The 60,948-nt window shown below is 39.9% G+C and overlaps 1 protein-coding gene and 1 long non-coding RNA gene across 2 annotated transcripts; one reads left to right on the forward strand and one right to left on the reverse strand.

Moving 5' to 3' along the window:
• Positions 1–5,929: 5,929 nt before the first annotated feature.
• On the reverse strand, positions 5,930–8,684 carry LOC306986384. Its single transcript, XR_013794968.1, has 3 exons — positions 8,015–8,684; positions 7,399–7,666; positions 5,930–6,007 (listed from the first exon to the last, which is right to left on the reverse strand). It is a non-coding gene; the product is annotated as an uncharacterized lncRNA (long non-coding RNA).
• A 218-nt stretch (positions 8,685–8,902) lies between these two features.
• Positions 8,903–58,501, forward strand: LOC306985998 (uncharacterized protein). The gene is made up of 13 exons (XM_079588830.1): positions 8,903–9,022; positions 12,749–13,305; positions 18,863–18,958; positions 19,369–19,602; positions 22,933–23,083; positions 23,867–23,893; positions 24,019–24,548; positions 37,196–37,639; positions 38,839–38,934; positions 39,370–39,603; positions 53,450–53,588; positions 55,930–55,956; positions 56,082–58,501. Exons 2-13 carry the CDS (start codon positions 12,751–12,753, stop codon positions 56,627–56,629), a joined length of 3,081 nt encoding a protein of 1,026 aa, XP_079444956.1. The 5' UTR covers positions 8,903–9,022; positions 12,749–12,750; the 3' UTR covers positions 56,630–58,501.
• The last annotated feature ends 2,447 nt before the right edge of the window (positions 58,502–60,948 follow it).

A 60,948-nucleotide genomic window follows, 5' to 3' on the forward strand; every position in this document is an offset into this window, starting at 1 on the left:
CTAATAAAATACAAATTACAAGACAAACTCAAATATTTTGTCAATAAAATACAATTATTAACTTCATTAATGTCTTTTTTAAATAATTAGAAATAAACTTATTTTTTATTTTAATTTTTTTATTGGTATTTAACAAGACAACACATAATGATACATTCAATTAAAAGTATGAAATTACAGATTGTCTCAATTTAAACCCTTCAAGAACCCCCCCCCCCCAAAAAAAAAGATTAAAATAAACATTCCTCTCTCTAGTAATGGTCTTTCCTCTTTCCAGTAACAGTCAATTATTGTGTATTAGCATTAGTGTCCGGAGAACACAGTAAACCTTTTATGTAGTCTAGAACAGGTTCCCAGGTCTTCTGAAAAGTTTTAAGGGATCCAGAAAACAAAAATCTTAACTTCTCAAGCTTTATACAGCTGAAAACTTCTTGGATCCACCTGTCGTGCGATGGGGGAGTCACATGTTTCCATTTGAGAAGAATGGCTCGTCTAGCTAATACAGAAGTAAAGGCAATAACCTGGCGAGATGAGATAGTCAAGTCAGGTCTCGAAGGAATGCCAAAAAGAGCAGTCAAGGGGTTGGGGTCCAACTCTATGTTAAGAGCATTATTAAGTGTATCAAAAACATTGGACCAAAAGTTTGTCATCCGAGGACAGCTCCAGAACATATGAAGATGATCGGCAGGAGACTGCTTGCAATGATGACAAGCATCACTCATATCTGGGAAATTTTTTGCCAATCTGGCATTAGTCAGATGAGCTCGGTGGAGCACCTTACATTGCAATAAGCCATGTCTGGCACATATGGAAGAGCGATGAACTAATCTTAGAATTTCATCCCATTGATCATCGGTAATAGAAACACCCAGGTCATTCTCCCACAACTCTCTCAGAGAAACAGTAGGGTCTACATTAAGTGTACTTATTAAGTTGTAAATAACTGAAATTAGATGTTTCTGACCTGCGCCTAAAGTGAGAAAATGATCAAGAGGGCATTCAGGCGGACGGTTGAGAAAGTGGGGAAACAGCTTCTGAACAAAGTGTCTAATCTGAAAGAAACGAAACAAATGACTATTGGGCAGATTGTACTTAGCAGACAAAGACGGAAAGGATGCAAACACCCCATCTTCATACAAATCATTCAGCTCGACAAGTCCGTTAATTGACCAGATTCGAAAAGCAGGGTCAGAGCAAGATGGGGAAAAAAGATGATTATTTAAGATAGGTGTGTGAATAGAAGTTCTTTGTAAACCAACATGTTTCCTAAACTGGACCCAAATTTTGATAGTGTTAGTGACAATTGGATTAGTTGATATTTTACTAATAGCTAAGGGAAGTTGGAAACAAATAACAGAATACAAAGTTCCTTTCGTTGAGACAATCTCTGAATGGACCCAAGGGGGGCATTTATCAGTGTGGACAGAATTGTTCCAATAAAGGATCTTATTAATATTCCAAGCCCAGTAATATTGTTGAAAGTTGGGAAGTGCAAGTCCTCCTTTAGCTTTGGGGAGCTGAAGAACTGAGTTCTTGAGTCGCGCCGGTTTGTTTCCCCAGATAAATGAACGCAAAATACCATCAAATTTAGTAAAAAAAGACTTGTTAATGCAAATTGGAATATGCTGAAAAAGATAAAGGAATTTGGGTCAAATAACCATTTTAACTAGATTAATGCGACCCACAAGAGACAAAGGAAGTGAAGTCCATCTAGACATGTCTAACTTCGTTTTATCGACCAGCGGTTGAACATTCTTCTCAAATAGTTGATTAAACGAATTTGTGAAAGAAACGCCCAAGTATTTAAATCCACCTGAAGCTATCTTAAAGGGAAAAAGAGAGTATGAGATCTTACTGGCCTCAGGGTTGACAAAAAATTGTTCGCTTTTTTGAAAAAAATTTATCTTGTAGCCAGAGACACAGCTGAATTTGTCTAGAATGTCCAAAATTACCGGCAAGGAGGAGACAGGGTTAGAAATATACAATAAAAGGTCATCAGCATAGAGAGAAAGTTTATGAACTAAACCATAACGCGATATTCCCTCAAAACCATTATGGCTACGAAGCCAAATAGCTAGAGGCTCTATAGCGAGGTTAAAAAGTAAAGGGGAGAGGGGGCAGCCCTGACGTGTCCCGCGTTGGAGAGAAAAAAGGGGTGAATGCAAGCCATTAGTGTGTACAGAAGCAACCGGTGATGAATAAAGAAGTTGAATCCAAGAAATAAAGTTAGAGTCAAACCCGAACTTCTCTAAAATAAAAAATAAATAAACCCATTCAACTCTGTCGAATGCCTTCTCGGCATCTAAAGACAGAATTATTTCCGGTGACTCAGATTGGGGGGAAAAAAGAATATTAAGAAGCCTCCTAGTATTAAAGAACGAATGCCTTCCTGGTGTAAAACCTGTCTGATCTAGGCAAATTAAAGATGGCAGTACCAACTGAAGACGAGAGGATAAGACTTTAGCTAAAATCTTCAAATCAACATTAAGGAGTGATATTGGTCTATAACTGCCACATGCGGTGGGGTCCTTATCTTTCTTAAGAAGCAGGGAGATGGAAGCCTCACGTAAGGTTGGCGGAAGGTGGCCTTCCTTAAAAGAATCATTGTATATCCTTGCTAAGGTAGGGGTTAGAGAGTAGAGAAAAGATTTGTAAAACTCAGCTGTGAAGCCATCTGGGCCAGGGGACTTTCCAGATTGCATAGATTTGATCGCCTCTTGTATCTTCAACTCAGTGACTGGACCACCTAAATAGAAAATCAAAACTTGCTGAAGAATTTGAGGAGCTCTCTGACATATACAATGTAGCATAGTAGTCTAAAAATATAGAATTAATCCCCATTTGATCTGATATCAGTTCACCTGTTGTTGATTTAACTTTCGGAATCCACCTAGAGGCACTAGCCGTGCGAGCTTGGTGAGCCAAAAGCTTCCCCGCTTTGTCACCGTGTTCAAAAAAACGTTGTCTACATTGTCTAAGGTGCCTCGCTGTTATATTTGTCATTAGAAGATCATATTCTGTATGTAACTGTACCCGTTCAGAATAAATGGTAGGGGAGGGGGAAGAGGCATATAATGCATCTAACTTGTAAAGGTCATCTGCAATAGTAGACAGTCTAGATGTTTCAGTCTTCCTTAAATGCGAAACATAAGAGATTACCTGCCCACGGATAAAAGCCTTGAAAGCCTCCCAAAGAGTGAGACTATTGATATCTGGAGTCTGATTAAGTTCAAAATATAAATTAATCTGAGAAGCAACAAAATCTTTAAAGTTATTGTCTGATAATCTAGAAGAGTCAAATCTCCAAGTAGGAGGTGCGAGTCTACCAGGGGAAAAAACGACATCAATAGACAGGCGCATGATCGGAAATGACTACTGTGTGATATGTACATGCGGTAACCGAGTTTAACAATTTGTTCTCCAGGAGGAAGAAATCAATCCTCGAGAATGTGTGATGAACGTGTGAAAAGTACGAAAAAACTTTAGAGTCCCAACTGAGAGGCATATTCCGATATTACTTTGGCCGATTTGGATAAAACAGATTGCTTAAAAGAAGACCTATCAAGCGAAACATCCTGGACCAGATTGAAATCCCCCCCAATAATTATATGATGATCGTCCACATTTGGAAGGCTTAAAAAAAACTTAACAAAAAATTCGTCATTACACGTCTACTCCATCTACCTTCCGGAAGTCGACCCCTAGCGTTTCAATAAACGTATTTTTGAGTCAAGTCATCTTCCTTTATATAGCGCTTTTAACAATGTAGATTGTTTCAAAGCTGCTTTACAGAGATAAACGTATAATTTAAGGTAACAGATTGTTTTGGCTTTATAGCGGTTCTTGAATAATGCTATTTTCCAGCTAAAATTAGTTTTGATTGATTCACTTCCGTCGAAAGGATAATTAGTTATTAAAATAGAGACCGCTAAGACGACACCGTTCTCTCTACACAGACTTTAAACTGAACCTGTGAGAAACACTGATGGCGCTCACGTGCGCATCAAGAATGAATTCTATAGTTATGTGCGTTTGAATATATGTGCGCATGTTTGTAATTCTCTACAAACCAAGCCTATACAAACTACTTGTTCTGCCTATAAATTTGATACGTAATTTTTTTTTATCACTACGGGGTAGATACGCGAAATTTCCACAACGCTTTATCTGTAGAGTGGTAAAGGGATCCTCCATAGGGAGAGAATAGTTGGCACTTCAGCACTGCGTTGACATCGGGTCCAGGCGAAGGTCCTTCCTCAGATCTGGATACGGCCTGGATCCGGCAGGCTGCGGGAAAACCTCGGGATAAACAAAGACACTAAAATTAGCGTAGATGCCATTCTTCTTATGATGTAACGAGTACATCAGGATTTATGGGAAGTGTTCCCAGTTCCGTCTGACCTAATCTATGCAGCCTAACATTGAGTTATAGAAGTCTATAATGTATTATGTGAATGCTAGGTCAAAGAGATGTGTCTTTAATGTTGGCAAAAAGCAAGTCCAATGTTTTATTGTCTCTGGTGGGGCAGGTGACATACTGGGTGTATGTGGGCAGCACAGATGAAGGAGAAACATGATTAAAATCTCCCGAGATCAGGAAGAGGACCTGTGGGTGCTGTGTCTGGAGCCTGCTGGTGACTGAGTGCAGGACATCCATTGCAGTCTCCGCATGCGCAGTAGGAGGCACGTACACTGCGATCACAATAACATGTGAAAACTCACGTGGCAGATAGTATGGCCGCATGCTAACAGCACACAATTCAATGTCCCGACTACAGAATCGCTCCTTAATTGTGCAATGTTCAGGTTTACACCATCTTTCATTCACATACACAGCCAGACCTCCTCCACGTTTCTTACCGCTGTCAGCCGTCCTATCCGCTCGCAGAAGGTGAAAATTATACATAGTGACAACAGAATCCGGGATGTTTGTTGTCAGCCAGCTCTCAGAGAAAATGAGTAAGCAGCTGTCCCTATACTCTCGCTGGTATCGTGTTAGGGCTGAGAGCTCATCTGTCTTATTAGAAATAGACCAAAGGTTACCCATAGTGACAGAGGGGACTGCAGGTCTAAAGCGCCTTTACTTCTCTCGAAGTTTCTTTCCAGCGCGACATCCTTGATATGTCAACTAATAAATACGCTATTAAAGTTTCGTCATGCTGCATACGTGGAGTATTCAAACCATGTGTGTTAAAACTAACCTCGCGTTAGTTTGTGCCCCGCTCTCCCCTACATTTATCAATTAATTTTAATCAAGATTAATAAAATACTGCTCACATTACTTCACAATTGCTAGATTGACCATGTTGTTAATTGGATACATAAAAAGAGTTTACACAATACAATTTATATACACATATAGAACAGATTGGCTAACATACTTGTTTTAAATGCTTACAAATGAGCAGAAATACCGCAGTAAAACCCTGCTGTGATCAGACCAGAAACACACAACAGGAACATGTCAGGTCACGTCTCCCCGTCAGTAAAAGGAAAAACAAAAAGAAATGCATCGTGCATAAATCATTTTTTTCTAATTTTAGGACTATTACTGTAATCCAAAAAATAGTTTGGAGACACGAGATGGCACAGATCTGTTTCCCAATGTTCCCATTTATATATGAATTTATGGATTATATGGATAAGTCAAATCATAACCATGAAGTATAAATTATATTTAACTAGAATAAATCTTTAACAAATTTACAATACAGTCTGAAAAGGACCTGAATGTAGTTAATTGAATTTGGAAATGGAGTATGGGATGCCAGTAATGACCAATGAATGTGATTTTGAAAAAAGCTGTAGTTAGAATTATTTTATTTAGAAACAGCACTCATTAAAAACTAGAATCTGAGATCTTAAACTCATACCTGAACAAACTGAATCTGAAATGTCTTCATTAAAATGTGTGTGTGTGTGTACTGACCAAATCTGACTGGGTTTGATGGTTATCAGGTCTGTTTTCAGTCCAACATCACTGTCATTAACCGCTGCCAAATTAATCCTGCAAGAGAGAGAAAAGTAAAATTGACATGAAGGATGAATGAAACCCAACGGGTGTGTTGTGGTCAGTGAGTGAGTGAGGAATGATGGGATGTGTTTACCGTATGATGAAGTCTGCGCTGTCAATCTCACGTCGTCCACAGCAGCTGTTTATCAAAACCCCGGGGTTGATGAAACGAGCGAGGGCTTAAATGCAGAGCAATGGGCTTTTTATTAATAATAAATAAATAAAAACTAGTGATAGCAATTTCGAACAATCGCGCTCGGGCTCGGACCGCAGCAAACGAGCCCAGTGTGAAAGTGCCGGGATCCGAACACCACGCTCCGCACATGAAACAAGGCACACAGACAAGAGAGCGCACGGCTCGATCACGCTTCATATCGGGCACTCAGACAAAGACAAGAGAAGGGCGTCAGGGCTCTGTCACAAAACCAAGAAATAAACTAGACAGAAGTGACAGAACGACCACAGCACACCGACCCAGACGTCAACACACTGCTTGATAGGGTTGGGTATCGTCAGGTTTTTTTTGATATCGGTGCCAAATCGATACTTTTAAACGGTACCGGTGCCTGAACTGATACTTTAAACAACAACCTCAAAACGATGATTATGATTTTACCGGCACTAGAATCGACAATAGATTGTTACAAGAATTTCATAAATTCTATGATGAAGACTAATGAACACTTTACCTGCTTATAAAAGTTTCAACGTGTAAGTTTTGTGCAGTAATTTAAAAAACAAATGTACATAAAATACTCAAATTTTAGCTCGATAAACCTACAGATTCTTCTCCTCAAAAAACTCTGCACTGTCTTTACTGTCACCCAATAAGAGGATCTTAAGCACAGATAGAGATGCCATGAAATGTGTTTACGTCTCGTTTACAGTGTGAGAGCATTAAGTGAGCACTGCAAATCATCTCACATCTTCTCTGTGAAGTTCTTGGTTTTGTAAAGAAACTCATAAGTACGCATCATTTATATTTGTCTGTGTTTAATTGTATTCGCTTTGAAATGTGAGAGATGGCAGAAGGCAGTAGATGTGGTGTGAGTTAGGCAGAATAACACTGAGAAAAATCAGAAAAATCATCATGTTCTTTTACGTGTGTGTCTAGATAACATCAGTTATGTGTTGTTAAATGTCTGCGCTTCACAACCCAGAGTCAGTTCCCTTGCAGAACTGCTGTAGCTTCAAATAATGATCGCAAATAAAAAGTGCACATGTTAAAAGGGGACTGAGAACTTTTGAAGCTACAATAAAAATCACACTTGTTAGCCTTTTTTAAATTGTTGTCTTTGACTCAAGTGAAACCATCTTTCTTGTTACAGGTTCTGAAATTACAAATGTAAAATATTATGAAAAAGTAATAAAATGAAGAAACATACCTGAGGGAATAAAATCATCATCATCATCGCTCTGTTCTTCCTCAGCCGTGGTTTCTCTCCTCATCTTCATCTGTTGTTCTCCAGCGCTACAGTCAAGCAGGTTTAATCGGTGGATCCATGACTGTCCCACACACTCTCCTGAGCGTCTGTGTAACAGAGTAAAATGAGTCCAGTGTGTCTCTGGATCTCTGTGTGTTCAGAGAGTTGATCTCTGACGCTCCACTGAATCCTGTCCATCAGTCACACACACTCAAACCTCTTCCAGCTCCTGAGGAACACAGAATCACAGCGACTTTCAATTTATATAACAACTGTTCCTCTGAAGGAGACTATTTTAAAGAATAATAAACTGTTGGCAGACCGGATGTAACATATTATGTCAAAATAGCAGATCTATCATAGTCGTTCAATCACATGTTCATTGTACATATAAACATTGCAGTCATAATCTACAGTCATATCAAGATGTTGGAATTGTGAGAATCGAATCAATACATCAATTTGATTAGTTCATTACTCAGCAGAAAGAAAAGAAAAACGGGGAAAGACAAACAAACACAGATTTTCAGGTAATTCAGGCATTTAAGGATGAAGTGAATCTTTATCCTGTACAAACCTCTCGATCGCTTCAGTTTCTGGTTTCTCTCCATCAGCTTTACCTCCAGTGACTCCTTCTCTCTCTTCAGCTGACAGATTTCTGTGATGAAAATATTAATATCCAGGATTGACAGACAGATTTCTTCTGAATCTGTGAGCACTGTGTGAACTTTCAAAAGTGAGTGAGCAGCTGCTGCTTCGTTTACAGTGGATAATAAACTACTAGTGCATTAGCGCCACCTATTGGTAGCAGGCCTATATGGACCAGAAAACAGCCTTCATCTCTGCAGGTACCAGGGAGTCATCGTCGTTGCCAGCTCCTCCAGAATCCACACTGAGCCTCACACACCGTCCAGAGCAAACAACAAGCACTGCAGACTATACTGTAAGCATATTTTAAATGTGTTAATATGTTTTATCCTCCCGTGAGCTCTTTCTTTAGTGTTTTTACCGGCGGGTAAAATCACATTTCCCTCAGACGGACGGCCAAAATATCCGTTAAATTGAAATGGCTGAGATTCGCGCTTCAGGATCGTGACGTGTGTGTGCACTCGTACATCGGCCAGACAACGCTCAGCATTTTATCTTCGTGAGGTTGATTTTAAAAACAACTAACAATCTTTTTTTTTTGTTAGCTATTCGAAGCTTTTATACGTTTTATTGTTTTACCGATCCAGGAAATCAAAGCAAATTGCACTGAATCATGTGTTTATTTAGTGTGTGCCTTTTCAAACAAACTTCAATTGTATGTGGTAACTTGACATTTGCCACTGCTCTCTTCAAAAATTAAGGAACTAAACAAAACTACACATATTCTAAAAGTTTCTTACACCGTTTACTCACTCAGCATGGATGGATTAGAAACTGTTTAATAATTATGATTATGGGCGGAGCTACATGACGTCACTGCATGTGTGTAACGACTTCAGTGAAAGTGAAACTGAACAGATGAACTGGAAGCTTCTTCAAACAACATTTCCTTTCCGAAACCCTGAAATTAACAATCAAATCTGATATTCACTCACAGGTAAGCGATGGAAACGTAAGTTCAGTAGTTTAATAGCATGACGCAGTATAGGAACGTTTGTAAAATTAAAGTCTGTGTTCATGTAACATATCAGAATCAGGAAGTACTTGAACTGCAGACAGAATAAACAAAGTTCAGTGAAAATCAGAACTCCATTAAACAGAAATGACACGGTGTTTACAGATGTTTATTTATCAGTTTATTTATGTTTATAAATCAGCCTCAATTATCACCCCGCAAGAACAATTACAGTGCTTTACAACTATAGAACAAAAAGAGCTAAATAAACTTATCACTTCATCTAAAACAACAACGTGCTTATTAGATCCTATACCAACTAAACTACTGAAAGAAGTGTTACCTGTAGTGGAAGAGCCTCTACTCAATATCATTAACTCGTCTCTATCTTTAGGTCACGTTCCAAAAACATTTAAACTGGCAGTTATAAAACCACTCATTAAGAAACCACAATTAGACCCACATAATCTAGCAAATTATAGACCCATTTCAAATCTTCCATTTATGTCTAAAATATTAGAAAAAGTTGTGTCCGCTCAACTGAGCTCTTTTTTGCAAGAAAATGACATCTATGAAAAGTTTCAGTCAGGATTCAGGCCGCACCATAGCACTGAAACTGCGCTCGTTAAAATCACTAATGATTTACTTTTAGCTTCGGACCAAGGCTGTATCTCAATACTAGTTTTACTTGATCTTAGTGCTGCGTTCGATACTATAGATCACACAATACTCTTAGATCGACTACAAAATTATACTGGCGTTCAAGGACAAGCATTAAGCTGGTTTAGATCATACTTATCTGACCGCTGCCATTTTGTCTATTTAAATGGAAAAAAATCGATCATATCTTCAGTAAACTATGGAGTGCCGCAGGGATCTGTGCTAGGCCCTCTATTATTCTCAATATATATGCTGCCACTTGGAAATATTATAAGGAAACATGGAATTAGTTTCCATTGTTATGCTGATGACACTCAATTATATATTTCATCACGGCCGGATGAAAACGCTAAATTATCAAAATTGACAGAGTGTGTTAAAGATATAAAAGATTGGATGACGCGTAATTTTCTTCTATTAAATCCAGACAAGACGGAGGTACTACTCATCGGTTCAAAAAACCGCCCACAAAACCTCTCACAATACAACTTTAACATAGTAGGATGTCCTGCTACTTTATCCTCTACAGTAAAAGACCTGGGTGTCATACTAGACTGCGACCTGTCTTTTAAAAATCATATTTCATATGTTACAAAAACAGCATTTTTCCACCTTAGAAACATTGCTAAGCTACGTAATATGCTATCAGTTTCTGATGCAGAAAAGTTAGTTCATGCATTCATGACCTCGAGACTAGATTACTGTAATGCTCTATTAGCTGGTTGTCCTGCATCCTCAATAAACAAGCTACAGTTAGTCCAAAATGCAGCCGCTAGAGTTCTTACCAGATCAAGAAAATATGATCATATAACACCGATCTTATCATCTCTACACTGGTTACCTATAAAGTTCCGTATTAATTATAAGGTATTGTTACTGACTTATAAAGCCCTAAACGGCTTAGCTCCAGTTTATTTAACGGATCTTCTATCGCCCTATAATCCATCGCGCTCTTTAAGATCGCTAAATTCGAGGCTTTTGGTTATACCTAGGATATCTAAGTCCACCAAAGGAGGGAGAGCATTCTCACATTTTGCTCCAAAACTCTGGAATAGCCTTCCTGATACTGTTCGTTGCTCAGACTCGCTCTCCCAGTTCAAAACTAGATTAAAGACGCATCTCTTTAACCAGGCATTCATATAAATGTTTTAATCTTACAGTTAAATCCGGCCTCTAGTTCATAACCGCCAGAGGAGAACTGGCCCCCGACTGAGCCTGGGTTCTCCCAAGGTTTTTTTTTCTCCATTGGGTCACCTGATGGAGTTTTTCGTTTCCTTGCCACTGTTGCCTTTGGCTTGCTCAGTTGGGGATATTCAATTTAATGAATCAATCAATATTACTATTGATTAGCATTACCAAACATGGACGTTTTATTATTATTTTATTTTAATACTGTGAAGCTGCTTTGATACAATCTGTATTGTGAAAAGCGCTATACAAATATTCTTGACTTGACTTGACTTGACTTATTTATTAGTAAGTTATTTGTTTGAAAAATTACAATTTCACTCATGTTCTGTGTTGTCGTTTATATATCTTATGATGGTATTAAAGTCGGCATGAAATCAAAATTGACCCTATTTACTTTGTTAGCGGATATTACTAGTCTTGTGGTGAACAATTAATCCGTGCAAGTTAAAGGTGCTCTTGGTAACTTTTTCAGCTTAATAAATCCGTTTAGAAATCATTTGGATGGTTAAATAATCTTTTCTGGTGAGAATGGTTACTTTCCCCGCTCCCCCCAGCGTTCCCAGGCGGAAAACCAGCCTTGCAACATTGGGACTAACGTCCCGGTAAGTTGAAAATAGGAAGTCTCGTGAGAAGCGAGAACGAGCGAGAAAGAACGAGAAACACAAACTGCTTTATGATGTATTACCCACCTCGGTAGTCATAGCTCCACACGATAAAGTTGGTGCGTCTGGGACTCATTTGTTCACCACACCGGCTCCGACCATAACAAAAGCACATGAGCAGCGGTAGAAAGGGGGAGGAGGGTGCCGGCGCGCCGCAAGTGACTTTAGGACAGTGATGTGAAAAATATACGCACCGCAGCTGTAGGGGGAGCTCGTTGAGAAAATCAGTAAAGCGGTGGCTAGAGTTACCGAGTGCCGCTTTAATACACAGAAAAAAATTGTTTGCCGAAGTTATCTTTAATCAAAGTCTGAAAAGTTACTTCCGGGTCTGGAATGGTTCTTTTTCTGATGACATAGGCTTGACGGCTTGGGTTGGTTAATCGCTTAACCACTCCCCTCAAACTGTTACTCTGCTATGGGCGAGAGATGGAGAGGAGGAGCGCTAAAGTAAAACCCTGCCCTCTGTTCAATATTCCGTTTCACTCGGAAATGCGTCACAACACTTCAAGTCGTTTGCAACTTTCGGTTCACGCGGACTTTAAAATGTTGTTGTAAAAACCTGTTATATTTGCTGTACTGTGGCTCCTAGTTTCTATTTAGTTTCTTCAGGTTTGTTATATTACTCAATACAACTGCAGTGCCACAGAGCCCATCTAAAACAAAACCAGCAGTCTCAGACCAGAAGTTAAAGGTGCTCTGAGCCTGGTTGAACTTTGAAGTATTGTCAAACAAAATGGAGGCTAGCTAGACCCTCCCTCCTCATCCCGTCTCCTAACCCCAAATCATTATTGTCTGTTATTGGCTGGAACACTGCTTGTTATGTTTCGTGGTCCAGGCTGGGCCAGTTTGTTTTTGTTGCTGTTTGTGGAGCCTGGGCTGTCTACAGTGACCACGTTTTTTTTTTACAGTGTGGAGATGTTTGCTGTATGAGACAAAAAAAAGTTTTGTCCTAAAAAATGTGTGACATCGCTTAGAGCACCTTTAAGGCAGAGCTTATAGGCTCAGTGTGGTTAGGATTAGTGTCTGAGGCACTTCGATAGTATTTGACTTTGATATCATTGGACATACTTTATTGTTGTAAGTTATAATAGTATTTAACATGCAACATACATAGCCTAATTCACATAGGCTATAATTATCAAAATTGGTCTCTTCAGCAATGTAGAAGATATTTTGACATTACTTATCTTTTCAGCCATGGCATCCTCAAGAGGTCCAGCACTAAATGAGGAGCTCCAGTGCTCCATCTGTCTGGAAGAGTTCACTGATCCAGTCACCACTCCATGTGGACACAACTTCTGCAGAACCTGCCTGAGTAAGTGCTGGACGAACACACAGACCTGCTTCTGTCCACTCTGTAAAGACACATTCAGCAAAAGACCTGATCTCAAGATTAATACTACACTCAGAGAGGTTGTGCAACACTTTAAGGAGAAGCTCAATCTAGAAGAATCTGAGGTGTTCTGTGACATCTGTGATGGAAGAAAGCAAAAAGCTGTGAAGACCTGCCTGACGTGTCCAAGCTCTTACTGTGACTCTCATCTGGAGCCTCATCTCAGAGTCCCACGTCTAAAGAAACACAAACTCATCAATGCTGTGGAAAATCTGGAGGATTATATATGCCAGAAACACGAGAGACCTCTGGAGCTGTTCTGTAGAGATGACCAGACGTGTGTTTGTCTGTCCTGCACTGAAGGAGAACACAGGACTCACAACACTGTTCCTATAGAGGAGGAGAGTCAAGAGAAGAAGGTAAAGAGATACAAACACAACACTTTAAACACCCCATGAAATGCAGTTTCTATCAGTCAGTCACATTCGATGTTACATCTATACTGACGTATAGATATCTCGCCTGAGAGCCCAATCACCTACGAGTAGTAACAGAACAAGCCAATGCACATTGGCGAATGAGATTTGCATCGCAAGCCACTTCCTGGTTCCTGGTATATAAGAAAGCGGTTGATGAGTGTTTGCAGGGTTAAGTGCAGCGGCTGTTCCCCTGGGCGCTTCAAAATCTAAAGAGCAATTTCTCTAAAACAGTGTAAGAACTGATTTTCCTGTTAAAATAAAACTCACCCTGCAATATAGCCATAAAACGCACCCTGGACAGAAGATCGCAAAGACAGAGCATAGGACATTGTCCTGTCCAAACACTTTTCCCTTATCTCTGCATCCCCCTCTCCCCCTGAGTCAAGTCACCAATAGTTCACTAAGAATTCCTATATATCACATATGATGTATCTTGTAAATCGATTGTTTTTCCTTTTCATGTTTGGTATCATTTTAGATGTCTCAGTGCGATTGGTAAAATGGTCTTAATTTCATTGCAGCCATTGGTAATATTAGAAAGATTAAGAACTTAGGAGAATCCTGTGTTCCTCTTTGGGTGATGTCTCTTCAAGATATCTCCCCACTCCCCCGAGACCAGGTGCTACCCCCTGGGGTACAGGAACTGACCCAAAACAAACTCTGAAAATATTGGCACAACCCTTTTGTTCTGGTCTGGGTATTTAAGGCTAGGTAACAGAGCTGTCTTTGGGATCCTGTAACCAGGAAAACCCCCATACAGTGCTGTGTCAGTGTTCTCCCGTTGGAAAACACTCACACACCGCTGTGTGTCTCTGTCAGGAATGCATTGCTTACTTTTAGAGTCATCTTTGAGAAATTTATGTCATGCATCTATTATTTCTGAATTGGCTTTTAATTACTTGTGTAATTGGCATGATACATTTATACCTGACAAATAAATGTTACATCTTGATTTATTCTGAAGTTTTCTGAAATCATTATTTTTAGTAGATTATAGGAGGCTGGTGCTACCGCAAATCTTGCAGGATAGGTCAAACTAAAGGCGCATGTATGAATGGAGCAGTAGGCACGTCATCTTGAAGACCTTTTGATTTCTGTCTATTACTGATTTAGCAAGTTGTATGGAAATGGCTAAAATCAACTACACTCTTTTGTATGAGTGAGCAGTAGGCAACCGACTTAAGAGGTATTAGCTAACCCTACATCCTCTGACTAACTTCAGAACTGACAAGTTTTGTGTCCGTGAGAAACACGACGTGGCCGACGTGATCTCTGTGCGGCATTGGGTCCATAATGAATAAATAAATGAAAGATAAGAAACTCTGAATAACCAAAGATCTAAATTAATTCATAATCAATATTTATGACTATTTTCTAATAAGAAACACAATCTAAATTTGATTATCACTTGAAACTGGAGTCAGATTAAGCGTAGAGCTAAAGTAATATTCAAACTAAATTCTAATAAATTAAGTGAACCTCACTGGAGCGCTGGAAAGATATACACGCATTATCCCTTCGCCCACCCCGTTGGATTCCGTCGTTGGGCCAATGGGTGGTCCTTACAACAGTAAACAAAGGTGTGGCGTTGCATCTTTTTCAAGATGTCATTCCACCCGTGTGTTTCTGGATGTGGTCGTTTCCTGGCACCATCTGACGGCCACGATCACTGCCTCACGTGTCTGGGATCTAAGCATGCATCATTGTTGAGTCATGCACCCACTGCGTTGATTGTTGATGTTGAGATAAAGACTAAGATACCTTGAAAAAGGTGGAGTCCGGCTGTGGTTGATGGTCCTTCCCATGGGGGACCCGGCATCTCATTCGGAGCTCCTACAGAGGACCGGATGTCGATCGCTGCATCAGAGGGCGGGCTTGAGTCCTCTGGGGATGAAGATTTTTGCTGCGCTGTCCCCTTCGCGCAGAGTAGCATTGTTCGAGTCCGACCCAGAGCTCACTGCCATGATTTCCCAGGCCGCCACGAGCATTGGGCTCGAGTGGAACACTCCAAATTTCAAGTATTTAAGTCATTTTAAGATAAAACCCGACCTGAAATTCTGTCCCTGCGCAGAAATGCATCCTCACGTGCGTTCGCCTCCAAGATTGGTTTGCAGTGATCGACCTGAAAGACACATACTTTTCTGACGTTTCTCGGCGACTGGCTCATTTGGGCCAAAGTCGCAAAATCAGTTATGCGAACACAGGGACCTGGTGCTCAGGCACCTCAGCCGTTTGGGGCTTCGGGTCAACTGGGAAAAGTTCAAACTCTCCCCCATGCAGAGAATCTCTTTTCTCGGTATGGAGTTAGACATGACAGCACGTCTCACGAATGAGTGCGCACTGTCAGTGCTGAACTGCTTGAATTTGTTCAGGGGCAGGAAGGCAGCTGCCACTGTAGTCAAGGTCCTGTCTAGGGATGGCGAAAACTAAAAAAATTATTGACCGACCAACGAGCCTCATTAGCCGGTTGAAACCGGTTAACCGATTAGTTTAAAATATGCTGCGCTATTTGAAATAACAGCCATTTCGAGCCGCGCCTGCAATTTCGCAACTCTGTCGCATCTCTCTGCCGCTCACACACACACACACACACACACACAGACACACACACAGCCCCGGCGGCGCCCTTCCACTCACGTCACTTTTTTCAAATCCCCTACAGCGCGAAACATGAGTCCCGCAAACGCGGCACAGAGGAGCTTGTATGTAATCGGAGGACAAATGTCTCCTTTGTTTCGAAATGGTTTGGATACAAGGTGATCACGATGAAAATAAAGGTGTTTGTCTAGCGTTACAAGCTCATTTGAAACATTGCCGCGGCTCATTTAAGAAAATTACAGCTCTGAAGATGCTTGCGGGTGTCGCATTTTCAGGTGATACATCATAGATGATGTGCTACTACTGTATTTAAGCACTGTATCACACAAGTTGCAACTTACATCTGTGTCATTCTTGTTGGTGAAATAGTCCCACACACTACTCTTCCTCGCACGCTTCCTCCTGTCGTCTGCCCTGGCTCTAACCTCGAGTGTGTTAGCCTGTAGCCTTTACTGTTCGCAAACCTTGTGAGCGCGCGAACCCAAACGCTGTGACCTCGCGACAAATGTTTTTATTGGTCTATTAAGTACAAACAGGCGAGTTATGAAAAATTGAGTGTGAGGGATTTGTTCACTTCACACAAAAAGATCTTGGAATGAGACGGCTAACTGTAGTAGCGTTTAGTCCACTGTCTATAATAGCCTAATTTAGAGATCACTTTTTTTTTTTTTTTTACCGACTACCGACAACTTTGATCGGTTAACGTTGATACGGTCAACCATCAGTCAAACAGTCAAACGGTCATCGGTTAACATCCCTAGTCCTGTCCAGGAACCAGAGGCTGCCTGCCCGTCGCATACAGCATCCCAGCCCGCGCTGGAGGCATCTGTTGACACAATCACTTCAGCGAGAGCCCCCTCTACGAGGCACGCTTGTGCTTTGAAGTGGAGCCCATTTGTTGATTGGTGTTCTTCTCGCAGGGAAGACCCCCGTAGATGCCCTGCAAAACAGGTTGGAGCGAAGGCTGTCTCCCTCCAACACATGGCTACGCGGACACGATAAATAATTCTGTATTATACATTTTTAAGGCCAGACAAGTAGTTTGTTGAGGGTTGATTTGTAAAGAAGGACTACACGCCTGCGCAGATATATATTCAAACGCACATACCTATGGACTGAACACGTGATGTGCATGTGCGCAACGTCGGTGTCTGCACAGAGGTTTGCGCAGAGGTTGCGTAGGTTTGTGCAGAGATAACTGATAATCGTTTGCACCTTGGAACCTATTTTCGGGAGTGCGTTCTCGAGCCACCTGGCACTGTTTTGTGCGGATGGGCGGCCGAAGGGCGTTGAGGTTTTTCTGTTAGAACGGTGTCGTGTAATCGGGCCCTTAGTTAATACCTAATGATCTTCGCAACGGAAGTGACTTTAGCTGGACAATAACTTTTTCCTAGGTCTGCTGTAAAGCCAAAACAATCTCTGTTACTATAATTTCCTATTATCACTGTAAAGCTGTTTTGAAACAATTCATATTGTTAAAAGCGCTATATAAATGAATCTGACTTGACTTGTATGTTGACGCAATCGCAGCACATCACAACGCAGTAGACGGTAAGTCTCTGAGGAAACACGACTTGGTCATCAGTTCCTAAGAGGCGCCAGGAGGTTGATTCCTCCTCAGCCATGCCTCATCCCCTCTTGGGACTTCTCTCTGGTCTTAACGGCCCTACTGAGAGCACCCTTTGAGCCCTTGCAGTCAGTAAAGGTCAAGATTCTGTCTCTGAAGACAGTGCTCCTGACTCTTTTCACATCCATTAAGAGGCAGGGGGACCTGTAGGCCATTTCGGTCAACGAAGCGTGCCTGGAAATCAAGTCCCTGCCTGGAAACGTTCCCACAGTTCCCACCACTCCTTTCAGAGACCAGGTGGTGGACTTCATTCACTCGACGAGTTGCTTCCTCCTAGGCGTTGGCGCACGGCACCTGTCTGGCAGACATATGCAGAGCTGCAGGCTGGGCAACACCTAAATGGAGCTGGTTTCTTCCCATGTGTTGGGTACAAACAGGTAATATGAGGATAGGCTGGCTCTGTGTCTCGCTTGCTGTGCCATTCCCCTCTAAGGATGAGATACGAGCACCTCTGCCCTCAGGCGAGTTCCTCCAGCATCCTCGGCAGTCAAATGCGGCCGAGTAATCTGACGCCAGGTCTAGTACTTGTGTGTATGCCCGGTTGGTCAGCCCCTGTACTAGACTAGATGCCTATATGTTGTGGTTCCCCTCCTAGAGGATCCCATATGTGCATTCTTCCACAGTATGGCTTCCCTGTTGGCGATCCCGTGCCTTTCACTCGGCAGAGTCCACTCTGCGATCTTTGTAACGGTATTGACTCCACCTCCCAATTTGTTAGTTCAGTTCGGCGTTATGTCGAACATGACTGACTGATAGGGAAGGTCTAGGTTACTAATGTAACCTAGATGCCTGTACACAACACCTGTAGCTCCGCAGAAACGTCTGGGACCCCGTCTCATCTCCTCAGCAGAAAACTTAATGTCAGAGTTTGCACACTGCCTTATATACCCAATGCAAATTTCACATTGGCGTGTTCTGTTACCACTCAAAGGTGATTGGGCTCTAATCTGAGATCGCATTACATCAGTTCAGTCCAACGTAACGTCTCAGTTCCTTCCTTCAGGGAATGGGGGGTTACATTAGTAACCTAGACATTTTCTTTCCTGTGTCTTGACATGTTGAAGAACCTGTCCCTTTTTATTTAAAAAAACAGCTAAATCCAATAGTCTTTCATGACATCTGATAAAGATCAAACCAGTCAGACATGGACTAAAAGATTCAAACTATAATTTTTGAATTCATTTGATCTTTAAATGGTAAAAAAATAAGACTGTAAGAAGATGGAAAGCTATATCCAGTGATAAATGTTTCTATGTTTTTCTTTGTATGTAGAATCAGCTGGTTCAGACACAGATAGACATTCATCAGATGATCCAGGACAGAAAGAAGAAGATTCAAGAGATCCAACACTCAGTAGAGCTGAGCAAGGTTTGTGCTTCGATCAACCCGAGTTCATATCCTGACTCATGGTCGTTTCCGATCCCTCTCTCACTTTCTGTTCACTCTCTAACTATCCTAGCAAAAAAGACATAAAAAAAAGATATGCATCATAATAGTTCAATCTATTTAATAAAGGCATCTGCCATCATCTAGTAACCTTCATGTTGCTCCAAACACATGATTTTTCCCACAGAGCACAAATCTGCTGCGTTGAGTTGTATTGGAGTTCTTCAACAGCTAGTCCTCAAGAGCAGCAAAACATTTATTTTGTGTCACACATTTTAAGTGACATAAGGTTAATTAAAGATGATAGAATTTTAATTGTGGGGTGAACTATCCCTGTAAATAATATGTGAATACGGAATAGATTAACAAATATAACTGTTCTCATTCATCAGAGAAACACAGAGGAAGAGAAATCCTCCAGTGTTGAGATCTTCACTGATCTGATCCGCTCCATTGAGAGATGTCAGTCTGATCTGCTGAAGATGATGGAGGAACAGCAGAAAGCAGCAGAGAAACAGGCTGAAGATCTCATTAAAGATCTGCATCAGGAGATCACTGAGCTGAAGAGGAGAAACACTGAGCTGGAGCAGCTCTCACACACTGAAGATCATCTACGTCTCGTACAGGTCTGTGAACAACTGTCATTATGTACAATATTACAGGACAAACTCGCTGTTCTTTAAGGTCCACCCAATTGACCCAACGATGATATCCAATGGTGTGGCTGAAGGTCTCCTGTGTGTTCTGTCTTTTCAGTGCGCAGAGTGATTTAATTTCAATTACACTTTTATCTGACTCAATTTTATCTTGACCTTGAATTTAGCTTGGAATTCCTATAGATTATTGGTAATTTATCTAGATATTTTATTATGTTATTTAACTCTTTCCTCTAGATTGTACTTGTTAATACGGATTGTAATGTTGCTCAGAGTCTCACGCCGGCCGTTAACTTGAATCTCACGGTCACAAACTCGCCAGTCTGATCATTAGTCGGAGCAGAGGTTATGACTAATAATATTTAATAGGCCGCCCATGCTTGCCATTATTTTAATTATTAATTATTTTTCAAAATAAATAATAACCAGAGGTTATGGCTAATTCTATGAAGTAATATAGTGAATGCAACTATATAACAACTTAACTAAAGTCAAGCAGTTAGTCCGACATCTAGTATCTCGCCTGATGTGCTGCATGCTTAATCTAACCTGAGATCTAGTATGTAATCAACCCTGGACACAGATTAGCGGAAACATGGATACCACATAATCGAGTAGATTCAATAATATCAGGTAAATCTATAATGCCAATTACATAATTATGTCGAAGATAATAAATACAAAACAATACAAAATGCTCAGAAATAAAGAGTCAAATATGCATTCCTGACATGAAATAGGCAAGGCAAGGCAAGGCAAGTTTATTTATATAGCACATTTCATACACAGTGGTAATTCAAAGTGCTTTACATAGAAGAGATTAAGATAATTACATAGATAATAAAAGAAATAAGAATAATTAAAACAGTTTAGAAAATAAAATACAGTGCAAACAGTCGGACGAACAGTGGCACAGTGCTCATTTAGTAAATGCAAAGCTAAACAGTGGTAATTTAAAGTGCTTTACATAGAAGAAATTAAAATAATCAAAAGAAATAAGAATAATTAAAACCGTGTCTGAGATGTGGTGTCAGAATAGTGGGATTCCTTGGACGTGCCTCCTGGACCTGAGATCGGACGGTGTTTGGCCACCTGGACTGAGTAAGTTCCAGCTCTACCTCGTAAACTTGAGAGAGAGAGGCTGGCCGATGTCAGAGCCCCGGGGGGATCGACCACTGGAATCAAAGAACTCAGGTGGCTCCGAACAACATATCTCTGGGTAAGGTATAATTCTCCCTTACGCAGTGATGTTTGTTTGATGAATTTTTGCCACAACAATTTGGTTGAAATATAAAGTTCATTATGTATAAAAGACCTTCAGCATTACGGGCTGATCAGACTACAGATTCACCCTGAGTCCAACATTTCTATAAATACTCAGACCGAGACAAAACATCCTCCAAATGGCATGAACTAACAATTGGAGTTTGCATTAATCAAGATCCCAGATTTGTGTAGTTTACACCTTATTGAGGAGAGAAGGTGATTTGGATGAAAGACACTGGTAAATCCCTCTCCCTCGACAGTAACTAAAGTATTACTCTCTAAACTCTGTAACTTGTAGCTTTTGGTCTTTTTCTCTGGACTTGAGACCATTGTACCAATCACACTGAGACATTCAAATGATACCAAACATGACTGTAAATCCACTTGCATTGACAGAACATTGTATTTTTCATGTAATCATTCTGATTGAAGCGAAGGGATAAAATATAAAACCCTGTATTCTGCTGCCAGGCCATTAGATGGCGATGAAACACAATAGACTGAACACATAATACGCATGTGCATGACGTCATCGTCTTCAGAGATTTGCGTTTTTATCATTTACACGGAGACCGTTTTTAAAAACTTGTACTTGAGGCTGTGTTTACACGGAAACGATCTGAAGAGAAAACGCAAAAGTGGCGTTGCGTTATCACTTTTTATTCTGCGTTTAGACGAGCGTAATGGGGGGGAAATCTGCGTGCATATGGTGACGCAAAAGTGTGTGAGATTGGATGTAGTGTGCACTCCAGACGGCTAGGTGGCGATGTGAAGCACTGACAGTGAAAGAGACGCTGACACAGTTTTTAATGTTTAATACGGTAAAGCTGCTGCTTTAACCCTCGCTGCTCTTCGTGTCGCTAAAAAATGACAGAATTTTTTATTATTTTTTTGTCAATGAAATTAATGCTATATTTTAGTTTGATAATGTTTTGTTATTTTCCTGTACTGGCGCATGCCTGTGACGTAAACGCGTACGCGACGCCTTCACTGTCTTGCAGACTTTCGCGTTTTTACCCTTTAGACGGGAACGCGACGGTGGAGCGTTTTTAAGATTTCCACTCTGGAGGGTGGTTTCACTTTTTTGCGTTTTTAAGCCCCAAAAATGCCGTCACCGTGTAAACATCCGATAAAATATTTTTACGTTTTCACCCGCGAGCGTTCTCGTGTAAACAGGGCCTTACTCTTAATTACATTCTAGTTAGTCTCATTGGTAACTAATTATTTTATATAATATTTTTGTATTTTCCATTTTAGGTCAAGTTAATCATTTTGTTGTTTTTTGACATTTGTATAAAATTTATGCTTTAAATGTTTATAGTTTTTATTTCAGTTGCAGTTTCAGTAATTTTAGGACATCAAGTTACACTAAATGAAAAATTAGAAATGTTGCCGTCTTTGGATTATGGGGGAAACAGGGAAAAGTGTGTGTGTGTGTGTGTTTTCAGTAAACTAAAATAGCCCTCAGTCAGAAACCTCCACGTCTGCAGCTTTACACACACCACACTTTAGTTTTATTCCTGTCTATATTCTGAAGGTGTTTACTAAGGGGTTTCTTAATACATCATTCACCTGATTTATACAACATCTTATTCCTACAAACATGATGAAAAAAAAAAATTCTGTCTGTTTTTTCCCCTTCTGATTTATGGTGTGAAAAAAAAGATTGAAATCCAAAATCCCCTCAGTAAAAACCTTTAACTCTTAATATGTCAACAAAATCAAACAAGAACGTTGAACCTGGCTTTATTCAATATTTTAATATTTAGATTTCTGTTCTGGATATTTAATCAAATCAGTGCATATTCAATTAGACAATGCTTCATTTGCATATTTAAATATTTCCGAAATGTTTTAATACAGAAAATATAAGCAATTCTTCATGTAATCAATCAACTAGAGGAAGTATAGTGATATCATCCATATCCATACAGAGGTTTTGCCTCAACTGTGTTAGAAAGCTCGTGTGTAAAGCATATTGAACTGCTTTAAAAATAATGATCATATTTACCAGTCTTCTCTCTCCTGCTGTAGATGAGCTCATCCCTGTACACTCGTCCACACACCAAGAACTGGACTGAGATCAGGATTGACTCTGATGTGAATGTGAACTCTCTGTTTAGAGCTCTGACTGAACTGAAGAAAACTCATGATGAGACTCTAAATGAAAAAATCAGTCAAACTGGTATGTGAATATCAAATACAGTGTATAGATTATTTTTTTGTTATTAACTTTTTTGAAATTACATTTTTCAAGGATTTTGAGATCACCACAATTATTTTGTCTCAGTCTGCAAAAGATCACAATGTTTGAAAAATATAATCATAACTTAAACTTGCAATGTCATCATTACTGTCACGAACTGCTCCGAGACGAGGATCCAAATGCAGTATTTATTGAACAGGGAAATCCAAAGACGTAATCCAGGACAGGCAGGGTCAAACACAGGCACAGTCCATGCAGACACACAACACGGGCAAAAGAGTAATCCAGTGATGTGACGTTCGGCACCGATGCTTCGAAGCTTGTATCAAAAAAAACGAACCGTCTCACATTGAAGCAGTGTATCGGAGCTTGATTAGTTTCGCCATAACCACGTGATCTGTGACGTCTGAAGCTTCGTTTCCACACACAGTCACAGTCAACGTGCAGATGTTTCCCTTCTCTCAAAAACACATAAAATAACACTTAATTCCGATATTTATAAAGCATGATGGGAACTAATTATGGTGTCTCTAAATAAAACTGCATGATTTAACTAATTATCTTAATAAAGCCTTCTTTCCTTAATTTAATCAGCTTAATCGGTTCCTCAAATTTTCCTTAAAAAATTAGGAAAATGTATCTCTTGGTTTTATTAGTGAGATGTTCTCATGCCACTGATGCTGCTAATAGAGAGAAACTCACTGTTAACATGAAATTATTGCTATAAATAATTCATCATTATATTGTCATCTGTGTCCACAGGGTTGAAGTTTGTGCAAAAGTTTGCAGGTACAGTGTGACTGACACCATTTTCTTCAATACACTTGCAATACTTTGTTTATAATCTGTATTATATAGTGTACATCTGAAAATGTTTGTTCTGAAGTTGACTGATAATGTCTGATCTCTCTCAGTGGATGTGACTCTGGATCCTGATACAGCGAATCCACATCTCATCCTGTCTGATGATGGAAAACAAGTCAGTGATGGAGACATTTGGCAGGACGTCCCAGAAAACCCAAAGAGATTTGATAAGAGTTTGTGTGTTCTGGCAAATCAGGGATTCAGTTCAGGGAGATTTTACTATGAGGTGCAGGTGAAGGGAAAGACTCAGTGGTGTTTAGGAGTGATCAGAGAATCCATTAACAGGAAGGGGAAGATCACACTGAGACCTGAGGATGGAGTCTGGACTCTGATTCTGATGAATGAGGATAAATATGTTGTTTTTGATGATCCACATGTCTCTTTACCTCTGAGAGTGAAACCTGAGAAGGTTGGTATGTTTGTGGATTATGAGGAGGGTCTGGTCTCTTTTTATGACGTGGAGTCCAGATCTCATATCCACTCTTTCACTGGTCAGACTTTCACTGACAAACTCTATCCATATTTCAACCCACGCTTTAATGATGAAGGTAAAAACTCAAACCCACTGATCATCACTACTGTCGGATGAAACGGACAAAATAACTTAAGTCTGAAAAGATGAACTATGGATGTGCTGTTTTATTATGTAAATAAAAACCAAAAAAGAATTTGCACTAACCACAATCAAGAAGTCTTTACTTCAAATTATTAAGAAAATGAATATGTGATACAAGTGCAAAAAATAAATGTATAGTAGCGATGTGTCGTTCATGAACGAATCTTTAATATGACTCGGGACTACCGAGGTTCTGTACCGGAAACAGAAATGATCAGTTCATCTCGAGTCTTCGGGTTCGGCCGGGTCTTTCGTTCTTCCTGTCAGTCCCATAGAGACTATGCTATAACACATACTCTATGTACATACTCTATACTATACTGTATGCTGTAACACATACTCTATGTACATACTCTATACTATACTGTATGCTGTAACACATACTCTATGTCACATATACTCTATACCAGTGGTTCCCAACCTTTTTTTGTCTGAGACCCCCTTTTTCCCAAGAAAATATTTTGGGGCCCCCCTTCACGTTTAATGATATCATCGCTCTTGTAAGCTTACAGAAAGGATGACAAAATATATTCTTTTCAAACAAACGGTATGTTTAGCTACTATAACCAGATATGTTTATGCACAAATAATAGCCTATAATATTGAAAATACAATAACAAAAACATCAGTAGGCCCTTTGTAATTTAAAAACATAAGCCTAGGAGTAGCCTATTAATTGGCCCTATTTGAAATGCAATAACAAAATTATCAGTAGGCCTATTCACACTGATGTGTAGGTAAAAAAAGAATGAATATAGGCTATTACTAAATGACTGCTGTCTGGGACGTCAATACTTGCATGTTATTTGAGAGGCTTTAGTTTATCAATGTGAGGCTTTATTTTTGGCGCTACAGCGAGCGATAATAAACTTGCGTTTATTAACTGAATAATGCGTCTTTCGGAAGAACATAGTAGCCGGAACTACTTCTCTCTGTGTACGTCTATGACGAGTCACGCAGGTCCTGGGCTACTCCGCAGCGGCAGCGATCCGAACCAGTGTAAAATAGTCCCAATGTAAACACTTATTATAGGAGTACAATAGTGGTTCAGGATAAGACAAAACCACGGATTGGAAAATGGATTCATGATGAACTCGCTCATTGTACAAATTTTGTACATTTTGAACAGAAAAAAGTTAAGGACTTTTCTTTAATGCTATTTCCTCAAAACTTTTAAAAATATTGAGTGTGTGCATTTTCAAACAAACTTCAATTGTATGTGGTAACTTGACATTTGCCACTGCTCTCTTCAAAAATGAAGGAACTAAACAAAACTACACATATATTTTAAAAGTTTCTTACACTGTTTACTCACTCAGCATTGAAGGATTAGGAACCGTTTCATGTTTATGATTATGGGCGGAGCTACATGACGTCACTGTATGTGTGTAACGACTTCAGTGAAAGTGAAACTGAACAGATGAACTGGAAGCTTCTTCAAACAACATTTATTTTCCGAAACTCTGACATTAACGATCAAATCTGATATTCACTCACAGGTAAGCGATGGACATGTAAGTTCTCTAGTTTAATAACATGACGCAGTATAGGAACGTTTGTAAAATTAAAGTCTGTGTTCGTGTAACATATCAGAATCAGGAAGTACTTGAACTGCAGACAGAATAAACAAAGTTCAGTGAAAAGTGAAAACTGTATTAAACAGAAATGACACGGTGTTTACAGATGTTTATTTAGTAAGTTATTTGTTTGAAAAATTATAGTTCCACTCATTTTCTGTGTTGTCTTTTATAAATCTTATGATGGTATTAAAATGTTGTAAAAACCTGTTACATTTGCTGTACTATGGCTTCTAGTTTCTAGTTTTCCTAGTTTAGTTTCTGTATTTAGTTTCTTTAGGTTTTTTTCTACAGGTATTTAACATGCAACATACATAGCTTAATTTACTCAGTACAATTATCAAAATTGCTCTCTTCAGCAATGTAGAAGATATATTGACATTACTTATCTTTTCAGCCATGGCATCCTCTAGAGGTCCAGCACTAAATGAGGAGCTCCAGTGCTCCATCTGTCTGGAAGAGTTCACTGATCCAGTCACCACTCCATGTGGACACAACTTCTGCAGAACCTGCCTGAGCGAGTGCTGGACGAACACACAGACCTGCTTCTGTCCACTCTGTAAAGAAAAATTCAGCAAAAGACCTGATCTCAAGATTAATACAACACTTAATACAATACAAAGAGAGGTTGTGCAACACTTTAAGGAGAAGCTCAATCTAGGAGAATCTGAGGTGTTCTGTGACATCCATGGGCGTCAGTTTGGTTTGAAATGTGCTGGGGACAGAGACGCATTCGGAAGTGCATTTTCAGAAGTGCTGGGTACAATGACGCATTCATTTTTTTTTTTATCTTTCGCTTAGGTCATGTTTTGAAAGACTGTCCTGAAGCTTATAATGTAAGCTCTGCAAGCTACTAGCCTATGCAGTGGCGGCGTTTCACAAAAACCTAGTATGGCAATTGCCTCGGGCCCCGCATTTTAAGGGGGCCCACGAGGGCTGATCATTTAAACAATCAGAAATATTAATATAAAGACGCAGCAACATCAGTGGGGCCCCTCGCTACGCTTTATGCTTTTACATTTTTCAAACTGGTGCATGAAAAGGACTTATCCATCTGGCATGGCAGCTCGCTCTAACTTTAACCTAGATAAATGTTCGCTATTAGCCTATATGGATATTAGGTGCATATCCAAAGTGTGTGTGCGGAGTATGTAGCGCGCACTGCATGGCATGCGTCGGCGCGAACACTTGCATTTTCCTATCAACAGAGGAAACAACTTTAAATACTCAATCTTTTTTGAGGTCCAAAAGGAATAACGCATCAGTCGCAAGTAGCCTACTTTTATTTGGGTAAACTCACAATTACAAGAAAACGTTTTGCTTTTGTAAAATAAAATAAAACAAACAGGGCGCGCTATAGCCTAATTATCTCCATGGCGTGAACTAGAGCGCGTCTCAATAATGAACTGAAATGCAGTGTAGCCTATAGCCTCAAAAACGTGATGAATATTTCTATTTAAAGCTCGAAATATCCACTTTTAAACGAAAAAATTTGAATCGAAAGCAAATACCGGCTGATTAGGCAGTAATCCATATGAAAGGTGCATTTAAAGGCGCATCCACTTTACAGTGGAGATGTATCTAGATATGTTTGGAGCCGACACTTATTTAGAAATATATATTTTATTAATAAACAATAAAAATGCCTCATTATTTTTCAGACATATAGCCTATCATTAGCCTGCTTTTGCCGGTGCTTTGCGGCAAGATTTATGCATGCGCTTGAGCGCGGAATAAGCTATATTCCTCCATACACTCATTATTTAAGCAGAAATTAATATAAACGTGAGAAAAAAATAAAACGAGCTCCACAGAAAATAAAATATTAATTTTATTAATACTTTTATTTAGTTCGCATTTATGAGGAAAAAACAATGTTACGGACGTGACCGCTCTGAAATCGGCACTAAAAGATGCTTTAAAACTTTCACAGACCTCAATCAAAAAGCACAAAGCCTTTCTTTAAAGTTAATTTCGTTTTGTATTAATTGTATCTTAATTTTAATCAATGTTTCATCAACCAATTGCCTGGATTTAATAAATAATAAGTAAAGCAGATAATAGCCTAGATGTAACCCCAACATCTCGCAAGAGATGTGGAGAACTCAAGAGGGCCACAACCACAGTGTGTTTTGTTGCAAATATAACAAAGTTTATTTCACAGTATTCAGAATGAGCACCTAGGGTAATCAGAACTGGCAAAGAGAGAAAACAAACTAAATTATAACCATTACAGACAACAGGGTTCCCAATCCTATCCAATGGAACTTGCTCTTAAACGATGTGCACACTCACAAGTTCACCAAACACAATTTCACTCCAACCTCCACAATTGTAAAGTAAATCAAACCACTACAATCTATTCCCCAAACCTTAACAGAGTAAACCATATTCAAGAAAATGGGAACCCCACCGTCAGTCACAGGTCGAAAACAAAAACAAAACAAACAAACAACATCAAAACAATCTCACAAATTAAATAAATCACTTTGCCACTTCCATACACAAGACCCAATTCAACATTAAACGTAATCTCTTCAGACACACATTAAGCCACCAATGCTTTCAATAAAGTAAACGGCAATCATGCATCAGCTGTAAAGAAAACAAAGAAATACAAATTAATGATTGCCCTATAAAATATTTACAAAGATTAAAAACCTTAAAACCATTAAAACAAATTACAAATATAAAATGAAACTTAAAACCAAATCTCCCCATTAAATAATTCAATTAAGGTACCTGTATTCTCAAATATATCTGCTTAATTCTCTGAGGCACCAATCAACACCATTCCCATACGAACACTAAAACAGAAAACAAATACCAACATGTTACAACTAGACAAACTCACTATAGTCATCATAAGTCACAACCCTTACCTTCCCAATTCAGTTCTATGCTGCTCATTAATCAACTTGGTTTTTCATCTGCCATTACACAGCCTTGAAAGACACCAAACAACTTTTCCTGCTTGACACATGGTACCTCAAAGAGGAAGTCTAAACCGTTTGGTTTCCCTTTATAGCATCTTAACTCATGGGATTTGTAGTCCATCTAGTTTGTAGTCCTTCAACTTCTACCCCACTACAATACACCCCGCTTAATTTAAATCGGCGTCCCGTCGATCGGATTTCTATGACCAAGGTCGAAAAAACAGGGTATTTTTACCCTTGGGGAGCTCCCTCATAAGGAGAGAGGCATGACCATTTAGCTGGATTTCTCTACACACTGCCGACTGAGGAAGGTGATATGGATTTTTATGCTGTCCCGCTGTGGACCGTGCTGTCCGTCTCAATGGGCCCACCTCTAGCTGCAAAGGCGGTTCATCTTGACATGGCTCTGAGATCAACTCACGATCAAGGCCATGTTCTTCTGCTAAAGGGGGCATAATGCATTCATCCTCCTCAATTACACCAGGCAATTCACCAGACACCATAAGCCCTCCAAAATCGTCATAATCATTGTTCAAAGGGGGTAATCCCCGATATTCTGCTTGGCCATCTGATGGAACATAAACTGGTCGCAGCTCACTACGGTGGATGTGTTTCACTTTACCACCACCGACTGGAACAATAGAATATACGGACCCTTGACCTTCAGGGCATCGGACAATTCTGTATGTGGTTGGATCCCAGGCATCCTGGATTTTACTTCTACCTTTGTGACCGTGAGCTCTCTGATATACCAGCTGGCCTTTCTGTAAGGACATCTGACACACCTTTGCATCATTTGCACGGGCACGCTGAGCTGCAGCCTTTTGGAGACGAGCTCGGGCACAGTTAAAAATCTTTTCCAGATTATCTCGATGGTCCGCCATCCAATCACAATTCGTTTGACCATAGTCATCAAATCCTAACATAACATCTACAAGTAAATGTGGTTCTTGTCCAAACATCAAGACATAAGGACAATAGCCTGTAGACTGGTGCTCTGTGGTATTATATGCAAAAACCACCTGAGACAAATGTGACGGCCAATCGTGTTTTTTCTCAGCAGGAAGGGTGCGCAGCAAATCGTGCATGGTTCTATTGAACCGCTCACACTGACCATTCCCCTGTGGCCGATATGGGGTAGTATGAGTCTTGGTAATTCCATAAATTTGACAAAGTTCTTGAATCAAGCGGCTCTCAAAGCACCTTCCCTGATCTGAATGTAACTGTCGTGGGACACCAAACATATAAAACCACCGTTCCACCAGTACTCGAGCCACTGTCTTAGCAGTCTGGTCTTTAGTAGGGATTGCCTGGGTAAATTTTGAAAACACATCTGTCATAATTAATACATTTTCCATTCCATTAGATGACGGGTCCAGCAGTGTAAAATCAATTGCTAAAATATCTAGCGGTCTATCAGCCACCAAATGCCCCATGAAGGTACGCACCTTCGGTCTAACTACTTTTGACAGGGTACAGCGCTGACATTTCCTACACCAATCCTCCACATAGCTATACATCCCTGGCCAATAGCACCGAGCCCTTACTAACCTTGCAGTTCGCTCCATCCCCTGATGACCATGGTCATCATGAAGGCAGGTGAGAACCTCTTCCCTAAGGGCAGATGGTAACACCACCTGTCGAACTTCTTTATGACCTTCTTGTGGCCAAAATCGTCGGTACAAGACACCATCTACCTTCTCAAATTTCTCCCACTGACGAACTAACTCCAGGACTTCTGACCGTTCAAGGATACGTTCTTGAGATGTTGGTGGCTGCTTACGGTCCCAGTAAACCATGAACCTTCCTATAACTGGGTCAGCTTCCTGCAGCACACCCAAATTGTCCTTCGGCGGTCTAGGAAAGACCGATATGCTATTTACCGCTGCTACTGGAACATGATCAGAAACGGACTGCCGTATCTGTTCAGGCACAACTGCAATTGAAGCCAGTCCCACTAAAGGGGCGGCGCTTTGTCTAGACAAAGCATCAGCATTGCCATTATTGCGTCCAGGCTTATATTTTATGTCCAAGTCAAATTCTGCGAGTTGATTGACCCACCTTTGTTCCAGTGCCCCCAACTTTGCTGTCTGCAAATGACTAAGAGGGTTGTTATCAGTATATACTGTACACTTATTGCCCAGCAAATACTCTCGGAATTTTTCAGCTACGGCCCATTTTAGAGCCACAAATTCCAACTTCATTGAACTATAATTTCGCATATTACGTTCTGATGGCCTCAACCCTCTACTTGCAAAAGCAACTGGTCGACATTTGCCCTTTAGTTCTTGTGACAAAACGGCGCCCAACCCCTGAAAGCTTGCGTCGATCTCCAAAATGAATGGCTTGCTAAAATCAGCATAAGCCAGCACAGGGGCACTGGTCAAAGCTACCTTAAGGGACTGGAATGCATTCTCACAGGCTTCCACCCACTTATCCCCCAACTCAACTTTTGGCCGCTTGGTTTTCTGATCCCGAATGACCTCCGCTACTAAAGTATTCAACGGCTTTGCAATACACGAAAAACCTTTTACAAATCGTCGATAGTAACTAGCAAAGCCTAAAAACGACCTCAATTCTTGAAGAGTCTGTGGCCGTTTCCAATTTGCCACCGCAGCTGTCTTATCTGGATCAGTACTAACTCCTGCAGCGGAAACTACATGTCCCAAGTAACGCACTTCTGATCTAAAAAAACAACATTTACTAAGTTTGACTTTTAAATTTTGCTGTCTTAAACGACTCAGTACCAGTTCCAAACGCTGCAGATGCTGTTCTACTGTTGTTGAAAAAATAATCACATCATCAAGATAGAGCAGTAGGGACTGAAAACTTTGGTCACCAAAAATTCGCTCCATGAGCCGTTGGAAAGTACTTGGTCCATTGCAAAGCCCAAAAGGCATCCGGAGAAATTCAAAGAGTCCGAAAGGAGTACAGAAGGCAGTCTTAGGACGATCAGCTTCAGCCACTGGCACCTGATTGTAGCCACTTGCTAAATCTAATGTAGAAAACCACTTTGCTCCAGTCAGTGCGTCTAAGGACTCCTCAATCCTAGGAAGAGGATAAGCGTCCTTCCGAGTCTTCACATTTAGCTGGCGATAATCTACGCACATTCTTAAGGAGCCATCCTTTTTCTTCACCAGCACAATTGGGGATGAATATGGGCTACAACTCTCCCTAATGACCTGGCTCTCCAACAGTTGCTTAATGTGAGTTTTCACTGCTTCAAACTGACTAGGGGGAATTCGGCGATGGCGCTGACGCACCGGGACATCATTCAACAAAGGGATTTGGTGCTCTATTAATTTAGTACAACCCAGGTCACCATCATCCTTAGCAAAAACATCCTGATATTTATACAAGAGGTGCTTGACTACTTCCTTTTCTGACTCTGAAAGCCCCGGTAACTCAACCCTTCCCAGCTCACTGTGGTTTGAAATGGAAGCTGACATTTGGCACTGAATAACCATTTCACTAACATTACCCTGCAAATTTTCTTCAAAGGAAATTTCTTGGTCAGATTGATCAATCACCTCAGCGCTAACCAAACTACCCAACATAGCCTTTTCAGGTAAATATACAGTCTCTGTGCCAACATTAACCACGGGTACACAGATTGTATTTTGGGAAGACTGTAACAATGCAGGAGAAATCAAAATTCCTGCAGGTAATCCACCACTACCATCACTGCTCATAGGTTCTAGTAGAGTAACTACATTTGAAACACTCTTGGGGCAGTAAGACGTAACTAACCTCATTGTTCCAGCTGGAATCTGCACTGGATGCTTAGCTTGCACTCGTACATGGCCAATGAAACCAGGACAAGAAGGATCACTAGTTTTCTGGCACTGCAACAATGCATCCTTCCAGCCTGATTCCGCCTGCTTAACCTGTGGAACTGAAAATAAGGCTGACCCGTGTTCTTCAAATAATTCATTATAACACTGCCCTATTATATTCATACCCAACAGGCCAGGGACCAGTTTTTTCTTCTTGGACATGATGTTTTCTGGGTCTTTCACAACCAATACACCTTGTTTAGATATAATTTTCCCCAACACGTTAACATCAGTTTCAAAATATCCCACATAGGGAATGTCCAAACCATTGGCAGCTTTTAGCTGAAGCCAACCACAATCCTTCAAAGCATCTGGTGCTCGCTGTCGAAAATGTTGGTCAAAACAAGACTCTGTTATTGTGGTCACCATTGACCCAGTATCCAGCAGACATAAAACAGGAACACTCCCCATTTGAATGGTAACAGTAGGACATTTGCCAATAAGACGCTGTACCACCGTAGGACAAACAAGACTAGAGGTCTTTAAACTTCCACTGCCCACTTCTGTAGTATGACTAGAAGCAACAGGGGAGGTAGGTTGATCATTCTCCTCCACAAGCGTTTCTCTTGTTGTCACCCTAACTGGCCCAGATCCAGACTCAACAGGCCATGGTTGTCTACAATATCGGGCAATATGACCCAGTTTGTTACAGCGTAGACACCTTCGAGAAGTATTTTGCCTTGTCAAAACGGTTGAGGGTTCATTACTCAAGGGTTTAAGATAATTGAGACGCTTAGTAATCTCGTCAATTTGAGTTTGTTGTTGCTTTAACAGCTCCTTGATTTCTTTTAACTCAGTAAATTCCTTATGCATCTGAGATTCAATTACTCTACCCTGAGCAACATTACACCACAACTGAGTAGCAGAGGGAATAACTTCCCTCTTCCCTTCCTCATTCCATCTTATAGCTTCGCTTCGAACATCAAGTAAAGTACCGTGTGGAGTTTGTCTTACAAAACGTTTGAGTTCGCGTTTAAGCGCTATATCATTAACATACTCCACAAACTGATCACGGAGAACTTGGTCAGCATTTGGGACACCATCTGGACGACTTGCGAGAATGGAGTCCATCAAAGACTTAAGTGCATGAGAAAATTCAACAAGGGATTCACCTTCTCTTTGTTTTCGATCATAAAACCCCTTCTGCAACTGCACAAATGTTTGTTTTGCACCATACATACTTCTTAACACCTTAAAAATGAGTTCAGGAGTTTCGCGTTCAGCTGCGGGTCGGAGTTTAATCTCCATTCTGGCTTCCCCTCCCAAATAATCCATCAGAAACGCTACCCTTTCTCGTACAGTCCAGCTCCCATCCCCAATGCAGGCCTCAGCCTCCTCAATCCAGTCCTCAATGTTCAAATTAGAGTCCAGGTCCCCGAAGAACCGGCGACATTTCCGCTCCCGAGGAACATACATCACCCTGCTGAAAGGCACAGAAGGTGGAGCATTAGGGTTGGATACAGGTTGATTAGTGTCAGGGTTGGATTCGGAACGTTCTTCCATTAACTGTTGATTCGTAGCGCGTAGACTACGTATCTGCTCCCGCAACTCTGTTAACTCCTGCTCCATTGCAACAGTTTTTCTTGCACGATTGCCGTTTACTTATACAATTACCTATTAGATACCGACACAAAAGAGTGGCTATCAACATTCAACACATAATAAAAGATAAGAAGAGGAAAAAAAAATTTAAACACACTGCAGTGCTGCCCAAACATCCTGCCGACTACGCCATTTGTAACCCCAACATCTCGCAAGAGATGTGGAGAACTCAAGAGGGCCACAACCACAGTGTGTTTTGTTGCAAATATAACAAAGTTTATTTCACAGTATTCAGAATGAGCACCTAGGGTAATCAGAACTGGCAAAGAGAGAAAACAAACTAAATTATAACCATTACAGACAACAGGGTTCCCAATCCTATCCAATGGAACTTGCTCTTAAACGATGTGCACACTCACAAGTTCACCAAACACAATTTCACTCCAACCTCCACAATTGTAAAGTAAATCAAACCACTACAATCTATTCCCCAAACCTTAACAGAGTAAACCATATTCAAGAAAATGGGAACCCCACCGTCAGTCACAGGTCGAAAACAAAAACAAAACAAACAAACAACATCAAAACAATCTCACAAATTAAATAAATCACTTTGCCACTTCCATACACAAGACCCAATTCAACATTAAACGTAATCTCTTCAGACACACATTAAGCCACCAATGCTTTCAATAAAGTAAACGGCAATCATGCATCAGCTGTAAAGAAAACAAAGAAATACAAATTAATGATTGCCCTATAAAATATTTACAAAGATTAAAAACCTTAAAACCATTAAAACAAATTACAAATATAAAATGAAACTTAAAACCAAATCTCCCCATTAAATAATTCAATTAAGGTACCTGTATTCTCAAATATATCTGCTTAATTCTCTGAGGCACCAATCAACACCATTCCCATACGAACACTAAAACAGAAAACAAATACCAACATGTTACAACTAGACAAACTCACTATAGTCATCATAAGTCACAACCCTTACCTTCCCAATTCAGTTCTATGCTGCTCATTAATCAACTTGGTTTTTCATCTGCCATTACACAGCCTTGAAAGACACCAAACAACTTTTCCTGCTTGACACATGGTACCTCAAAGAGGAAGTCTAAACCGTTTGGTTTCCCTTTATAGCATCTTAACTCATGGGATTTGTAGTCCATCTAGTTTGTAGTCCTTCAACTTCTACCCCACTACATAGATATCACGACGACACGGAGGCGCCTGCGCATGAACTGGAGCTCGTCTCATAAATGAACCGAAACTCAGCACAGCCTACTTGCCTCACAGACCTGAGAAATATATCTATTATCTACAGAACGCTTTAAATCATACTTTTTAAACATAACAATTCAAAACGAAAGAAAACTATGTTATCCGTATGAAATGTGCATTTACTCTCTGCCGCGTTCATCGTCAACTTGATCTTTGCAGCGACACAGAAAACACTTGTTTATTAATAAAAATGTCTCCTTGCTATATTTTACATATTCAGATTACTTTTGCCAGTTGTTTGAGGCAGCTTTTATGTGCTTTATTGGCAGCGCCACTGTCCCTACACACCGGACGCGAATAGCGCGCGTAACGCGTCTTTGCATTGACTTACGCCGGTTTCACACCGCAAGCGTCAGCGGCGCGTGAGCTGCGCGTATTTTTTTCGGCGTCCATGTTATTCAATGAGTGCTTTCACACCGCACGCAGAAGCGGCGCGGCAGCGCGTAGCAGGAGCAGAGCAGGAACAGCAGTGCCGCGATAGTTTCGGCGCCCAGTCTATTTTTAACGCGCCGCTTACGCTGAATTAAAGTGACCATGCATTTTCCATGGCCAAAACACACAGCAGTTTCACCCAAAAAGCACATTGATGAGATCTCTTGTGTTTTAAACAGTCAATCAAATTACCTTCATCAATTTAAAATTAAATGTCCAAAACAAAATTGTTGTTTAAAACAAAAAAACAAGTTTAATCGATGTATACTGCCAGTTTACAGATTAATTTAATATATTAATTTAATTTAATGTATATACACACACACACACATACATACATATTATATATATATATATTGCCATAAGGATGTCATGCTGACAATCAAATAAAAGCACATGGTGTCAGGCGTGGTTGAGTGCACCTGAAAATAGAACTATGGACGACACACGTCTCATTGTGGAGGTTGAGAAACGTTCAATTATTTATGATCCAAGAAACATACTTTATAAAGACTCACAGGCAAAGGAAAAGGCATGGGAGGAAGTTGCAGTGGCTCTTGGTCCAGATGGTAAGTTTTTAAGTTTTTTTTGACAAGTTTAAATGAAGAAAACCTTTCTCCAAGAAACAACAAATTTATTAAATTACCCATTATAGAGTAGGTTACTCTGACTGTAGCTACACACGCCGCGGTTCAGTTTCGCGTGTCAAACGCTGCCAGTGTGGAAGCAAAACGCGCGTGTCCTGCTTCCGCTCACTGTACGCACTGCTTATGCGCTGCTGACGCTCTTCTAGCGCATGCAGTGTGAAACCGGCGTTAACATTGAAATCACTCGCGCCTGACGCGCTATTCGCGTCCGGTGTGAACGCACCATTAGGCCTATGTTACATGAACGGGTCATGCATCAGCACCGAATTTCTTTTTATTTTATTTTTAAATCCCCCAAAAAATCGTGATACGAACTGAATCATGGGTCAAAAATCGTGATACGAACTGAATCGTGGGTCAACCATTGTGATACGAACCGAATCGTGGGTTTGGTGTATCGTTACAGCCCTACTAGCAACCCTAAAAAGTGGTGGGTACAAAATGACTCATGACGAAATCTGGTGGGTACGCGTCCCCCCCGTCCCCCCCGAAATCGACGCCTATGGTGACATCTGTGATGGAAGAAAGCAGAAAGCGGTGAAGACCTGCCTGACGTGTCCAAGCTCTTACTGTGACTCTCATCTGGAGCCTCATCTCAGAGTCCCACGTCTAAAGAAACACAAACTCATCAATGCTGTGGAAAATCTGGAGGATTACATATGCCAGAAACACGAGAAGCCTCTGGAGCTGTTCTGTAGAGATGACCAGACGTGTGTTTGTCTGTTCTGCACTGAAGGAGAACACAGGACTCACAACACTGTTCCTATTGAGGAGGAGAGTCGAGAGAAGAAGGTAAAGAGATACAAACACAACACTTTAAACACCCCATGAAATGCAGTTTCGAGCTATCAGTCAGTCACATTCGATGTTACATATATACTGATGTATAGAGATCTCGCCAGAGAGCCCAATCACCATCGAGTTATAACAGAACAAGCCAATGCACATTGGCGAATGAGATTTGCATCGCAAGCCACTTCCTGGTTCCTGGTATATAAGAAAGCGGTTGATGAGTGTTTGCAGGGTTAAGTGCAGCGGCTGTTCCCCTGGGCGCTTCAACATCTAAAGAGAAATTTCTCTAAAACAGTAAACAAAGGTGTGGCGTTGCGTCTTTTTCAAGATGTCATTCCACCCGTGTGTTTCTGGATGTGGTCGTTTCCTGGCACCATCTGAGGGCCACGATCACTGCCTCGCGTGTCTGGGATCTAAGCATGCTGAGGTAGCATTCATTGATGAGTCATGCACCCACTGCGTTCATCGTTGATGTTGAGATAAAGACTGAGATACCTTGAAAAAGGTCCGGCTGTGGTTGATGGTCCTTCCCATGGGGGACCCGGCATCTCATTCGGAGCTCCTGCAGAGGACCGGATGTCGATCGCTGCATCAGAGGGCGGGCTTGAGTCCTCTGGGGATGAAGATTTTTGCTGCGCTGTCCCCTTCAGCTGCCACTGTAGTCAAGGTCCTGTCCAGGAACCCGAGGCTGACTGCCCGCTGCATACAGCATCCCAGCCCTTGCTGGAGGCATCTGTTGACACAATCACTTCAGCGAGAGCCCCCTCTACGAGGCACGCTTGTGCTTTGAAGTGGAGCCCATTTGTTGATTGGTGTTCTTCTCACAGGGAAGACCCCCGTAGATGCCCTACAAAACAGGCTGGAGCGAAGGCTGTCTCCCTCCACTCTGAAAGTGCATACTTCTGTTATCTGTTCAGAGTCACCAAATGACACATTAGTAACCTAGACATTTTCTTTCCTGTGTCTTGACATGTTGAAGAACCTGTCCCTTTTTATTTAAAAAACAGCTAAATCCAATAGTCTTTCATGACATCTGATAAAGCTGATTTTGGCACTCTCAAAACAGTCAGACATAAACCAAAAGATTCAAACTATAATTTTTGAATTCATTTGATCTTTAAATGGTAAAAAATAAGACTGTAAGAAGATGGAAAGCTATATCCAGTGATAAATGTTTCTATGTTTTTCTCTGTATGTAGAATCAGCTGGTTCAGACACAGATAGACATTCATCAGATGATCCAGGACAGAATGAAGAAGATTCAAGAGATCAAACACTCAGTAAAGCTGAGAAAGGTTTGTGCTTCAATCAACCCGAGTTTATATCCTGACTCATGGTCGTTTCCGATCCCCCTCTCACTTTCTGTTCACTCTCTAACTATCCTAGCAAAAAAGACATAACATTTTTTTTATATGCATCATAATAGTTCAATCTATTTAATGAAGACATTGAATTAAATTGTGAGTTCTGCTATCATCTAGTAACCCTCATGTTGCACCAAACACATGATTTTTCCCATAGAGCACAAATCTGCTGCGTTGAGTTGTATTGGAGTTCTTCTACAGCTAGGACTACTTCAAGAGCAGCAAAACATTTATTTTGTGTCACACATTTTAAGTGACATAAGGTTAATTAAAGATGATAGAATTTTCATTTTGGGGTGAACTATCCCTGTAAATAATATGTGAATACGGAATAGATTAACAAATATAACTGTTCTCATTCATCAGAGAAACACAGAGGAAGAGAAATCCTCCAGTGTGGAGATCTTCACTGATCTGATCCGCTCCATTGAGAGATGTCAGTCTGATCTGCTGAAGATGATGGAGGAACAGCAGAAAGCAGCAGAGAAACAGGCTGAAGATCTCATTAAAGATCTGCATCAGGAGATCACTGAGCTGAAGAGGAGAAACACTGAGCTGGAGCAGCTCTCAGACACTGACGATCATCTCCATCTCGTACAGGTCTGTGAACAACTGTCATTATGTACAATATTACAGGACAAACTCGCTGTTCTTTAAGGTCCACCCAATTGACCCAACGATGATATCCAATGGTGTGGCTGAAGGTCTCCTGTGTGTTCTGTCTTTTCAGTGTGCAAAGTGATTTAATTTCAATTACACTTTTATCTGACTCAATTTTATCTTGACCTTGAATTTAGCTTGGAATTCCTATAGATTATTGGTAATTTATCTAGATATTTTATTATGTTATTTAACTCTTTCCTCTAGATTGTACTTGTTAATATGGATTGTAATGTTGCTTAGAGTCTCACGCCGGCCGTTAACTTGAATCTCACGGTCACAAACTCGCCAGTCTGATCATTAGTCTGAGCAGAGGTTATGACTAATAATATTTAATAGGCCGCCCATGCTTGCCATTATTTAATTTTTTTTTTTTTTTTTTCAAAATAAATAATAACCAGAGGTTATGGCTAATTCTATGAAGTAATGTTGCTTGCTATGATTTAAATTGTAGTGTTGGGTCCGAGTCCACCTTTGTCGAGTCCGAGTCGAGTCCAAGTCCTTAACAACCGAGTACAAGTCCAAGTCCGAGTCCAAAGAGGGTCGAGTCGGACTTGAGTCCGAGTCCTTAACATCCGAGTCCGAGTCGAGTCCGGCCGAGTCCACAAAGATTTAAATGATTTGAAATTGACCTTTCACAAAGACCCGCCCCTCTTGGTTACTGTTGCTACGTCCGACAAGCCATTCCTCTCTCACTCCACATGTTCTCGGTCGGAGCAAAGAGGACACTAACAATGTGCCAACAGACAAGACAGAGCAGGGTACTTTTGGTTTGAAATAAAGTCTCAGCTTTCAATTTTTTTAATTTTTATGAAATTCAAACGATAAATACTGTTTTGTGGTGCTTTAATGTGTAGGCCTCAGTTCAAGCAGCACGTGAACTGATAATCTCTTCTAGTTATAGCACAAATTTCTAAAAAAGAAATCAATACACACTATTTTTCAAGTTCAAGTCCACTGCCTTTAATCTACTAACTGATTTGGTTTGTTTGTCGAACAAAAATGGCGTGTATCTGCATTATAATTGGTCAGTTGGCCTTTGTTGATTTGTCAATCAAATCCCGGCGAAAGGTCTCAACACTGAGCTCTTAAATTAATATTTTAAACCTTACAAAATGATTGCAATGTATAGTTACAGTCATACGTTTACCTATTGTACATCTTTTAGAATCTGCAAGGTAATGCTTAATAATGCAACACGATGCATTAAGAGCCAGGGGTAAACTTTTGAGCAAGATGATGATGTTTAAATTTTTCTTATTGTGTTGTACATGCTAATATCTTATTTAGCCTCTGAAGGGTTGGACTAAATTAATGAATGCATTTTTAAACAAATAAGACCAATTTACACCAATGATCCAGTTCAAAAGTTTACACCTCTTGACTCTTAACGGATGCTTCCTTCTTGTGCATCACTAAATGTTTGCAGGGTTTGTAATAGTTGTGTATGAGTCCCTCAGTTGTCACCAGTGTGAAAGTATGGATCTTACAATCATAGTCACTGCTAGTAAGGAGTCAAATATGCAGAAGATGCTGGAAAAGCAAAGAATGTGCAGGAGGTGGATGATTTTTCCTCAACCATTAAAAAAAAGAAAAAAAAGAAACAAATGTTCTGGATCATTCAGGTAATGACACAATATTAAAATCGAGCCTATGTAATTTGTCTTTATTTTGTGTTTGTATTTTATTATTAAAATATTACTATTTATAACTAAAATATTATTACTATTAAACATCTGTTATGTGAAAAAGCTTTTTCAGGGCAGTACTAAATAGAAACAATGTGTATGATCCGTCTTATTAAAAAACATATAAAACATTTTGGAGATTCTGCAAGGAGTATGTAAACTTATGACTAAAGTATAAATGCAACAAAAATGATAACATTATTAGACGCCAAAATGTTGCTATGGTTATCACGTTCTTATGTTGCTATGTGTCAAATCATCGCAATTTCATGACTCAAAGGACAAAAATTAAGTGGATTCAATCCCACATTTAAATGCAGTTATCACTCTTTATAATTTACAGTGTGAACGTAACCACTGGTCCTCTAGAAGTATGAAAAACAAAACTATTTAGATTGTCAATAGCGCTCCAAGCCATCACTTACCGCGTTCGGCACTCTCCCTAAAACTCTCGTCATAAACACTGACTGAAGTTGTCCGCACTGCACAGTGAATATCTTATTTATATTGCGTCTAGAGAGACTTTGTTGTTTATGAGGGGATTTGCGAAAGGATAAAGCTTGTGCTGATTCTAAACATACATTTTGAGCGAATTATTCGCATGCGGACTCTAAAACGCCTCTGATTTGCCACTGATTTTATGCACTTAACTGTGATTGGCTACAATGCTCAACGCTGAAACAACGTTGTTTCGTTTCATTTTTAAATAAAACAAATTCACAAAATTTCGTTTTGTGTCATCCAGTGCCCGAACTCGACTGGACTCGGACATTTTTCCGAGTCTAAAATGTCCCGAGTCCGTGTCAAGTCCGAGTACAAATTCATTCGAGTGCGTGACAAGTCCGAGTCCATTCAAAATTGGACTCGAGACCGGACTCGAGTCCGAGTCCGAGTTCGAGTAGGCCCTACCCCAACTCTATTAAATTGTATGTTTGTCTAGCCCCCTATAGTGAATGCAACTATATAACAACTTAACTAAAGTCAAGCAGTTAGTCCGACATCTAGTATCTCGTCTGATGTGCTGCATGCTCAATCTAACCTGAGATCTAGTATGTACTTGTAAGGTTGGAAATAATCCAAGATTATTTCAATGCAACAAAGACATTTGCTTTTCTCTCAGACATTCCCAGCACAGCAGTGTTAATTCAATTCAATTCAATTCAAGTTTATTTGTATAGCGCTTTTCACAATACACATTGTTTCAAAGCAGCTTTACAGAAAATGCATTTCAAAAATATACATACAAAAATACAGTTAGTTAATCATGAAATTTAGGGCATAACATATCGCCGGCGTTGGGTCGTCTCTTCACAGGCGTCGAGTCGTCTCATCACAGGCGTTGGGGCATCTGAAGTCTCCATGAGAGGCTGGATACTAACTGGAGCTGACAAACTCTATTTGAGTTATCTCGGGACAGGCGTCCCGAGATAACAACAAAAAAGGCAGATGGGAAATAATTAGCGTAGCTGCTGTTCTTAATATGAATGCATTTGATCTGATTTAACTGTAGTATAAAAGGTATGAGATGCATCATGTGAATGCTTGGCTAAAGAGATGCGTCTTTAATCTAGTTTTAAACTGGGAGAGCGAGTCTGAGCCTCGGACAGTATCAGGAAGGCTATTCCAGAGTTTAGGAGCTAGATGTGAAAACGCCCTCCCTCCTTTAGTGGACTTAGATATCCTAGGTACGACCAGAAGCCTCGAATTTAGCGATCTTAAAGAGCGCGATGGAATATATGGCGATAGAAGATCTCTTAAATACACAGGAGCTAAACCATTTAGGGCTTTATAGGTCAGTAACAATACTTTGTAGTTGATACGGAACTTAATAGGTAACCAGTGTAGAGATGATAAAATTGGTGTTATATGATCATATTTTCTTGACCTAGTAAGAACTCTAGCAGCTGCATTTTGGACTAACTGTAGCTTGTTTACGGAGGATGCAGGACAACCAGCTAATAAAGCATTACAGTAATCTAGTCTCGAGGTCATGAATGCATGAACTAACTTTTCTGCATCAGAAACTGATAGCATATTACGTAGCTTAGCAATGTTTCTAAGGTGGAAAAAGGCTGTTCTTGTGACATTTGAAATATGATTTTCAAAAGACAAGTTGCGGTCTAGTACAACACCCAGGTCTTTTACTGTAGAGGATAAAGTAACAGGACGTCCATCTAGATTAAGGTTGTATTGTAAGAGGTTTTGTGGGCAGTTTTTTGGACCAATCAGTAATACCTCCGTTTTATCTGAATTTAATAGAAGAAAATTACACGTCATCCAATATTTTATATCTTTAACACACTCTGTCATTTTAGATAATTTAGTGTTATCATCTGGTCTAGATGAAATATATAATTGAGTGTCATCAGCATAACAGTGGAAACTTATTCCATGTTTTCTTATAATATTACCAAGTGGCAGCATATAAATTGAGAATAGCAGGGGGCCTAATACAGATCCCTGTGGCACTCCATAATTTACTGACGTTATCTTTGATTTTTCCCCATTTAAATGGACAAAATGGTAACGGTCTGATAGGTACGATCTAAGCCAGCTTAATGCCTGTCCCTGAACACCAGTGTAATTTTGAAGTCGATCTAAGAGTATTTTATGATCTATAGTGTCAAACGCAGCACTAAGATCGAGTAAAACTAGTATTGAGATACAGCCTTGGTCAGAAGCTAAAAGTAAATCATTTGTAATTTTAACCAGCGCAGTTTCTGTGCTATGATGTGGCCTGAATCCTGACTGAAACTTTTCATAGATATCGTTTTCTTGCAAGAAAGAGCACAATTGAGCGGACACAACTTTTTCTAGTATTTTAGACATAAATGGAAGATTTGAAATGGGTCTGTAATTTGCTAGGTTATTTGGATCTAATTGTGGTTTCTTAATAAGAGGTTTTATAACTGCCAGCTTGAATGTTTTTGGAACATGTCCTAAAGATAGAGACGAGTTAATAATATTGAGAAGAGGCTCTTCCACTACAGGTAACACTTCTTTCAGTAGTTTAGTGGGTATTGGATCTAATAAACATGTTGTTGGTTTAGATGCAGTGATAAGTTTATTTAGCTCTTCCTGTCCTATAGTTGTAAAGCGCTGTAGTTGTTCTTGAGGGGCGATAATTGAGGCTGAATCATAAGACGCTGTCAAAGATTGTACATTTACAATTGTGTTTCTGATGCTTTCTATTTTCTCAGTGAAGAAATTCATGAAATCATTACTATTAAAATGTAACGGAATATTTTGTTCAGGTGATGTCTGTTTATTTGTTAATCTAGCCACAGTGTTAAATAAAAACCTTGGATTGTTTTGGTTATTTTCTATTAGTTTGCGGAGATGCTCAGCCCTGGCTGCTTTTAGAGCCTTTTTATAACGTGACATACTGTCTTTCCACGCGATTCTAAAGACCTCTAAATTAGTTTGTTTCCATTTGCGCTCTAAGTTACGAGTTTCTCTCTTGATAACATGCGTAGCACTGTTGTACCATGGTGCTTTAGTTTTCTCTCTAACCTTTTTTAATCTAATTGGTGCAACAGTTTCTAATGTACTAGAGAAAATGGTGCTCATACTGCTAGTCATTTCCTCTAGTTCCTCTGTTTGTTTGGGTTCACTGAGGAGCGGAGATAGATCAGGTAAGCTATTCAAGAATCTATCTATAGTGGTTGGAAGGATTGTTCTGCCTGGTCGATAACGTGGCGCAACATGACACATTTCAGCCGTACGTAGTATGCAAGTTACCATGTAATGATCAGTGACATCATCACTTTGCGGTATAATATCTATATCGGTTGGATCGGTTCCATATGATATAATTAAATCGAGTGTATGATTAAGACGATGAGTGGGACCACTAACGTTTTGCTTGACCCCAAAGGAGTTTAATAAATCTGTAAACGCAGCTCCTAACGCATCATTTGTGTTATCAACGTGTATGTTGAAATCTCCAACAATTATTGCCTTATCGGCATTGACCAATAGATCTGAGAGAAAATCTGCAAACTCTTTTAGGAAATCAGCGTAAGGCCCTGGCGGCCTATATACGGTAGCCAAGGCTAGAGATAATAGGGATTTCTTTCTTACATCTAGGAGCGTAACATTTAGAACAAGTACTTCAAACGAATTAAACCTGTGGCCTGTTTTCTGAGTAACATTAAGAATATCTCTATAGATTGTTGCAACACCGCCGCCACGACCAATCAGACGGGGCTCATGCTTATAACAGTATCCTGGCGGAGTGGACTCATTAAGACCGAAATAATCATTTGGTTTAAGCCAGGTTTCAGTAAGGCAGAGTACATCAAAGCTATTATCAGTGACCATTTCATTTACAATAACCGCCTTAGGTGTAAGCGATCTAATGTTTAGAAGACCTAGCTTTAGAAATTGTTTTTGTTCACTAATATTGAGATTTTCTGGTTTAATCACAATTAGATTTTTCTTAGATCCTGCAGTAGATTTATTGTTTGGCCTCACTAAACGAGGAATAGACACAGTTTCTATATAGTGTTCTACACTGGTACTTATATCAATTAATTTGGGACAGCAAAGAATGTGATTTGGACTTTGACTTACTAGTCATATGGTGTGTAACGTCTTGGAGATGTTGTCAGACAGAACAGCCGCTCCGATTCTGCTGGGGTGCAGGCCATCAGCACGGTAGAGCCTAGGTCGCTCCCAAAACAGATTCCAATTATTTACAAAGAGCATAATAGTTAAGAGTGCTATAGGCCTGTAGGCCAGGGATTTGGGACAATGGGGGAAATTGTGATGGTCTGATTGGTCAGTTTTGAATGTCTCACCTGGGGGTTGGGCACATGGTCTGGAGAGATGACAAAACAGGACGGCAAATGTTCTTCGCTCTCTTGTGTTTGGATACTGAGCTGGTGTGGAGAGGGTCTCTCTCTCTCTCTCTCACCCTCTCTCTCTCTCTTTCTTTCTCTCTCTCTCTCTCTCTCTCTCTCTCTCTCTCCCTCCATCTTTCTCTCTCTCTTTCTTTCTTTCTCTCTCTCTCTTTATATTTCTCTCTCTCAGGTAACATTTTACATTTAAATGCTGGGTACAAATATTTAAATTCTCATTACATCCATGTTGTAACTATTTAAGTGTAAACATAACCTTATTGCACATTGAACTTTTATTTAATTCATGGAGTCAGATTAAAACGAGATAATTGCATATGAGAACCTGTGTCTTATTTAACCAAAATTCCTTTACAACGCTGGAAAGACTAGAACACGCGCTTCCTTACCGGCTATTTGGAAACCGGAAGTTGGGCCGAATAGCCGGCTTTTACATACTCAACCCTGGACACAGATTAGCGGAAACATTGATACAACATAATCTAGTAGATTAAATAATCTCAGGTAAATCTATCATGCCAATTACATAATTATGTCGAAGATAATAAATACAAAACAATACAAAATGCTCAGAAATAAAGAGTCAAATATGCATTCCTGACATGAAATATAAAGTTCATTATGTATAAAAGACCTTCAGCATTACGGGCTGATCAGACTACAGAATCACCCTGAGTCCAACATTTCTATAAATACTCAGACCGAAACAAAACATCCTCCAAATGGCACAAACTAACAATTGGAGTTTGCATTAATCAAGATCCCAGATTTGTGTAGTTTACACCTTATTGAGGAGAGAAGGTGATTTGGATGAAAGACACTGGTAAATGCCTCTCCCTCCACAGTAACCAAAGAATTACTCTCTAAACTCTGTAACTTGTAGCTTTTGGTCTATTTCTCTGGACTTGAGACCATTGTACCAATCACACGGAACATTGTATTTTTCATGCAATCATTCTGATTGAAGCGAAGGGATAAAATATAAAACCCTGTGTTACGGGCGGACGGACACCACCCTTAACATAAAGGAGAGACGCACACAGATCGACTCGTATAAAAATGTAGGGGTATTTATTAACAGAAAAGATATCAAATATTAGGTAGGTTAGGCTACTATAACCACAATCATACTGAAGCGGAACGTAGCCTACTGCCGGGTGGACGTCAGGACAGCAAATTGTCAGCTTGATTCCCAGGCTCTGTGTGCGCACTCCGGTGTGCTCTCAGTAGCCTGTTATAGCGCAAGCAGGCTGCGCTCAGGTGTGGCTCCTCTCTAATTAAGACACACACACACACTGCATGCACTCAAACACCTGTAGCAACAGACACCAAAGCTGGGGGACGTAACACCCCCACCCCAAAATGGTGACCTGTCGCCATATATTGAATATGACAACTCTCTTTCTGTTCTGTGTTCAGCTCACTGTTCGAACCAACCCAGACAATAGAGTTCCAGCTACACATAATCATTAGTACAGATAATATGTCAGCTGTTTGAGGGGGAGTTAAATGTGGTAAATGGTTTGCAATGTCCGACAGCATAACAGAGTTATTGAGTCGACCTTCAATCACACATCGCGACGGAGGAGTAACTTCGTCATCATCCTCTACTAGTGAAGAAAGTAACACTGAAGACTCGACTGGACCGGGTAAGTCAAGATTACGCAAGTCATTTTTAACACATTCACGCGTGAGATACGGTTTGAGCATGTTTACATGACAGACGCGAGAATGTCGTCGCCTATCTGGGGTTAAAATTACATAATCAAGGTCTGATATTTTCTTTTCCACAGTATATGGTCCTCTGAAGCGTGCCTGAAACAGAACCAGGCACGGGTAAGAGAACCAACACTTGGTCTCCTGGCTTAAACGAACGGGTTCTTTTCGATCATACCACGTTTTCATGTTATACTGAGTTTTTTCTAGATTCTCTCTAGCGAGTTCACGTGCCCTGTGTAGTCGGGAGTGAACCTCGCTTATAAACTGTATTACGCTATGAGACGTAGGGTTGCTCAACCACTGATCTTTAATGACACTTAAAGGCGTGCGAACGTTGTGACCAAACACTAGCTCGGCAGGGCTGAAGCCAGTTGATTCTTGTATAACTTCTCTAGAGGCCATAAGCATCCAAGGAACCGCATCTTCCCAGTCTGTACCCACTTCCAAACAGTACGCGCGCAGCATAGATTTTAGCGTCTGGTGGTAACGTTCAAGTGCACCTTGACTTTCCGGATGGAATGCACTAGAAAGGTGGTGCTTAATTTGGAGTGACTTCAGGACTTGAGAAAAGACACGCGAAGTAAAATTTGTTCCTTGGTCACTTTGAATGACTTTCGGTAGCCCCACAAAAGAAAAGAACTTTAATAAAGCCCTGCACACAATTCTAGCAGTGATCTTCCTCAGAGGAACTGCCTCAGGGAAGCGAGTCGCAGTACACATAATGGTTAATAAGTACTGATAACCACTTTTTGACCGCGGCAGAGGGCCGACGCAGTCAATAATTACCCTCTCAAAAGGCTCCCCCATGGCAGGTATAGGGTACAACGGTGCAGGTGGAATTATCTGGTTTGGTTTACCACTAACCTGACAGATATGGCACGTTTTACAATACTGCCGCACGTCGCGTTTCAGCCCAGGCCAGAAAAAGTGACGAAGAACACGGTTAAAGGTTTTAGTCACGCCTAAATGGCCAGAAACAGCATTATGCGCGACACTCAAAATAGCGCATCTGTTTTCAGATGGTATAACGATTTGCTCAATTTCATTCCACTCATTACCTCTCTGAGGTCTCCACCTCCGCATAAGCAAACCATCTCTGATGTAGTAGCTCGGGCTCTCGTTTGCACAATCTGAAACAGTTTGAACAGCATTAAAACATGAAACAAGAGTGGGGTCTTTTTGTTGAGCATTAATAAGTTTCTCTAATGACAACGACACATCTAATTGTTTTTTCTCTTTTGTCTCATTCATTACAGGCACATGCCTACTACGGCTCTGAGTATAAGTGGGTTCGCAGAGCCTCTCACACTCTGCAGGGTGAGCGACAAAACTGTCACTCAGATCGACGTCATCGGAAGGTATAGCATCCTGCAAGCTTTTAGTCTGCGACCTAGTGACGACACTAGCAGGAAAAACCTCAGGGAATTTTTGTGCACACTCATCGGCGCATTCTTGAGTGAGCGGCACCGACGTAACTTCAGGTGGGACATCACCACGGCTCCACACGTTTCCACCGGCTAGGTCATTGCCAAGAAGAAACGTGACACCGGGGATTGGTAAAGAGTCTTGCACGCCCACAACGACGTCACCACACACTAAACTTGAATCAAGATGGACGTAATGTAAGGGAACATCCAGAAAACCCATCTCGATTCCCCGAACAAGGACACTACTTCCAGTTGCAGTCTTTTCAGACAATGGTAATAAGCCGCGAAGGAGGAAAGACTGCGCAGCGCCTGTGTCTCGCAAGATGCGCACAGCCACAGCCTCCTCACCAGGCACAGATACGGTACCGTTTGTCATAAAGGGCTCGTACATGGACTGGGTTTTCTCCAACTTTAACTCTGCAGGAAGGACGGGCGGAATTTTCTTAGAAGAACTAACGAGACCCATTGGTTTTGTAGACTGTTTTTTCTTCAATATTAAACAATCTGCCACAACATGCCCAGGCTTTTTACAATAAAAACAGTGTCTGTCCTCTTGTTTTACTACACTCTTTTTCGCATCTACTTCAGTGGTCATAAAGGGGGTAACTTTCAAGCGAAAACGTTCTCTGGTGATGTTATGCGTCAAAACATATTCGTCAGCGAGTATAGCAGCTTCTGAAATGGACTTGGCTTTCTGCTCAGCTAAATAGGTCGCCACAGCAGGTGCCAGACAGGTCTTAAATTCTTCTAAAATAATTAATTCACGCAATTTCTCCTTATTATCAACCTGCTGTGATGAGCACCAACGATCAAACAAGGCTGCTTTATCTCGACCGAATTCAACAAAAGTTTGTCGCTCAGTTTTTTTTAAGTTCCTAAACTTCTGTCTATATACTTCAGGGATCAGCTGATAGCACCTCAAAACTGACGTTTTCACGATTTCATAATCACCGCTCTCCTCCACTGTTAGAGTCGAGTAAACCTCCTGCGCCTTCCCCACTAAAACGCATTGCAGGAGAAATGCCCACGCAGTTTTTGGCCAATTTAAATTGGTCGCGACACGTTCAAAGTGTGGAAAATATTTTTCCACATCTCTTTCCACAAAAGGTGGCACAAGTCGAATGTGGCGAGTGACATCAAATGAAGTAGGGTCAGAAGGAGCGACACCCTCCCTCTGAGCCTCGATTTCTAGCTTTCTTAATTGTAGTCGATTTTCAAGTTCATACTCACGTGCCTGCACTTGCATACGCTCACGCTCACGCTCAAACTCAATTTCTTTTTTTTTAATAGTCAACTCTCTCAACCGAATCTGCAGTTGTAATGCTTCTGTAGTCACGGGAGTTTGTTTCTCTACAGGCAAAATGCCCTGACTAACCAAAGCAGCTTGTAAGACGGCCTTGATTGTGTCTTTGGTACGCTTTTCAACAGAAGTGAGCTCAACTTTATAAGTTACAGCTAAATTTAATAACTGCTCTTTCGAAAATTTCAAAAGCAATTCATTAGATGGTTCTTTAATGAATGCTTCCTCTGTTGCCATTTTAACGCTAGCAGACGTTTAAAACGCGCACAATATCAAGTAATATATATTTTTAAACGCGAGAAAACGTTTAAAATACTCACTAAAGTCAAGTACAAATAATAATGAGGGAGAAGAAAAAAAAAAACTCACCAAAGCAGTTTCACTGCAACAAAGCTACAAGGTAGCTAATATCTAAAGTGGTCAAACAAAAAGCACAATAGGCTATAAACGACCACGTTTCTTTTTTATCCACCCACGAATTTAAACAATATGCTAGTGTAATTAGTACCAGCGCTCACTAAATAGGCGATATGCCACAATATTTCACAAGCTACAACTTAACTTAAAGGTATTCTGATAGGCAAAATGTTGTCCAACTACTCTAACTAATTATGAACAAATTAGATTAACAAAAATCCTTAATATCTACGCAATCTTCAGTGGCTTACTCAGCTCGAGGCATCTGGGTACCAAAATAAAATAAACTTTGACTAAACAAATGAACAGATCACCATAATTGCCCACCAGAAAACTCACCAAAATGTTGTAGCGTTCAGAAGTTCCGCAATTTAACACTAAAGTCCGATTTAAATCAAATATTGATCCCGGACGAGCCCCCACTATGTAACGGGCGGACGGACACCACCCTTAACATAAAGGAGAGACGCACACAGATCGACTCGTATAAAAATGTAGGGGTATTTATTAACAGAAAAGATATCAAATATTAGGTAGGTTAGGCTACTATAACCACAATCATACTGAAGCGGAACGTAGCCTACTGCCGGGTGGACGTCAGGACAGCAAATTGTCAGCTTGATTCCCAGGCTCTGTGTGCGCACTCCGGTGTGCTCTCAGTAGCCTGTTATATAGCGCAAGCAGGCTGCGCTCAGGTGTGGCTCATCTGTAATTAAGACACACACACACACTGCATGCACTCAAACACCTGTAGCAACAGACACCAAAGCTGGGGGACGTAACACCCTGTATTCTGCTGCCAGGCCATTAGATGGCGACGAAACACTATAGACTGAACACATAATACGCATGTGCATGACGTCATCGTCTTCAGAGATTTGCGTTTTTATCATTTACACGGAGACCGTTTTTTAAAACTTGTACTTGAGGCTGTTTACACGGAAACGATCTGAAGAGAAAACGCAAAAGTGGCGTTGCGTTATCACTTTTTATTCTGCGTTTAGACGAGCGTTATGGGGGGGAAATCTGCGTGCATATGGTGACGCAAAAGTGTGTGAGATTGGATGTAGTGTGCACTCCAGACGGCTAGGTGGCGATGTGAAGCACTGACAGTGAAAGAGACGCTGACACAGTTTTTAATGTTTAATACGGTAAAGCTGCTGCTTTAACCCTCGCTGCTCTTCGTGTCGCTAAAAAATGACAGAATTTTTTATTATTTTTTTGTCAATGAAATTAATGCTATATTTTAGTTTGATAATGTTTTGTTATTTTCCTGTACTGGCGCATGCCTGTGACGTAAACGCGTACGCGACGCCTTCACTGTCTTGCAGACTTTCGCGTTTTTACCCTTTAGACGGGAACGCGATGGTGGAGCGTTTTTAAGATTTCCACTCTGGAGGGGGGTTTCACTTTTTTGCGTTTTTAAGCCCCAAAAATGCCGTCACCGTGTAAACATCCGATAAAATATTTTTACGTTTTTACCCGTGAGCGTCCTCGTGTAAACAGGGCCTTACTCTTAATTACATTCTAGTTAGTCTCATTGGTAACTAATTATTTTATATAATATTTTTGTATTTTCCATTTTAGGTAAAGTTAATCATTTTGTTGTTTTTTGACATTTGTATAAAATTTATGCTTTAAATGTTTATAGTTTTTATTTCAGTTGTAGTTTCAGTAATTTTAGGACATCAAGTTACACTAAATGAAAAATTAGAAATGTTGCCGTCTTTGGATTATGGGGGAAACAGGGAAAAGTGTGTGTGTGTGTGTGTGTGTGTTTTCAGTAAACTAAAATAGCCCTCAGTCAGAAACCTCCACGTCTGCAGCTTTACACACACCACACTTTAGTTTTATTCCTGTCTATATTCTGAAGGTGTTTACTAAGGGGTTTCTTAATACATCATTCACCTGATTTATACAACATCTTATTCCTACAAACATGATGAAAAAAAAAAATTCTGTCTGTTTTTTCCCCTTCTGATTTATGGTGTGAAAAAAAAGATCGAAATCCAAAATCCCCTCAGTAAAAACCTTTAACTCTTAATATGTCAACAAAATCAAACAAGAACGTTGAACCTGGCTTTATTCAATATTTTAAGATTTAGATTTCTGTTCTGGATATTTAATCAAATCAGTGCATATTCAATTAGACAATGCTTCATTTGCATATTTAAATATTTCCGAAATGTTTTAATACAGAAAATATAAGCAATTCTTCATGTAATCAATCAACTAGAGGAAGAATGGTGATATCCATCCGTATCCATACAGAGGTTTTGCCTCAACTGTATTAGAAAGCTTGTGTGTAAAACATATTGAACTGCTTTAAAAAAATAATGATCATATTTACCAGTCTTCTCTCTCCTGCTGTAGATGAGCTCATCCCTGTACACTCGTCCACACACCAAGAACTGGACTGAGATCAGGATTGACTCTGATGTGAATGTGAACTCTCTGTGTAGAGCTCTGACTGAACTGAAGAAAACTCTTGATGAAAAACTCAGTCAAACTGGTATGTGAATATCAAATACAGTGTATAGATTTTATTGTTGTTATCAACTTAAATTATGTTTTTCAAGGAATATTATGAGATCACCACAATTATTTTGTCTCAGTCTGCAAAAGATCACAATGTTTGAAAAATATAATATAACATAAACTTGCCATGTCAGCATTACTGTCACGAACTGCTCCGAGACGAGGATCCAAATGCAGTATTTATTGATCAGGGAAATCCAAAGACGTAATCCAGGACAGGCAGGGTCAAACACAGGCACAGTCCATGCAGACACACACAACACGGGCAAAAGAGTAATCCACGGAGCGGGCAAGAAATCCAGAACCAGGGAGAAAGCTCAGAATTGCAGTGTAACACTAAACGAGACTTCACAGATAATGAAGGAGAAAGCCAGGCTTATATGGGGTGAGCTAAACAAGATGATGAGACACCGGTGAATGTGATCATGGATGAAGAGTCCGGGCAGGGAGTTATGGGAGATGTAGTTTGTGAGGGAATGACAATAGTCTGATTTGAAGCCCTCTGGTGGCCGTTACAATCACACATTTTTAAGATAAAATCACTTACTAAACGTAGTCTATGTACAGTTATATCCAAACCAGTTATTGCAGCATTACTTTATCTTACTTTAGAGACATGTAAGTGATATGATGTGACTATTCATGAACAAACACTAATACAAATCACTGTTAAAAAAAAGTTACACGCTGTAACACTTTACAATAATAATAATGATTATCTAAGCTATTCATTAATGATTGCCTCATTAGCAACTAATGAGGAGTCTGTCTGGTTAATATATTAGTTCAGATATGAATTGTTATTAATTAAATATGTAAGTGTGTATTAATTCCATAATACCTTATTTTATGAACTAATAGTGTTAATTAATTTGTTAATTACCACAATGAGCCAAAGCCTTATATTTCAACTTCCAGATAATACAGGTAAACTAATATGCATTAATACATTATTAATTACAGCATTAGTAGTGTGTCAATTACTGCAATGTTTTTGGAAACCAGTGTTTAATAAACAGCTTTTATAAACTCTAGTGATGGTCATTAATGATTAATTAATCATTAGCTAACAATCATTATGTTGTGACTTTACTTGTTGAGGACATCATTATTAACTCATCATCTAGTAATTGTAGTAATTGACACTCTACTAATGTTGTAATTAATAATGTATTAATGCATATTAGGCTCATTGTGGTAATTAACAAATTAATTAACACTATTAGTAAATAAAATAAGTGATTATGGAATTAATCCACAATTACATATTTAATTAATAACAATTCATATATGAACTAATATATTAACCAGACAGACTCTTCATTAGTTGCTAATGAGGCAATCATTAATGAATAGCTTAGATAATCATTAGTAATACATTAATTCTGTATTATCTGTGCATTAGTTAAGCATGAATTAATGCGTATTAGTGCATCCTTATTGTAAAGTGTTACCCATGCTACTTTAAAAAAACGATGGTAACAATATTACACATGATATTTTTGAGTAGTTTTTAAGGCTTGATTTCTTTAATGAAGTCTGCCAGAATAAATCATGTAAAACCTCCTAAATTATTTGATGTATCACACAATGAATTCAATATTTTCTTTGTGAAATGTGCTTTTTTAATTTAAGTTGACTCTTAAAAGTGTGTGATTTTTAGTGAACGGAAACGACCTGTTGGAATTGGACTTGTATTGTATTGACAGTGAGCCTGGTTTCTCCACTGGTTTTTCTTCTTCTCTGTCACTGATGGAGTTTTGGTTCATCGCCTTTGGCTTTTGCTTAGTTGGGGATATTTAATTTAATATTCAAGATCTGTCTGCATTGACAGCATTATATGAGAACTGAAGTGAGCTGGACGATGACATCACTGCTTACTCCAGAGCAGCTATATATATTAATTAACTAAATTAATAACTTTTTACAACAAAAATGATCCATCACTGAACTCACTTAATCTGGACTGTGACGCTATTTTCTTCTAGACACAAACTTTGTTGCATTATTTTCCTGTTATCTCTGTGAAGCCGCTTTGAAACATTCTGTAGTGTAAAAAGCGCTGTATAAATAAATGTGACTTGACGTTAAATATGTTGTAAACGACTGTATGCTGCTCAGCACAGCACAATAAACACACTACATAAAATAACACACTACATAAAATAACACTTCATTTCAATATTTACTTTCCATTTCCAGCCATATGCAAAGCATGCTGGGAACTAACAATGGTGTCTCTAAATAAAACTCACTGTTAACCTGAAATTATTGCTATAAATAATTCATCATTATATTGTCATCTGTGTCCACAGGGTTGAAGTTTGTGCAGAAGTTTGCAGGTACAGTGTGACTGATGCCATTTTCTTCAATACACTCACAACACATTGTTTATAATCTGTATTATATAGTGTACACATGAAAATGTTTGTTCTGAAGTTGATTGATAATGTCTGATCTCTCTCAGTGGATGTGACTCTGGATCCTGATACAGCGAATCCACATCTCATCCTGTCTGATGATGGAAAACAAGTCAGTGATGGAGACATTTGGCAGGACGTCCCAGAAAACCCAAAGAGATTTGAAGACTGTTGTGTTCTGGCAAAGCAGGGATTCAGTTCTGGGAGATTTTACTATGAGGTGCAGGTGAAGGGAAAGACTCAGTGGGATTTAGGAGTGGCCAGAGAATCCATTGACAGGAAGGAGGGGATCCCACTGACTCCTGAGGATGGATACTGGACTGTGACTCTGAGGAATGAGAATGAATATGATGCTTGTGATGATCCATTTGTCTCTTTATCTCTGAGAGTGAAACCTGAGAAGGTTGGTGTGTTTGTGGATTATGAGGAGGGTCTGGTCTCTTTTTATGACGTGGAGTCCAGATCTCATATCCACTCTTTCACTGGTCAGACTTTCACTGAGAAACTCTATCCATATTTCAGCCCATGCCGTAATGATGAAGGTAAAAACTCAAACCCACTGATCATCACTCCTGTCTCACCTTTACTGGATTAGAAAATGTAAATGAAAACCAAAAGAGATTTTGCACTAAACCACAATAGAGTAGATTTTACCATACATTTATAATAATACCGTAATAAACCACTTACTGTAAGTAATTTACAAACTATTAGTTTATAGTTAATTAACAGTTTACACTGTAGTTTGTACAGTGTTTAAGAGACTCGAGTCACAGATCATTTTATTATTTTTATTTTATATTTATTTCATAGTTCTCACTTTAGATTGTCACAGAAAAAGTTATTAATTAAATGTTTTAATCCAACCTTTATTGGACATTAATTACATTAAAATGTAAAATGTTTACAAACACACACACACACTCTCATTCACTCTCACACACTCTCACACACACACTCTCTCTCTCACACACACACACTCTCACTCACACACACACACTCTCGCACGCACGAGAGACACAATTATTCAAGTTCAGAAAGATGTTCTTTGTCTCAAAATAATTTTTATTATGCATTAGTAAATCAAGCCAGTGACTAAACTATCAACTTCACTTTGTTTCTCTTAGTAGCATGAACATAATCCGTTATTTAAACTGTGATTAAAATATATACAGAAAGCGGTCAAACAACGCTCCTTTTATAATCGCTGGAGCTGTCAATCAAACAGTGTTTATCTGGACACTTGCCAAAACTCCCGTTATGTAATCAATAACGCTGTTACTGCTCAACGAAACTCTTACATCGTGTTTGCATTGTTATTTATGGTGAAAAGCATTCGTGAAATGGCGTTGCAATGATGAGATCACTATTCTCTTGCCAATCACAGCAGTGGGCGTTTACACTGACGTCTCACAGCCAATCACAGCAGTGGGCGTTTACACTGGCGTCTCACAGCCAATCACAGCAGTGGGCGTTTACACTGACGTCTCACAGCCAATCACAGCAGTGGGCGTTTACACTGGCGTCTCACAGCCAATCACAGCAGTGGGCGTTTACACTGACGTCTCACAGCCAATCACAGCAGTGGCCGTTTACACTGACGTCTCACAGCCAATCACAGCAGTGGGCGTTTACACTGAGGTCTCACAGCCAATCACAGCAGTGGGCGTTTACACTGGCGTCTCACAGCCAATCACAGCAGTGGGCGTTTACACTGACGTCTCACAGCCAATCACAGCAGTGGGCGTTTACACTGGCGTCTCACAGCCAATCACAGCAGTGGGCGTTTACACTGACGTCTCACAGCCAATCACAGCAGTGGGCGTTTACACTGGTGTCTCACAGCCAATCACAGCAGTGGGCGTTTACACTGGCGTCTCACAGCCAATCACAGCAGTGGGCGTTTACACTGACGTCTCACAGCCAATCACAGCAGTGGGCGTTTACACTGGTGTCTCACAGCCAATCACAGCAGTGGGCGTTTACACTGGCGTCTCACAGCCAATCACAGCAGTGGGCGTTTACACTGGCGTCTCACAGCCAATCACAGCAGTGGGCGTTTACACTGGCGTCTCACAGCCAATCACAGCAGTGGGCGTTTACACTGACGTCTCACAGCCAATCACAGCAGTGGGCGTTTACACTGACGTCGCACAGCCAATCACAGCAGTGGGCGTTTACACTGACGTCTCACAGCCAATCACAGCAGTGGGCGTTTACACTGGCGTCTCACAGCCAATCACAGCAGTGGGCGGTTACACTGGCGTCTCACAGCCAATCACAGCAGTGGGCGTTTACACTGGCGTCTCACAGCCAATCACAGCAGTGGGCGTTTACACTGGCGTCTCACAGCCAATCACAGCAGTGGGCGTTTACACTGACGTCTCACACAGACACGCCTCTTCAAACAGAAATCAGAGGCTAAAATCAGGAAATAAAATGGCCATTTGTTTCTAAATTGTGACCATTTTTTTATGTAAAAATGATATTAACATTATAAGTGCACCTCAGTATAAAATAAAATAAAAATCCAGTTCATGACCCCTTTAATGTCTAATAAAGTTAGCACTTAATTTAATGACAATCTAAAGTGAGAACTATTTATGGTTAATAAGTTGTTAACAAAGCATTATCTAACTCTTTATATAATAGCGAATTAAACAATAACACTTTGTTAATTAAAGTGACAATGAATGAAGATCTCATTATTTAAATATAGTCTATTAATGTATATGAACTATAAATTGTTAATCAACTATAAACTAACAGTTTGCAAATGATTTGTAAATACTTTATTACTGTATACTTATTATACATTGTTACAGATTTTACTTACAATTATTAAATATATATATACAAGTGCAAAAAAACAAACTATAATCAAATATATTTCGTCACGGCTACATTTGAATGGCCAATTCATTACGAGTCTATATATTTCTAATCAACACAATAATTTGTTTGCTTTTCTATTTCATTTATACTTTGCTTTTCAAATATACTATGAAATTGACATATGATTTAATATTATATATGGTTATATTTGACATAATATACTGCATTTCCTGTAAAGGTGTTTCTACATGTTACTTTATAAGGAAATCTCTGAAGTCATTTTCTCTCTCTCCTCTCCAGCTGTAAACATTGAATTACTTGTGAAATATTGTGGATCTTGATTTATATTGTAATAACTGCATCATCTGAATAAAGACAAGTGTTCAATTCTAAAACTGATGTCGAGTAATAACCTAGAGTACTGTCTAACACTTGATGGCTGCTCTGTTAAGTCTTCGTCGTCGGTTAGGAACCTGGGTGTGCTCTTTGATACCAATCTTTCATTTGAAAGTCACGTGTCTAGTATCTGTAAAACCGCTTTCTTTCATCTTAAAAATATATCTAAATTACGTCATATGCTCTCAATGAATAATGCAGAACAATTAGTTCATGCGTTTATGACCTCAAGGCTAGATTATTGTAATGCTCTACTGGGTGGTTGCCCTGCACGCTTAATAAACAAACTACAGCTAGTTCAAAACGCAGCAGCTCGAGTTCTTACCAGAACCAGGAAGTATGACCATATTAGCCCCGTTCTGTCAACACTGCATTGGCTGCCTATTAAACATCGTATACATTTTAAAATATTGCTGATTACTTACAAAGCACTAAAGGGTTTAGCTCCGCAGTACTTGAGCGAGCTCTTAACGCATTATAGTCCTTCACGTCTACTGCGATCTCAAAACTCCGGCCAGTTAATAATACCTAGAATATCAAAATCGACTGCTGGCGGTAGATCCTTTTCCTATTTAGCACCAAAACTTTGGAACAGTCTTCCTACCATTGTCCGGGAAGCAGACACACTCTGTCAGTTCAAATCTAGACTAAAAACGCATCTTTTCGGCCTAGCATACACATAACACATTATAGACTTATATAACTCAATGTTAGGCTTCATAGATTAGAACAGCCGGGAACACTTCCCGTAAATCCTGATGTACTTGGTACATCATAAGAAGGATGGCGTCTACGCTAATATTAGTCTCTCTGTCTATCCCGAGGTTTACCGCTGTCCACCGGAACCAGGCCGTATCCAGATCTGATGAAGGACCAGCGCCAGGACACGACGACGACGCCGCTGACCTGAAGTGTCAACCAGTCTCTCCTCCTCTCCACTCTGACTTCAAACAACCGGAACTGGACAAATACTCTGATTCATTCTGAACTTCATACACTGTTCACTCATTGGCCAGAGGAGAACTGGCCCCCGACTGAGCCTGGGTTCTCCCAAGGTTTTTTTCTCCATTCTGTCCCTGATGGAGTTTTGGTTCCTTGCCGCTGTTGCCTTACCTTCTGGCTTGCTTAGTTGGGGACATTTAATATTCAACAATATTATAGATCTGCCTTCAAGGTGGACGATGATGAAATTGTTTTTTTATTATTCTCATGTTATCACTGTGAAGCTGCTTTGATACAATCTGTATTGTAAAAAGCGCTATATACATAAAGGTGACTTGACTTGAAGTATTTGTTTTTACAAGCTTAAGGTCAATTCTGTCATATTTATATAATCAAATATAATAGATAATATAGTATAACTGCTTATCAAGACCAAGAAACATCATTATTAGTGTCATTTCCCCCAAAAGAGACTGAATTACTGAACCTGTTAAATAGCAGATTCTGCATGATATTGTAAGTCAATCTACTCTGTCAAGTTAACATTAATGTAAAACATGCTTTTGTATATAATCTATAGCATAGGCTACATTCATACATTTATATTTGCTTTTATAGCCTTTCATTTGCACATTGATGGAAGGAGAACATGGGCAGGATGAGGATTAACATGTTTCTTTCTTAATAAAACAAGAAATAAATGGCAGATAATCAGCAGCCCTTCATTAATATATCATTCTT

This window comes from Phoxinus phoxinus, assembly GCF_949152265.1.
Source record: "Phoxinus phoxinus genome assembly, chromosome: 18".
In the NCBI taxonomy this organism is placed as follows: Eukaryota; Metazoa; Chordata; class Actinopteri; order Cypriniformes; family Leuciscidae; genus Phoxinus; species Phoxinus phoxinus.

Bases quoted from the DNA above. Each gene is read 5' to 3' on its own strand.
- LOC306985998 (XM_079588830.1), top strand. From the start codon at position 12,751: ATGGCATCCTCAAGAGGTCCAGCACTAAATGAGGAGCTCCAGTGCTCC. The intron at 13,306-18,862 runs GTAAAGAGATAC...CTTTGTATGTAG, and splicing joins AGGAGAGTCAAGAGAAGAAG to AATCAGCTGGTTCAGACACA. The intron at 19,603-22,932 runs GTCTGTGAACAA...CTCCTGCTGTAG, and splicing joins ATCATCTACGTCTCGTACAG to ATGAGCTCATCCCTGTACAC.